Source organism: Thalassophryne amazonica, chromosome 12 (assembly GCF_902500255.1).
Source record: "Thalassophryne amazonica chromosome 12, fThaAma1.1, whole genome shotgun sequence".
NCBI lineage: Eukaryota > Metazoa > Chordata > Actinopteri > Batrachoidiformes > Batrachoididae > Thalassophryne > Thalassophryne amazonica.
Window position 1 is genome coordinate 57,133,936 of NC_047114.1, and position 72,089 is coordinate 57,206,024.

The following is a 72,089-nucleotide window of genomic DNA, read 5'->3' on the forward strand; positions in this document are numbered from 1 at the left end:
CACCACAAAAGAACCCCCCCCCCCCCCCTTCACCTTTTCAGAATACACTTCAACACATCCATGTTCTGTATCATCAATGTAACAAATTCTCAAACCCTGCTGTGTGTAACACTGCAGAGAACAGTTTCAATGTGCAGCTTGAGCCGGTTTGAGCAGAAAAACAGCAGATGCACGGTCTCAGAATAAACACGAGCATGTAAATGTCAGATCTCAATAACCACACAGGAGCAAACACACACTCCACCCTCCTCTGACAGGTGACAGAGCTGATGTCATACTAAAGCTGAGCAGAACTGGTTTCATCATCAAATTCAGCCTCACTCCTCACCGGCTTCTACCACACTCCTGTGCGTGGAAACTTGAAGTTACTTACATAAGTATCAACTCAGTTTACCTGCAATCACACAGAATGAATGAAAAATCGCTACATGTGCACTTGCTGACCACTTATTTGGTAAATTTGGCTTGTATCAAGGTGGATCCTGTTTGCCTTTAGAATTGCTTTAATTCTTCACAGCACAGATTCAGATTTTGTTCCATTTGACATGATGGTATGATGCAAAGTAGGACGGATCCACGCTTTCATTTTGTTCAAGTTCTGTCCTACCATCTGAATATCACAGCAAAAACAGAATAATCAGACCAGGTAGTATTTCTCCAATCTATCTTCTGCCATGTGATTTACTGATTAGATGTTTCCTTTGAAGAGCAGTTGTATGCAGGTGTACCTAATGAACTGGGCAGTGAGTATATATGTCAGTTTTGTTTGAGATGAGTTTGAAAAGAGACCGAGTCTTCCACAGCAGCTCCACACTGACATCTCTACCACATGTATATTAAATACTACATGCAGCATCACATGAAATACTGACATAAGGAAAACATTAATAAAAGCTGTGGTGCTGCTGCATTTTCTTAACGTAATATCACGTAGTACAGTGATTTTCAACCTTTTTTGAGCCGCGGCACCCTTTTTATATTTACAAAATCCTGCGGCACACCACCAACCAAAATAATATAATTCTATTACCTCTGGTTCTGCGCAAAATCCAATTATCGCAATAGAAAATCGATACAGAAAACACCGAATTTCGAAACTCCTCAAGCATTTTGCGCTCTGATCTCAAGTAGGGCTGTCACGATTACGAATTTCTGGAGACGATTAATTGTCAGACAAATAATTGCGATTGACGAATATATTGTCTTTTTTTTTTCTTTTTTCCCCTTCTTTATATTCTACTATTGTAGTATAATTACACAACTCTGGAAGAACGTTTGGCTTCTCTGAGTGGAGAAACTGGGAATGGTGCAACATTTTCATTTTTATCTTCATTTTACATACAGTCCCAACTTTTTCTGAATTGTGGTTGTTTCTGTTGCATTTCTGAAATTGTTTCTCCTCATCAGTCACGTTTTGTGCTTAAACACTGCATTAAGTCCATATCGAACAAATAAATACCTTTGGAAAATAACAGCTGTTAAAGTTCAGAGTTCTCACCTGCTTTTTGTGATCTGTGCATCTGAACATCACCACAGCTTCTCCATGTCAGGGTTTTTTTTTTTTTTTTTGTGGCTCAGTTCATTCATATATTCTCATTTTTTAAATATGTTTTTAAAGATATTTGACCGTTTATTTCATCCCATGATCTCATAAATTCAGCATACGACACGCACATGGTGTGAACAGGACGGTAACGGCAGAATCACACCTTTAGAGAAAGTTCAGAGATAAGTAAAGGCAGCTTCATGTTTTGGTTTTGTTAACATGTTTACTCGGGTTAAAATCCTCTCTCTGCTCCGCGCTCGCTGTGCACTGATGGTTCTCAGACTGTAACGTGTCGCGCCTGCATTCAGGAATCTCCCTCACGCACCCCCTCCCTCGCAGTCTGCAGCCTGTTGACTCCGCGCGCGCGCGCGCGCGCACACACACACACCGACAGCTTCGCATTTTAGACGGCTTTTGAAGAAGACGGCCACTGTTTTAATCGGCCATCTTATCCAAACGGAGGCTGCAGCACAATGACGTCAGATTCTGAGTCGTTTTATGCTTTGTGGATAAAATAAATAATTCACGGTAATCGCGAATATGAAAAATAATAGCGATTGACAAATATTGTAATAATTGTGACAGCCCTAATCTCGTGTTTTTTTTTTTTTTTATACGTGTCGACACTTTTATTCACAATAATCTGCCACTCTAATATTCACGGAGCACAGAGGCTGCCTTCAGCGAACCCAGTTGTGAGCGAGAAGGCCCAAGTCTGACCACGGTGACATCAACGGAGGTCAGGCCCCTTCCCCGCACACCTCCACAGCCAACGCGGTTTCTCCTTCCCCAGAGGAACCATGCTCCGTGAGCAGCTGAGATTCACGCTGTAGTCAGCAACCCGTAACCATGGAGACGCACAACGCTATGTGCGCAAGTATGTCTATTATACTATAGTACAGCGCTTTGCTGCCATCTACTGGAATAAAAGAGCATTACATCATCTGCCACACTATTACAGCACATACATCCGATAATGGTGATATTGATAATTGCACACGGCACCCCAGGGTGCCGCGGCACCCCGGTTGAGAATCACTGACTTAGTATATTTAAATACCTCTGTTAATTTTAATTAGTTTTCACCAAGACTGAGTGACAAATAATTTCTTAATCAGAACTACAATTTTAATAAAGTTGCCATACTTTTGTGATTATGCTCCATAAGTGTCTACTACACAAATATATGCTGTTATTTATTTTAAATTGCACGTTCGATTTTTCGTTAAATCTTTCAGCACTCAGTAGTTCGTATGAGATACCTGTGCTGTCCAGCCATAAAAGCAACATAAATAACTGATCAATCTCAACAGATTTGTGGCCCATTTCTACTGTGTATCAAATGTATGTTAATATGTTGTGACAATGGTAAAGATGGTTCTTTTTTAATTTTCTTTTTTCCTGTCAGACTGCAGCACATTAAACTTTTGACAGCAGATAAGGATATAATTCAGCCAACAACACACAGTAATAAAGAATATTAGTAAACCAATGGAGATGTATGTGGCATCACTTTAATAGGTAAACATTTTGCAATAACTGACATAATGAGACCGCAGAGAAAGATAAAACTAGAGTGCTGACTCATGTCTTGACCATGTGCCACCAAGGAGGCAGCGCCACCATCAGTCAGCACAAGGAACACAATTTTCTGCAGTGTTGAAACCGACTCTGGTTTGTTTACCCATTTACTGTTGTATTACATTACTTGGTGTATGCCAGTCTCACTGCTGCCGTGGACATGCATTATGGCTGTGTGTGGTGCAATTTCCAAGTATGTATAGTAGGTTGAGTCAGGTCAACTGGACATGTTTAGGTCCTTGAAGATGTTCATCCAGAAAAGTTTAATCAGTTCTGCTAGTACTCACTTGTGTAAAGCATCTTTGCACAAGTGAGTACTAGAACGTTTGTGGTTTATTTGAAAATTAAAGGTATTCAGTCACTTTCCACTGTTTTCACCAGCTATCAGTTCATTTTGGGTTTTAAGCTGTAAGTCCTTTCAATTGTCACAGAACAGACAAAATTTAGTTTCTGCCTAAATCAAAGCATTATAATGTCAGTTTATTTTTGAAGCGTGTTGCAAAATTGCAGCTCATTTTAATGATGGGAACATATTTACCTGGGGGCAATTCCATAGCAAATATTTTATTTTCCGTTAAACGCCATCTACAGGAGGAAACGTGTGTGCATGCATGAGGTTTGGAAATGACCAGAAATTACCTTTGAATTAGTGTGATGCGTGTTCTCGGGGCATACACGCTAACATCCGTAAGATGTCTTTTTAATCATTGCACAGGTGTTATCTGGTTTCAAAAACAGCATTTTTATATTTAGAACTAGAAGCGTTTTTCTTGCTAACTTTTACAAAATATATGAGAAACATATTAGATTATTATGTTTGATTCACACATAAATACAGTATTTCAGAGCATTTTCTGCCATCTTGGTTTACTTTGTTCGAGCAACCAGCCAGCTGACGTCATGCTGCTTTTCTCTACTCTGGCTGTCACCACGTGCTTCCCAGCATCCCTTAGGGCCCCTTCACACATAATACAATTGAAGCTGACTAGCCCATGAAGGAGGAATTGCATGCCATTCGTTAAAAATCAGAGCTGCCTCTAACACCTTGCACACCTGTCACTACAACTATTCATGCATACCAGCAGCCGACAGACAGTGCCCTGTAAGAGCCCATTTGATCCCTATCGCGGCAGGTGTTGGCCAAATTCCATGTGACACACACGAACATCTAACACCGCTCGCTGGACACTTACAAAATGTGAGGCCATTCGTGCTGTCAGCACAAAAATGGTGAGCAGATGACCACTATTGTCTAAGTGCCTCCACCACCGTCGCATTGCAAAGCAACACACACGTGCTGTGTGTGTGTATCCCGTGTGTTGCAGATCCCCCCCACTCACAACATGCGTGTGTGTTGTGGACATAAGAGCCCAGTGCTTCATTCATGTCATGTCTGTACGTCTGTGACCATGGGCCATCTACAGAGGAACAGACGGTTCATACTTGTATTGTCCGCTCAATAAGAGGGATTCAATAAAATGTTGTGTTTTTTTATGGTGTGTGGTTTATTTTGTTTTCTCCACAGCAGAAGTGCGATCTGGTGCAAGATGTTCCAGCTGCTTGCACTGTATTTGTGCACGCACACGAGCATGCATGAAACCATCGCCGGTGTGTTATGCACGCCGTGCGATCATGCGTCCCTCATGACAGCAGGTGGAATGTTTTGTGGTTCCCCATTTTGTGTTTGGTTTGTGGATTTTCTTCCGGTTTCTGCGTCTTTCGTGTTATGTGTGAAGGGGCCTTTATAGAAGTCGGGGGAACCCCCCCAAGTGATCTATGATGTCACTATGGTCACTACCAAAAGAAGTTCAAGGCTGTTTGTTTTTTAAAATGTTTCCCTTAAAAGAAAATAATTATTTTTTCCAGACAGCACAAATTTTGTCATATTTGCAATATCATATCATGAATCCCTTATTTAAAAGCTAAAGAATAAAATTTATAGTGGTGCCAAAGAAAATTCTGCTTATGACTCAAATCTTAAAAAGCCCAGTGGCCATATACCTTTAATGTAAAAGTTTCCCATTGAAACCATAATAATTTACAGACTTAGTATCGCTTATTAGCCTGTTTTACATCCTGTTTTAGTTCTATGGGTTCGTAAACACAGTCCATATGATCCTGTGTATGCATGAAAACTTCAAACCAAAAAGGACATTAGTGTTTGAAAAATACCAACATGAAGCTCGATAAGAACATGTTGTAGTCTGAGATCAAGTCTTAAGGAACAAAAGAAGGTATCTGATTCTAAGAGAGATTAAACTAGAGTCACTGTTGTATTGGAACATGAACGTATGGGTGCACTGAAGCATTTAGCTAAACCTTTGGATTCTTCTGCCACGCGTGTGAGTATATGACCAAATCTAAGCATGGATTTGATTTCTTTATTAGTAGTGCTTTTTGTCAGGCTATTGAATAATTATTACACTGTACTGTTATTTATATAATTTTTTACAGGTTTCACTATGTGTGGAAATGATACCTATGAATATGGTAACGAATGAATTTTTTCAAAAATTCTCAATTTTTTTTTTTTAAAGGTATGAGTTTTTTTAATTACTGGTATTGATTGATGATGAATTAATTTAGCCACCCAAACAGTGATGAATAAATTTGTTCTACTCTAATTCTAAACATTCATGCAAGCATAAATATTATAAAACTGCAGACATCCTTCTTTGCAGTTATTTTTTTTCCATCAACATGAACTATGAAGTACGAGGGCTGTCCATAAAGTATAGGTCCTTTTTATTTTTTTCAAAAACTATATGGATTTCATTCATATGTTTTTACGTCAGACATGCATGAACCCTCGTGCGCATGCGTGAGTTTTTCCACGCCTGTCGGTGACGTCATTCGCCTGTGAGCACTCCTTGTGGGAGGAGTCGTCCAGCCCCTCGTCGGAATTCCTTTGTCTGAGAAGTTGCTGAGAGACTGGCGCTTTGTTTGATCAAAATTTTTTCTAAACCTGTGAGACACATCTAAGTGGACATGGTTCGAAAAATTAAGCTGGTTTTCAGTGAAAATTTTAACGGCTGATGAGAGATTTTGAGGTGACACTGTCGCTTTAAGGACTTCCCACGGTGCGAGACGACGCGCTGCGCTCTCAGGCGGCGTCATCAGCCTGTTTCAAGCTGAAAACCTCCACATTTCAGGCTCTATTGATCCAGGACGTCGTGAGAGAACAGAGAAGTTTCAGAAGAAGTCGGTTTCAGCATTTTATCCGGATATTCCACTGTTAAAGGAGATTTTTTTAATGAAAGACGTGCGGACGGGTCCGCGCGTCGGGACGCAGCTGGCGCGGAGCGGCGGCACAGGAAAAACACCTCCGTGTTGATAACCATTTGTAAAATCCAGGCGGCTTTTGATGGCTTTCAGTGGAGTGAGTATATGTCAGATCTGGTACTGCTGGCGAGAACAAAGACAGTCAAGTGTGGGTGTGTGTACACCCAGTAACAACAACGGTGGGAATGCCACCTCCACCTCTCACTCAATATGTGATGAGTACCGCAGTGATTCCTCAGGGGAAAAGAGTGCCGTCCTGCACTCACTCAGCTTCCACAGAAAGAGGAACCGGTACTCCTGCAAACACTCACAATATACACATATATTGTAACACAAAACGGCTGAGGATATTACCTACAATGAAGTACGATATCTCGGCGATGAGGTGGAGATGACGTCTGGGTTTTATGGAGTGAGGTGATGAAGAATGAGTGACAGCTGTCAGGAAGTAATGAGTAACAGCTGTCATTCCGGCTGTGTCCATGGCGGCAGCGCCCTCTCGTGCCTGAAGCCCGCACTTCAGGCAGGGCACCCTCTGGTGGTGGGCCAGCAGTACCTCCTCTTCTGGCGGCCCACACAACAGTGTCTCACAGGTTTAGAAAAAATTTTGATCAAACAAAGCGCCAGTCTCTCAGCAACTTCTCAGACAAAGGAATTCCGACGAGGGGCTGGACGACTCCTCCCACAAGGAGTGCTCACAGGCGAATGACGTCACCGACAGGCGTGGAAAAACTCACGCATGCACACGAGGGTTCAAGCATGTCTGACGTAAAAACATATGAATGAAATCCATATAGTTTTTGAAAAAAAAAAAAGGACCTATACTTTATGGACAGACCTCGTACTATATTCAAGTCAAATTAAATGGCATGAATCACTAATAAATGCTTGTTTCAATAAATAAATAAAATAATTTTCACTACTTGACTCATATATGTATGTGCGCATTCAAAGTTTTTAAGTACTGGGTTGTAGGACTAATGGAACTGTTTCAGGATTAATGTGATATTGTTTGTCCATGAGAAAACACTGCATTTCATGTATAATTAATATTCCTGTATTCAATTTACACATTTAAGTTAAACCGCTGCAATTGCCACACACTAGAGATAGGTTGGAATACTAAGGAAAGAAATGTAGAATAAATATTATTTAATTTTTCTTCCAGTTTATGGATATAAATAAACTGATTTTGAAATTTTTTTTTGTTCCAAATTTGCAAGTTTTATCAAGTTTTGCATGTACAGACAGACTTTTATGCATTACATTGTTATAACCACTGAATGTTGCAAAGTCTATACTGCATATAGCACTGGTTCGTGACTGGTTAGTTCAAGGATATTCTTAGTCTAAATTGTTAAGTCAAAGTAATGTTTTTATCAAATGCCTTTGTTCCCAGTTGAAACCCCACCCTTGCCCATTCTCCAATATGGATTTGCTTCAAGAAGCACATCCAGCATAAAACATCTGCCAAATCAACATGCAGAGTCACTTCAGATCTGGAAAAACAAGGGAGGTGCTGAAGGGACTTAACTTTGTGGTAAACACTATTAATTAACTTTCATGATTTCATTAAGATAAAGTTGAGGCCCACGTCATTGTTGAGTGACTGATTTGTACTGTTCCCATTGTTTGGAAGGACTTTCAGTCCCATGTGGTCATGGTGGATGGCTCCACATGGTGGACCAGCTGTCATACAAAGAGTCAGAACTCTAGTTCTTCTATCTGTCTATATCTGAGACTCATCACACCAGAGCTAATCTCTCATCATTTGACAAGCTGCTTTTAAATTATTCCAGAAAAAAAGAAAAAACTACATATTTTAAGTAAGTTCAGAGAGTCTCAGGTGGTTTTGATGTTAATTTTAAATGGATTAATACAAGCCTTCAATTACTACTTCTGTTACTAGTCCTAAACATTGTGAGTCTAACCCAGTACACACAGTGTGTGTGTGTGTGGTTTATGTTTCCTCTTGTTTTGACAGTGGCCTTGTTCTAAAGCCTCCTGTCATCTAATAAACCCACATGCACCCACCCCCACACACACACACAGCAGAGCAGATCTGCACAATAATATTCAAAAAATATCGAAGGTACAGAGACATAAGATAGGAATGAGAGGGAGAAGATAAGCGGCACAGAAACAACACCACCACACACACAGTGAGTCTGTGAGGTCAGTAATCACAGTCTGTTTTCAATCTGGAGCTGGTCTGAAGCCACATCAGTTTTCTCTCTTTGCAACTGTTTTTCTTTCTTTCTTCACCCCCGTCTGTTCTTCACTCCTGTAAAGAAAGACAAATATTGGTGTGAACTCAAACCTATGAAAATGAGGAACCAGGGGTTGCATTACCAAAGCTTTTTACGATTATGAGGCTTCTTAAATGTTGCTCAGAGTCCCTCAGAGGAGCTTCAAATAGGGATTATGTGTCAAATATGTTATTGACCTTCTATAGTGAAATATAATTCAGTCAGACAACTCCTGTGGAGAAATGTTTATTGTAACATAGTTGGAGTTTGACGTCTAAACTGAACTAATTTTGTGCAGATGATTTATGAGATACTGACAAATGATAAATATCCAACACCCCTATAACCCCAGTCAACACCTGCAGGAGGATGCTGGCGGAGGTGGGGTGGGGGCGGGAGAAGGGGGCTGAGAGAGTAGAAATACTGATGCAGGGCAGCAATGATATGGCAGAGGGAGAGCTGGGAAATTTTGCCATTTAATCAGACGGCCCACACACAGCTGTGTGCCTGCTACGTTATATTGTGGTTTCACATTAAAATTCCCCAAAGTGTCACAATATATTTTTTGACTTTTTGATAAACTTTCCTGCTAAAAGCAATAGTTAGACCTGAACCACATTTTTTTGAGCATGTGACACACCAAGCCGACAGTCTGCCATCTGGCCTCCTTGGAAGTCAATGTCCCACGTTGGCTTCGTGTGTCCATTATACCCCCGTCACACTAGAGCACTAGAGACAGAATGAGGCTGAATACCGCCTTAATGAAAATTTGACCCACATTCTGGCAGTGTCGCGATGCATTTGAGGATGTCGGATCGTAGTCTGAGACCAGTCTAAACAGTCGGGTAAATTCCTGTGGCCACCCTGAATGTTTTGCACATATGCAAAATATTTGAGGTGTAAAAATATCGAATGGCGGTCGGAGTGCAGTCTGACCGCAATCTAAATATTTGTACAGCATGAAAACGGCATTCGAGGTATTCTGATCACATTCGAAGGGCAGTTCAAAATGATCTGCCAAGATTTGAATGTCTCGACTGTGCCTGAATGCACCACGGGTGTACCTTGAGTGCCGCTGGAATATATTTCCCCGACACGTAATCAGCCCTCGCAAGTTATTCTTTTAGAAAAACTAATATATGCAAGTCAAATTTACTTAGGGCCCCTTCACACATTCACACATAACATGATTGAAGCCTACTGGCGCACAAAGGTGGAGTCAAATGCCACTCGTGAAAAATCAGGGCCGCCTAAAATGCTTCGTACAGCTGTCGCTACAACCATTCACGCACACCAGCAGCCGAAAGACTGCGAAGTGCCCTGCGCATGCTCATTCGATCCCCCTCTTGGCAGGTGTTGGCCAAATTCCAGATGTCTCACACGAAGGTCCAACATCTCTCGCTGGACACTTAGAAAAGGCGGGGCTATTCGCGCTGCTGGTATGAGAGGAGAGAGCAGGTGACCACATTTGAGCTGTCTGTGAAATCTGTCTAAGTGCCACATCAGTATGGGGTAACCTAGCAACACGCATTGGCGTGGGTGTGCTGAACAGTGGCGGCTGGTGAAAAACAGTCTTGGTGGGGCTGCTGTGCCAATAGATTCCCTTGTCTTGTTCAGTACAGGCATTCAAGAGAACAGTCGGAAAATTACTACAATTCCACAATAATCATTACAAGTCCTTCTCAAAATCAGCAGTTTTACAGATAAAGTTAACCATTTACAGCTATATCAGGCCCCATTTCTACTTTGGAAAGGAACAGTATCAAATGCAATACAACACTCAAGTTCTTGAGCAAAGAACATTTCAATATTTGACACCAATTACACACATAGTACACCAAACTGTACTGCACTGCCATTATCTTCAGACAAACAGATCCTGGGGTTCACAATGACACCGACCTTAACAAAATGGAAAATATCACAATGTTCACACCACCTTCCAAGAGAGAGAGAGAGAGAGAGAGAGAGAGAGAGAGAGAGAGAGAGAGAGAGAGAGAGAGAGAGAGAAAATGTTTGTGTGTGTGAGAGTGTGTGAGAGAGAGAGAGAAAGAAAGTGCTCATGTGTGTGAGAGAGAGAGTGAGAGTGTGAGAGAGAGAGTGTGTGTGTGAGAGAGAGAGAGAGAGAGTGTGTGTGTTTGTGTGTGTGTGTGAGAGCGAGAGAAAATTAAGGTAATATTTTGCATGAACATTACTGAGTGGAATGGAGGCAAACCAAAGAAGCTTGAAAAACTTAAATAACTTAACTAATAACACCAAAACCTTTAAATTAAATTGGTTAAAATTAATTAACAGTGTAGAGGACAAAGCAAATTAAGTATACAAAACCACTTAATTAAATGCGTTGCTAAACTTGGGTTTGTCTGACTATAAATGCCTTGTGTGTACTCAGTGGCTGAGTTAGAATTTCTTTAAAAAACATGCAAATTGCTTTTTTAGGGTTTTGTTTTGTTTTGTTTTTAAACTGAGCAAATAATTTGTTTTAGACTGTGGAATACTCCAAAGAATATTTCACTTCTGTGAACTGATCCTCATAACGTGTAAAGTGAAATCAAAATACCAGCATGGCTGCAGCTTTGAACACTGTTACAAACAGCCCCGGCCTCCCCTATTACCATTATAACTGGTCTGCTGTCCCAATAAAGATCACAGCTTTGACCCCCTAAAACAAACAAAAAACATCACTCATTCATTTTATCTTAAGTTTTCATCCTCATTTCCACACCAGGAGCAACATTCGGTAATAAATCCGAGCAGCTCGTCAGCTCACCATAGCTGGCAGAGGTGGATGCACTCCTTTCCACCCCCACAGTAAAGAGCGCAGATCAGCAGCCTCCGTGACGTGTGCGCGCTGACAGTGTGAATGAAATGGACTGCATTTATATAGCGCTTTTCCATCTGCATCAGATGCTCAAAGTGCTTTACAATAATGCCTCACATTAACCCCGATGTCAGGGGTGAATGAAGCCTGACACAGTTTATAACGAGTCAGACAAACGTCTCTCCTCCAACCGGGATGTGCAATTGTCATTAAACCACGAGAAAGATCTGATGTGTGCACCTCCATGCGCTTCCAAAAGGATCCCCGCCAAACTTTGGTGTCATTTATTTAATTCGTTTTTGTCCCGTTTTAAACCTCGGAAGACATAATGAGCAGGAGTCCCAGAGTTCTTCAACTTACTCCAGCAAAACACACGGAGACAAAATAAAAATAAATAAATATAACCCAAACGTCATCGTAGCTCTTCCTGACTGACAGCAGCAGCTGCAGCGTCACGTATATCACTGACTGTAACAATCTAACGTTCCCGCATTTTTGTAGCAAGGGCTAAAATTCCGGTGCCCCAAAGCCATTAATTTTGGCAATGTTGATTTGCCAGATATTTATTAATTTTCCCTAGCAACTACATACAATTGGTTATTTCGCTGCACTTCAAGGGCGCTTTGAATGAGCGCCCAAGACGAGGAATGATACGTTCTCTGCTTCTGTCGGTGGAAATGTACTGTTGAATGAGAGTCAGTTGGAGGAAGTGTTGTTTTAATCATTCATATTACATGTAGGCACATACTACTAAGTAAAACTGTCATTGATAATACTTTTTAAATATATATATATATATATTATGACTTTGCCCCTCCACATCTAGGAGGGCAGCGCCCGAGCGCCCCCTATGGGCCAGCCGCCACTGGTGCTGAACACCCCCCCCCCCCGCTGCCCACACACACACACACACACACACACACACACACACACACACACACACACACACACACACACACACACCATGGATCCAACATTGTCAGCAGTGGCTGAGTGTCACAGAGTCCGGTCGCTACTGCAGCTCAGCTGGTGAACACACAATGCCCATGTGTGGGCGGGCGCACATGCCCTCATGACAAGCTGATAATTACATACCTACACGATCACATGAGGACCGGCCAGCGCGGCATGGTGTGGAATTAATGAGCCCGCAGAGCAGGAAGATTTTACTTCCACCACGTAAATAGTAGTTTACATGACAGACAGGGTGGAGATTAAATAACACAAATAAGGGTGAAGGCGTGAACTCATTCATTTATGATCACTTTGCTCAAATGCTTTGCTGTAGAATCTAAAACTGTCCAACATTTACACACTCCCTCTCTGACTCCTTATACCCCTTCTCAGTCTCCTTCCTACATCAACAACCAGTCCCAGATGGGTTTGGACTGGCTGGAATCAGATTAGTGTCCGTTTACATCAAAATAATAGTCCTCTGTTCCTTTCCACATGTTTCCCAGCCTGCTCTCTCCTCCACTTTCATTCCATCACCTGACTAGTCTAAAGCCACCAACCGTAAAAGTGACGATGATGTGTTATATTAGATGGTGTGAATGAGTACTGTTACAGTTGTTTTATATATATTTTAATTCTTTGAAATTAAGTTAATAATTTTGATCAAACTTATTAAATTAATTCATTCAGGTGTTACCAGTTGACACAATTCAGTTAAGTCGGTTCAAGTATTTTTTTTTTTTCAGTGTAAGTACCAGTTAAATGAGGAGATGCTAATCAGTTCTGGATGCTTTGGTGTTAATGAAATTAACAACAGGTGTACTAGAGGAGCAACAATGAGACGACAGATATGGTTTCACTGATGGAGGCCATCGAGATTTTCCCTCCTCATCGTTTCTGACTGTTTTTTTCCCACTAGTTTTGCATTTGGCTAGGGTCAGTGTCACTACTGGTAGCATTGTGGTGTACCTGGACCCTACAGAGGTTGCACAGGTAGTCCAGCTCCTCCAGGATGGCACATCAATATGTGCGATTGCCAGAAGGTTCCAAGAACAGTCTAAAGAACATGAAGGAGATTCCATAAGACAGGAAGTTACTATAGGAAAGCTGGACAGGGCCGTAGAAGGTCCTTAACCCATCAGCAGGAGCGGTACCTGCTCCTTTGTGCAAGAAGGAACAGGATGAGCACTGCCAGAGCCTTACAAAATGACCTCCAGCAGGCCACTGGCATGAATGTCAGAATCAGAAACAGACTTCATGAGGGTGGCCTGAAGGCCCGACGTCCTGTAGTGGGCCCTATGCTCACTGGCCGGCACCATGCAACTCGAAAGGCATTTGCCACAGAACACCACAATTACCAGGTCTGTCACTGGTGTCCTGTGTTTTTCACAGATGAGACCAGGTTCAACCTGAGCACATGTGACCAATGTGAAAGGGGCTGGAGATGCTGTGTAGAACGTTATACTGCCTGCAACATCATACGGAATGACAGATTTGGTGGTGGGTCCATGTTGGTCTGGGGAGGCATATCCTTGGAAGGATGCACAGACCCCTACAGACTAGACCATAGCACCCTGACTTATATTAGGTATCAGGATGAAATCCTTGGACCCATTATCAGACGATATGCTGGTGCAGTGGGTCCTGGGTTCCTCCTGGTGGATGACAATGCCCGGCCTCATGTGGCAAGAGTATGCAGGCAGTTCCTGGAGGATGAAGGAATTGATACTATTGACTGGTCCCCCAGGCTCGCCTGACCTAAATCCAGTAGAACACCTCTGGGACATTATGTTTCAGCCCACCTGATGCCACCAGGTTGCACCTCAGACTCTCCAGGAGCTAAAAGATGCCTTGGTGCATCCTCCAGGACACTATCCATAATTTCTTTAGGAGCATGCCCACACGTTGTCAGGCATGCATTCAAGCATGTGTGGCCATGTAAACTACTGAGTACCACTTTGAGCAGCTGGAAATTTTTTTTTGGCAAAACTGGCAAACCAGCCTCATCATTTTTTTTTAACTTTGATTTTCAGAGTGTCTTTGAATTCAGCCCTCTGTAGGTTGACAGTTTTCATTTCAATCAAACGATGTGGTGTCCTTTCTTTTCCAAAACATTATCCAGTCTGTATCAGGAAAGACATACAACTTGAGATCTGACATTTAAAGAACATGTTTTTATACAAAATAACTTAAATTTTTTTTAGGTCATAAAAAATAGATGCAAACGTGTACACATGTAGAGCTTATTTGTAAGCAGTGTGTATCATCAGATGCAGGAGGAAGTGGTTGAAGGTTGACCTTGAGGATGTTCTTTGACCTTCTACATTTAAAATCCGTAAACGTCTTTCTGATCTCAAACAGATGGCGTATGGAAAGATGAGACCTCCTCCCTGATGAGGGGAGATGATGCTGATATAGCGTGTGATTGTAACTCCTGAAACGCTGTAACTGGGAACATCCACTGACAGCATTTTTGCATGATGGAAAACATGGAATTTTTGCAGTTCCATGTGCAGTTGCAACCTCAAACTAAACATTACAAATCTTTTATTTGTCTTAAAAGTCACATCACACTAAAAATCACATAAAGTGGAAATTAAAATCCTGCTGTACCCACAAAAAAAGTGAACGAGTAGCACTGACCTCATCTTGCACGAGAATGATTTCTGTGTCGTAACGTTGGTGCGGAGCTAAATCTGTGATCCCTCTGTACAGTGCTGATATAAACTCATCCCAGATTAGTCCCTGAACTGGGTTACTTCTTCCAGGGCTTGATCTATTATGCTGTAGTATCAGAGGACTCAAATACTACAGGGACAGGATACCTACTTCCAAAGACTTAGGCCCTGTGAGGAAAAGTGTTGAACGATCTAAAAATACCCCCCCCCCCTTTTTTTTTTGTAATTTAAGTGGAGCAAACATTGTTGAGTTAATTCCCTTGCATGTTGGCATGTGAGCATGGTACTGTAATCGCTCCTGTGTGTGTATGTGGATGTGTGAACGAACTAACAAAATAGATACATTTAGAAAAAAAACAAATAAAAATAAATAAACACCTGAACGGATTTTCGCTATACTTGGTGGGAATATCACTTGAGTTTGTGTCTCAAGATGATTAACGTATGGAACAGATTGGTCAAAGAGCAAAGTCAAAGTTAAATAAAACAGCCCAAAAAATGTGTTTACCATACAATCTGCATTCTAATCCAATTACATTTGTTCCGTAAATCTGATTTGTTAATCCTGTGAAATTTCAGACCATAAAATATCGAGCAGACGGTGGAAAAATATTCGACCGTTTCACATTTGATGTATAACTCTGTGCCCAGGTGTCAATAACGGCGCTATCAGCTGAGAGCGAGAGAAACTAGTGCAGCGACAACGATGCCGAAATGCTTGGATTTAATGGACTGAACTGGATTGATTGATGGATTTACCGTGGATTTAACTCAATGCAGCTGACGAGATGGAGAAATCTGTGGGTCTGCTCTCAGACTTTTCAGTTTGGCATGAAGACGCTGTTGCTACGGTAAGCTTTGACGAGCCGAACACACCCTTTCACAACGATTCACCGACCGAATTACTTACAGAAAAATAAACCGGTCAAACGATGGAATTGGATTAAAATCCAGTATGAACGTCCGCAAATCAGACACAACAGGGTTATTCCCTAACTAGAGATACTGAGAAGTAAAACATTTCTGATCATTTGGTATCAGTGACTTCATAATAATATGAAGTCATATACAACTAAAAAAAAAAACCTTACCTATGATCTCTCGAAGCTCACTACATGTATTGCTGACAATAAGTACTAATAATTCATAATATATAAACAATATAAACACAGCGTGCATCAGCCCTCTGATGGTTTCATCATTTTAATATTTCTAAATGTGTATTCTTGAAATGATCGGTAATCTTTACAGTCCAGTTTCATTCCGGGATGCAGACGTAAAAAAAAATAAAGGCGTTTCAACCACTTTACTTTATGTGGCACCTTGCTTATGATGCTGTTTTGGACATATGAATCTTTGCAGTACTTGGATGATTCATGCTTGTGCTCTGATAACAGTTTGTGTATTTTGGTCTGGTTTTATCTTCTACACTATTTTAGCCTGTTCAAGTTATTTTTGGATTAGATGTTTTTTGGAAAATTAATTTAAATTAACCTGTGTTTTTCCATAGACCTTCCACATGGGCCTCCTTTTTTTGTGTTTAATCTGAAATATCAACAGGAAATGTTATTTGACTGACTGTCGTGATGGGCGGCAACCCGCCCCCAGGAGCGGTAGAACAAACAATGCAAACTCCCAAACTAGGCTTTGGTGTAAGAGAAAACATGGTCTTTAATTCTGGCTCAGGTACAGTACACATGTGGTCAGTCAACACAGCAAAGGTACTACCAGGGTTTGGCTGAGACGCAGTCATGAACGAGCAGGGGTCAGTGGCACGAGCAAACATAGACATCTGGGAGGAGCCAAGAGGCATGGTCGAGGTAACAGAGTAAAACTTCGATACACGGCTTGGTAAAAACAGGACTGAAAAACAGGCGCTGGAAAGTGTACAGAGACAACAATCTGGCAGGGAAGTGAAGGACTGTGAGGTTTAAATGCAGGTGGACTAATCAGGGTGTGAGAGGAGGAACAGGCGGTGTTAAGAGGTGCACGTGAGGAAAGATCAGAAAGGGGCATGGCTAGTGGACAAAGATCATGTACTGTGCAAGATAGTGAAGGAGGGCTGATGAAAGAGACAAGCGTGAGCAGGTGCGAGAGCGTGAGTGAACGAAAACACAAAGCAGAAAGCGTGAGAGAGGGACATGATGGCAGGTGCAGTGGAGTGAGGACAAACACATGGGAATGAGAACAAACGGAGAACAGAGCTAAGACAGAATATAATACAACTATGAACGGGGGAAATAAACAGATGACAGAACAGAAAAGCAAAGACTAAATAATTAACAGAGAGCAAAACCCGACACTTAATCACAACTGATGGCACAAATGTCAACAGCAAAACAAACAAGTGATAACCTAATGAAAACTACATGAGAATATCCATCCATCCATCCATTTTCTTCCGCTTTATCCGGAGTCAGGTCGCGGGGGCAGCAGCTCAAGCAAAGCCACCCAGACCTCCCGATCCACACACACCTCCTCCAGCTCCTCCGGGGGAACCCCAAGGCGTTCCCAAGCCAGCCGAGAGATGTAGTCCCTCCAGCGTGTCCTGGGTCTTCCCCGGGGCCTCCTCCCAGTGGGACGTGCCCGGAACACCTCTCCAGCGAGGCATCCAGGGGGCATCCGGAAAAGATGCCCAAGCCACCTCAACTGACTCCTTTCGACGTGGAGGAGCAGCGGCTCGACTCCGAGCTCCTCACCCTATCTCTAAGAGAGCGCCCAGCCACCCTGTGGAGGAAACTCATCTCGGCCGCTTGTACTCGCGATCTCGTTCTTTCGGTCATGAGCCAAATCTCATGACCACAGGTGAGGATCGGAACGTAGATCGATCGGTAAATCAAGAGCTTTGCCCCCCTACTCAGCTCTCTCTTCACAACGACGGTCCGATACAGCGACCGCATCACTGCAGATGCTGCACCAATCCGTCTATCGATCTCACGCTCCATCCGTCCCTCACTCGTGAACAAGACCCCGAGATACTTAAACTCCTCCACTTGAGGCAAGGACACTCCACCGACCTGAAGAGGGCAAAGCACCTTTTTCCGGTCGAGAACCATGGCCTCAGATTTGGAGGTGCTGATTTTCATCCCGGACGCTTCACACTCGGCTGCAAACCACCCCAGTGCACGCTGAAGGTCCTGATTTGACGAAGCCAACAGAACCACATCATCTGCAAACAGCAGAGACGAGATTCTGTGGTTCCCAAACCAGACCCCCTCTACACCCTGGCTGCGCCTAGAAATTCTGTCCATAAAAATAATGAACAGAACCGGTGACAAAGGGCAGCCCTGGCGGAGGCCAACGTGCACTGGAAACAGGTTTGACTTACTACCGGCAATGCGAACCAAGCTCCTGCTGCGGTCGTACAGGGACCGGATAGCTCTTAGCAAAGGACCCCGGACCCCATACTCCCAGAGCACTCCCCACAGGGTGCCCCGAGGGACACGGTCGAATGCCTTCTCCAGATCCACAAAACACATGTGGACTGGTTGGGCAAACTCCCATGAACCCTCGAGCACCAGATGGAGCGTATAGAGCTGGTCCAGTGTGCCGCGACCAGGACGAAAACCACACTGCTCCTCCTGAATCCGAGGTTCGACCATCGGTCGAATTCTCCTTTCCAGTACTCTGGAATAGACCTTACCGGGGAGGCTGAGGAGTGTGATCCCCCTATAGTTGGAACACACCCTTCGGTCCCCCTTCTTAAACAGAGGGACCACCACCCCGGTCTGCCAATCCAGAGGCACTGTCCCCAATCGCCACGCGATGTTGCAGAGGCGTGTCAGCCAAGACAGCCCCACAACATCCAGAGACTTAAGGTACTCAGGACGGATTTCATCCACCCCTGGAGCCTTGCCACCGAGGAGCTTTCTAACCACCTTGGTGACTTCGGCCTGGGTAATGGATGAGTCCGCCTCCGAGTCCCCAGTCTCTGCTTGCTCTTCGGAAGACATGACGATGGGATTGAGGAGATCCTCGAAGTACTCCTTCCACCGCCCGACAACATCCCCAGTCAGGGTCAACAACTCCCCACCTGCACCGTAAACAGTGCTGGTGGAGAGCTGCTTCCGCCTCCTGAGGCGTCGGACGGTTTGCCAGAATCTCTTCGAGGCCGACCGATAGTCCTCCTCCATAGCCTCCCCGAACTCCTCCCAGACCCGAGTTTTTGCCTCTGCGACCGCACGGGCTGCGGCACGCTTGGCCTGTCGGTACCTGTCAGCTGCCTCTGGGGTCCCACCTACCAACAAAGATAAGTAGGACTCCTTCTTCAGCTTGATGGCATCCCTTACTTCCGGTGTCCACCACCGGGTTCGGGGATTGCCGCCGCGACAGGCACCAGAGACCTTGCGACCACAGCTACGAGCAGCTGCATCGACAATGGAGGTGGAGAACATGGTCCACTCGGACTCCATGTCTCCAACCTCCCCGGGATCTGGGAGAAGCTCTCCCGGAGGTGGGAGTTGAAGACCTCGCTGACAGAGGGTTCTACCAGTCGTTCCCAGCAGACCCTCACGATACGTTTGGGCCTGCCAGGTCTTACCAGCTTCCTACCCTCCCAGCGGATCCAACTCACCACCAGGTGGTGATCAGTCGACAGCTCTGCCCCTCTCTTCACTCGAGTGTCCGAGACACGTGGCCGAAGGTCAGATGATACGACTACAAAGTCGATCATCGACCTCCGGCTCAGGGTGTCCTGGTGCCACGTGCACTTATGGACACCCTTGTGCTCGAACATGGTGTTCATGATGGACAAACTGTGACTAGCACAGAAGTCCAACAACTGAACACCACTCGGGTTCAGATCGGGGAGGCCGTGCTTCCTGATCACCCCCCTCCAGGTCTCACTGTCGCCGCCTACGTGGGCGTTGAAGTCCCCCAGGAGAACAATGGAGTCCCCAGTTGGAGCGCTATCTAGTACCCCTCCCAGGGACTCCAGGAAGGTCGGGTACTCTGCACTGCCGCTCGGCCCGTAGGCCGAGACAATGGTGAGAGAACTGTCCCCGACCCGAAGGCGTAGGGACACGACCCTCTCGTTCACCGGAGTGAACTCCAACACTTGGCGACTGAGCTGGGGAGCAATAAGCAATGCGACCCCAGCTCTCCGCCTCTCCCCGTGGGTGACGCCAGAAAAATGAAGTGTCCAGGCCCTCTCCAGGAGTTGGGTACCAGAGCCCAAGCTGTGCGTGGAGGTGAGCCCGACTATCTCTAGTCGGTATCTCTCAACCTCCCGCACAAGCTCAGGCTCCTTCCCCCCTAGCGAGGTGACATTCCACGTCCCAACAGCCAGGGGCTGTGAGCATGGACCGGGCTGCCGGGCCACCTGCCCTCGACCGCCACCCAATCCTCTCTGCACCCGACCCCCATGGCCCCCTCTGCAGGTGGTGAACCCACAGGAGGGCGGGCCCACGTCACTCTTTCGGGCTGAGCCCGGCCAGGCCCCATGGGCTAACCACCAGGTGCTCATGTGCGAGCCCCAACCCCAGGCCTGGCTCCAGGGTGGGACCCCGGCTCCGCCATACCGGGCGATGTCACGGTCCTTGATCTTTTACTGGTCATGGAGGTTCTGAATTACCCTTAGTCTGACCCGTCACCTAGGACCTGTTTGCCTTGGGAGACCCTACAGGGAGCCCATAGCCCCCGACAACACAGCTCCTAGGATCATCCGGGTACGCAAACTTCCCCACCACGATAAGGTGGCAGCTAGAGGGGGAGTACATGAGAATAAATAGAGATAAATACTACAACTAAACTAAACAGAAACTGACGAAAACAAGGTGGTAAAACAAACCATAAGAAAACAGTGACTAAACAATAACAGAAAACAAAACCTGACATTAAAGCACAACAGATATTACAAATGAGATGAACTAAATAAAGAAGTGATAAATTAATGAACAATAAATGACACCACAACTGACTGAAGAAAACTAGAACAGAACTGAACAAAAGGCCAAAGTAAAAAGTAACAAAGAAAAAGTGACAAAGCAAAATGGAACACAATCATGTAAACTAGCAACTAATAAATCAAAGCGGGAACAGAAGATGAGGCAAAGAAAGGGGCAAAATAGGGATCAAAGCCTAAATCAGGGCTGGGCATGACACTGACAGCACCTTAACACAGAACTAAGTCACCAACAAAAATCAATTGGAATTGATCACTAACTGAAAGCATTTCTATAAAATAAAATAAAAAAAAAAACTGTCAGCATAATGGCATCAAGTATGCCATTGTTTCTTGCAGTAATGATGGAATTAGTGTTGTACAAAATGTACTACTATAATGCAGCAAACCTTTACTCTGACAAGATTTTATTACAGACATGTCCTGTCCAGGGTGAGCCCTTTCTCTTGCCCTATGACCGCTGGGATAGGCTCCAGCCCCCCCGAGACCCTTGACTGGAGTAAGCGGGTATAGAAAATGAATGAATGAATGTCTTTATTGAAACACACCTACGGCAATAATTTAATACATGTCCCTTATTCTAGTCTATTCTATTGACCAGCAGCAATGTTTTTTCTTTGCAATGGACCTCACTGGACAGTATTGTACCTTTTCATTCAAACAAAAACACTGATGTCGAGCTGTCATTATATTCTAACAGCAGAGAGGAGTGACCACTGGATTGCTGTTACCTTTCAAATGTGTCTGAAGGTTCCACACCCTTAGTGGCTTGGTGGGGAAAGTGAAAGTCACTGGAAAGCAGCACGAATAGTCCGGTCACTCAGCGGCTGGGTGGGGCGGAAGTTATCCCCCAGCATCCCGTCATTCCCTTCTGGTAGTTCTGCTCCTTTGAAATGTGTCCGCAGCCGTCGAAATTCTTCAATCTGCAAAGGTCGAAAACTTTTTTTAAAGGCCCAAATGGGTATACACACTTTGGTAAATTGCAAATTTGTTGCTTCAAGACAAATGTGACCGTGAAGGTTAAAGGTCAAATATGTATTTTCATGACAGGACCCTATGCACCCACATGGCTCACATCTGATCACGTATTGAAAAGCTAAGAGAACAGTTCCTGATCAGAGGAATCAACTGTGATTTGACTTTTTTCTCCAGTTTTGGCACTTCAAAGGGGACAGTGGCATGTCCCTGACATTTCCAACTTTGAGTAAAATCAGTGAAGTGACCTCAGCCGGCGTGGACAGTTACACTCTCTCTACGAGCATTTCAAAGGGTCACCAGGTCATAGGAAAAACTACAATAAATATCAGAGGATTAGTGTTACACAAACCTGCTTGAATCAAACAAGATTTGATTGAGAGTTTAAAGCTATTAAAGCCGGGTCAGAGGTGCACCGATTGGCACTGGGTGTGATGGCCTCCTGGTCTGTAGTGGATGCTGTAGAGCCTCAGGTTAGGAACCCACCTTTCAAAGTTACTCAGTAGCCTGATGTATTAATTGTACAGCTGTGTGGGATGCTGAGTTAGACACAAACTGTACAAATACAATAAAGGCTTAGTGATATGAATTGCCTTCTATTTATTTAGATTTTTACACAAGTGCAGTATATAACTTTAAAATAGTGCTTTGGTATTAATACACGGTGCAATGTTGGTTTGAGTATCTGGAGACTCTCAAATGTGACCTGTGTCAGAATAAATGCACCAGATAAAACAATAATAGTCATTTAATTAGAAGTGGCTATTTTTACAACCCGTAGAGAAAGACCTACAGGCTACTTATACATGTTCCAGTCACACATGCGCCTCTCAAGAATTTCCAACTTGGAATGTTTTCCATACAAAACGACTGAGTTGTATGTAACATTTAAAGCAGTATCCTTCTAAGCTAGCAGCTTTATTCGGTGTATGAAGAAAGGCTGCATGGACAAAAATGGAAAAAGTTAACACTTTTCATTCAGAGCTGAGGCAACAATTAACACGCCATATGAAAGCCACACAAATTAAAATGTTTAACATTTAACACTGCCCGTTTGATTACGAATGCTAGTTTGTGAATGTTGGATTTTGCAATAACACTGCTTGGGTGGCACGAGAGGAAAACCTGCAGCTAAGCTGCTAACTAGCAAAAACTGGAAGGGTACTTTAATTAATATTTTAAATGCAATTTACGTTGCAGGAGAGTCACAAATGAGTGACTGGATGCTCAGTCGCCAGCTTTTAGAGACAAGCTATAGTGCTATTTTGTTTTCACAGCATTTGTTTCAGTGTATATATACACAAGAACAGAGATTGGTAGCCTGAAGAAAACACCTTTAGTCAAACCAAAGTCTATATATATTGGGAGCCCAACTCCTGTCCCACAGAGCCACCTGCTCTGTTCACAGGTCACAAAGAGGTGCAGAACAATTACAATCCAATCTGTAGCCCTACTATGGATGATAAACAGACAGGGCCTCGTCCACAGGCACCTCGGTGGTGATAATGAAAGAAGGAAGAGTGATTTACACATGTGTAGTGAGGAAATGGAAGACCACAGGCACAGTACTAGATAAGGCCCGAAGTGGCAGGCCAAGTAAAATCTCAGATAAGCTAAAGCGAAAGATGGTGAGAATAGTCATAGGTAACCCGCAGACCTGCTCCAAAGACCTACAACATGATCTTGCTGCAGATAGTGTCTCTGTGCATAGTTCAACTCTACAACGTACTCTACAACGCACTTTGCACAAGGAGATGCTGTATGATGCTGTAATGCAGAGGAAGCCTTTTCTGCGTACATGCCACAGAGTCACTTGAGGTATGCTAAAGCACATTTGGACAAGCCAGCTTCATTTTGGAATAAGGTGCTGTGGACTGATTAAACTAAAATTGAGTTATTTGGACATAACAAGGGGCAGTATGCATGGCAGAAAAAGAACACAGCATTCCAAGAAAAACACTTGCTACCTACAGTAAAATTTGGAGGTGGTTCCATCATGCTGTGGGGCTGTGAGGCCAGTGCAAGTACTGGGAATCTTGTTAAAGTTGAGGGTTACATGGATTCCAGTCAATATCAGCAGATTCTTGAGAACAATGTTCAAGAATCAGTGACAAAGTTAAAGTTGCGCCGGGGCTGGATCTTTCAACAAGACAACGATCCTAAACACTGCTCAAAATCTACTAAGGCATTCATGCAGAGGAACAAGTACAACGTTCTGGAATGGCCATCTCAATCCCCAAACCTGAATATTATTGAAAATCTGTGGTGTGATTTTAAGTGGGCTGTCCATGCTCAGAAACCAACAAACCTGACTGAACTGGACATGTTTTGTAAAGAAAAATGGTTCAAAAATATCTTCAACCAGCATCCAGACTCTCAATGGAAGCTATAGGAAGCATTTAGAGGCTGTTATTTCTGCAAAAGGAGGATCTACTAAATATTGATGTATTTTTTCTGTTGGGGTGCCCAAATTTATGCACCTGCCTAATTTTGTTTAAAGAATTATTGCACACTTTCTGTAAATCCTATAAACTTCATTTCACGTCTCAAATTATCGCTGTGTTTATCGGCTATATGATATATTTAACGGAAATTGCTGATCCAAACAACCAATGATTTATAAAGGAAAATCATGGAAATCATCAGGGGTGTCCAAACATTTACATACAACTGTATATTATAATAGCTAAGTGGCCTCTGTGTGTGCGTGTGTATGGCTTTGATCACGGCGAATCTAGGGAGAGCTGACATTTGCCATTTGGTATGCTTATGTACAACCCCAATTCCAATGAAGTTGGGACATTGTGTAAAATGTAAATAAAAACAGAATATAATGATTTGGAAATCCTCTTCAACCTATATTCAAATGAACACACCACAAAGACAAGATATTTAATGTTCAAACTGATGAACTTTATTGTTTTTGTGCAAATATTTGCTCATTTTGAAATGGATGCCTGCAACATGTTTCAAAAAAGCTGGAACAGTGATATGTTTACCACTGTGTTACATCACCTTTCCTTCTAACAACACTCAATAAGTGTTTGGGAACTGAGGACACTAATTATGAGTGTCATAATTGGGTATAAAAGGAGCATCCCCAAAAGGCTCAGCCGTTCACAAGCAAAGATGGGGCAAGGATCACCACTTTGTGAACAACTGCATGAAAAAAACAGTCCAACAATTTAAGAACAATGTTTCTCAACATTTAGTTGCAAGGAATTTAGGGATTCCATCATCTACAGTCCATAATCAGAAAATTCAGAGAATCTGGAGAACTTTCTATACGAGGTCTCTTAGATAATAAACCGACCCTTTTATTTTTTTTTTTAACTATATGGATTTGAATGACATGCGATTACACCAATCATGCTTGAACCCTCGTGCGCATGCGTGAGTTTTTTCACGCGTGTCGGTGACATCATTTCCCTTGGGCAGGCCTTGAGTGAGATGTGGTCCCGCCCTCTCGGCTGAATTCCTTTGTTTCACACGCTGCTCGAGATGGCGTGCGTTGCTTTATCAAAATTTTTTCTGGACCTGTGAGGAATATCCGAGTGGACACTATTCGAGAAATTAAGCTGGTTTTCTGTGAAAAGTTTAACGGCTGATGAGAGATTATGGGGTGTTTCTGTCGGTGTAAGGACTTCCCACGGAGCGGGACGTCCTGCAGCGCTTCCAGGCGCTGTCGTCGGCCTGTTTCGACCTTAAAACATCCTAATTTAAGGCTTAATTCACCCAGGACATTGTGAGAGAACGGAGAAGATTCAGAAGAGGCCGGCATGAGGAATTTATGCGGACATTCCACTGTTTAAGGACATTTTTTTAATGAAAGACGTACGCGCAAATTCGCCGAGTCGTTTCCGTGATGACTCGGCAAATCTGTGTGCGCCGCGACAGGAAAAACACCTCCGTGTTGAAAACCATTTGTAGAATTCAGGCGGCTTTTAATGGCTTTCAACAAGTGAGTAACTGAGAAATTGTTCAACAGCTTGGGCATGTTCCAACTTGCCCGTTAAGATTTCCAACGGAGGTGTTTTTCCTGCCGCGACCCCCCGCGGTCGGGTCCAGCCCGACATGCGACTCTGCCCGCACGTTCATTACAAAATGACCGTTAACAATGGAATGTCCGAATAAACTCCTCATGCCGACTTCTTCTGAAAGTTCTCTGTTCTCTGACGACTTACTGCGTCAACAGAGCCTGAAATGTGGAAGTTTTCAACTTGAAACGGCGAGACGCTGCCGCCTTGAAGCGCAGATCGCCGTCAGGCGCCGTGGACCGTCCTTAAAGCGACACTACCAGACCAAAATCTCTCATCAGCCGTTAAAATTTTTACCGAAAACCAGCTGAATTTATTGAATGGTGTCCACTCAGTTGTGCCTTACAGTTTTGAAAAATTTTTTATCAAACAAAGCAACAGTCTCTGAGCCATTCCTAAACAATGAAAAAAATCGACGAGCGGGTGGACGACTCCTCACTCAAAGACTGCCCACAGGCGAATGACGTAACCGACAGGCGTGAAAAAACTCTCGCATGCCCACGAGGGTTCAAGCATGTCTGATGTAATCACACGTGATTCAAATCCATATGGTTTTTGAAAAAATAATAAGGTCGGATACTTTTCTAATAGACCTCGTATGTAAGCGGCAAGACCGAAAACCGACATTGAATGCCCGTGACCTTCGATCCCTCAGGCAGCACTGCATTAAAAACTGACATCATTGTGTAAAGGATCTTACCGTGTGGGCTCAGGAACACTTTAGAAAACCATTGTCAGTTAGCACAGTTCTTCGCTACATCTACAAATGCAAGTTAAAACTCTACCATGCAAAGTGAAAGCCATACATCAACAACATCCAGAAACGCCGCCGCCTTCTCTGGGCCCGAGCTCATTTGAAATGGACAGACGCAAAGTAAAAAAGTGTGCTGTGGTCTGATGAGTCCACATTTCAGATTGTTTTTGGAAATCATGGACATCATGTCCTCTGGACAAAAGAGGAAAAATACCATCCAGATTGTTACCAGCGCAAAGTTCAAAAGCCAGCATCTGTGATGGTATGGGGGTGTGTTAGTGCCCATGGCATGAGCAACTTATACATCTGTGATGGCACCATCAACGCTGAAAGGTACATCCAGGTTTTGGAGGAACACATGCTGCCATCCAAGCAACGTCTTTTTCAGAGATGGCCCTGCTTATTTCAGCAAGACAATACCAAGCCACATTCTGTATGTGTTACAACAGCGTGGCTTCGTAGTAAAAGAGTGCGGGTACTAGACTGGCCTGCCTGCAGTCCAGACCTGTCGCCCATTGAAAATGTGTGGCACATTTTGATGCGCAAAATACAACAATGGAGACCCCGGACTCTTGAACAACTGAAGTCATACATCAAGCAAGAATGAGAAAGAATTCTACCTACAAAGCTTCAACAATTAGTGTCCTTAGTTCCCAAACACTTATTGAGTGTTGTTAGAAGGAAAGGTGATGTAACACTGATAAACATACCACTATCCCAACTTTTTTGAAACGTGTTGCAGGCATCCATTTCAAAATGAGCAAATATTTGCACAAAAACAATAAAGTTTATCAGTTTGAACATTAAATATCTTGTCTTTGTGGTGTATTCAATTGAATATAGGTTGAAGAGGATTGCAAATCATTGTATTCTGTTTTAATTTACATTTTACACAACGTCCCATCTTCATTGGAATTGGGGTTGTATTAAGTGTCCATTTAATTCATCAAATATTTAATATTCAGTTTTCAGTATTCAATATTATAAATAATTTAACACACAGTTCAATATAAAAAATCATGGGGGGGATCCAACTTCATTGACATATTTGAACATTTAAGAAAAGTAAATTGTCCCATGGCAGTATTAAATGCAGATAACCAGTCCACCTCCACCACTTAAATGGACTGCATTCATATAGCGCTTTTCCATCTGAATCAGATACTCAAAACGCTTTACAATGATGCCTCACATTCATCCATTCACACACACCACTGTCAGAATGCTGCCATGCAAGGTGCACACCTGCACACTTGGAGCAATTGTGTGTTGTGGGGGGGGGGGGGGGATTAAGGACCTTGTCCAAGGGCTCTTAGTGATTTTCCAGTCTGGAAGGGGTGTGAACCAAGGGTCCTCTGGTCTCAGCTCTGCTGCTTAACCGCTAGAGCACCACCTCCCCACCTCTTGAAAGTAATCATGTATCTGCCACAGGTGGGTGAAACATGGGTGTCCCCTTGGCTTGCTCTAGCCATTAGGTCCTCAACACCAAAGCACCTGCATGCTGGATCATGCCAAGAGAAACGCACCACAATGCCCGAAATGTTACAGTTAACGTTGCCTCACAGTGCAAGTAATACTTTTCATCTTAGTCTTTCTCTGTAATCATTAATTAAACACAAAGTCACTTAAGCAGGACCCACAGATCCTCTGAAGTGACCAAAGGCATCTATGTCACCTTAAGTCATTGCTTTGTGTCCCGGTCTCACAAGCATTCAAAGGGACGGGCAGCATCAGGACCCTCAACTAAAGACTTGGACCATCATTCTCCTGCAAACATATCGGCATCGTGAAACGCCTCTGTCATGCTACCTCATAACCACCACAGTGGAGGAAGTAATGTTGGCACTCACCCCTGTGATAATTCTGGGTTTAATATTTACAAGTACACTAAGCTTGATCATGATAGGATGTAAGAAGAGGATTGGAACAAACAACCAGTCTCACATTGAGCATGATATCTTCTCATGCTGATGGAGAGAGAGAGATTCAGCTGTGCACAAATCCACTCTGATCTTCCCCTCTAGTGGATATATAGTATATCAGAGATTGTAACACAGCAGAGGTGATATTTGTGGTGTGTTTTGGGGTTAAAAATATTTCATTGTTCATATTTTGAATACAAGTACATATCATGCATGTGTCAGACCCAGGCTTTAAATGAAAATGACTGAAAACCCTTTTTGTTACCTGTAACTGTGAGATGGTGAGAGGGTAGCGGTAGAGGATCCATATTACATTCTCACTGCAGGGTGGTGTAGTCAGAGAGCCTTCATACACCCAGTAGTCTCTCAGCAGTGGATCTGATGGCAAATTAAACAGTTAAAGTGCATAATGAGTGCAAAAAACATTGACAAAATAGCACCACTCACTCACTCACTCACTCATCTTCAACCGCTTACTTCAATTAAGGGTCACAGGGGCTGGAGCCTATCCCAGCAGTCATAGGGCATGAGGCAGCGTACACCCCGGACAGGACGCCAGTCTGTCACAGGGCCACATATAGACAAACATACACACCTGCACACACACCTACAGACAATTTAAAGTTTCCAATCCACCTAAACTCCATGTGTCTGGATGTGGGAGAAAGCTGGAGCACCCAGAGGGAACCCACACAAACATGGGGAGAACATGGGATCTCCACACACCAAGGCCACAGGTGGGAATCGATCCCATGACCTTCTTGCTGTGAGGCAACAGTGCTAACCACTAAGCCACCGTGCTGCCCAAAATAGCACCAAGAAATCTATATTTAAAACCCTTTGACAGTGTTATAATCACAGATAAGAATAAGAACTTAATCCCAAAGGACATTGTTTTGTCGGAGTGCAGATGTTAAATCACTAATGATGTCTTCGGCCTTTTGCACTGATTCACTCATTTGTTGCTGTTATACAGTTTAGTTAAAGGTACAGTGAAGTTCTAAGTTTCAAATCAGCAACATGCATCTAAAATCTTGAATCCAGATATCGTTGCTATGTTCACTTTCCAGGACGTTCTCATCCCACGTCTGTGTGCAGCATGCAGGGAATGTAACTGTCCAATTTGTTGTTGTACATTTGAGAATGTCACTAAAACTTGCATTTACTGCATTGCAGAAATGCAGTGAGATTAAACATGCATTCTATTCATAGCCTCAACCATCATGGAAGTACAACAAGTATAGCAGGATTATCTCAGATTTTTACAGAAATACTTCTTCCATGCATGGCAATTATTTCTTTTGGCAGCTCCTAGCAGTTCAGGTATGGATAAGCATGATAATTTGGCACAAAGTTTACATCGGATGTCCTTCCTCATGCCAGTCAATATGTATATGAAGAAGGAACCCAGTGTTTGGGAGGGAGGCATGATCTGCATATTGATTTAGCACAAATTTTATTCTAGATTCCCTTCTGTATGCAACACCAGATGAACATGGAGAACAGGCAACAGGTGGCCCCATGCCAGAGACATTCTAAAGGTCTCTGGCACCTTCCTTCATGTATACCCTACACACACACATATCAAAAATTGTTTTGGGGACTGTCGTGATATCATCAGGATGATCTTATAATGAAAACCGATCAGCTGATTGATACACACTTTAGATCACCTCTCTGGAGCTATTGGTTGCAGCGATATTTTGGAAAAAGTGTTTTTCATACAATTATGACAATATTTCATGGCATTTTTATGTAACTCAACATTTCATTAGAAATGGCTTACTGACTGATCTAAGCTTGACATCCTCTCTTTTCCCTATTGATTGCTGAGACATCTCGGTATCTGTGTTTTTCGGACAATATTTATTACTTTCACCTTGACCATATTTTTGATTACTTTTGCCTTGACGTTTGACCAATCTGCTCCAAAAAAATTTCCATCTTGAGACACCAACTCAAGGAATATTCCTACCAATTCTGGCTAAAAGCTACTCATCCTTTTCCAAATTCTTTTGTACAAAGACATTGCTACCCTGTGCTATCACTACCATGCAGGGCAACTAAAAGAAATGAGACACCCAGAAATTAAGTCAAGTCAAGTTGTAGGTCCTGGATGCCAACCACACAGGCAGATAACCAGTCCATCCCCACCTCTCTAAAATAACCACCTATCTGCTGCAGCTAGATGAAGAGTGGGCATCCCCTTGGCCTTCTCCAACCACTGGGGTTCTCAGCACTCAGGCCTATGTGCTAGCTCATGCACTCAGAAGCGAGCCACATGGCAAAAAATAAAGAGGCTGGTTTATTTTCAAAATGAATGTTGTGGGGTTAGGGTTTCCCCTTTCCATAAATGTGTATTTTAGCCTCAAAATATCAGAGCATGCCATCACAGCTTTGACTGAATTAAATATGAGCTAACACTTAACTCAGATTTAGTTTGTCTTAAGACTGAATGAATGACATATAGTGCAGGCTGCCGTCTTAATCCAACACCATGGCACGATTTAAAAACAAACTATTTTAATTTGCTACAAGGCTTCACATATTGATGATGAAATCCAAGTTGTCTGGTACTCACCGGGTAACAGGGTGTTGGGGTTGAAACACGGGATGACTTTGCGCTTGCCCTGAAAAAAACAAAACACAATTACACAGTTCCTGGTTCTACATAAAATTCCCCATAATGACAATGTGAGAAAAGTTTTTTTGGGGGGATTTTTGCAAATTTCTTAAAAATAAAAAAACTAAGAAACTACATGCACATAAGTATTCACATTCTTTGCCATGAAGCTCAAAATTGAGCTCAGGTGCATCCTGTTTCTGCTGATCATCCTTGAGATGTTTCTACAACTTAAATGGAGTCCACCTGGGGTAAATTCAGTTGATTGGACATGATCTGGAAAGGCACACACCTGTCTACATATAATGTCTCATAGTTGACAGTGCATGTCAGAGCACAAACCAAATATGAAGTCAAAGGAATTGTCTGTAGACCAGATATATATATATATATATATATATATATATATATATATATATTTGCAAAAATTTCAAAAAATGTTTTTCATGTTGTCATTATGGGGTGTTGTGAGCAAAATCTTGAGGGAAAAATTAATGTACTCCATTTTGGAATAAGGTATAACATAAGAAAATGTGGAAAAAGTGAAGCGCTGTGAATACTTTCCGGATGCACTGTAACAGAATGTTGTCTGATCTTCTGGTACTGATCTCACCTTGTATTGTAGGTCCTGTAAAACTTCAGTGACGGCCTTCAAACCCAGATGCTCTTTACCAATCTAACACAGCACAGTCTGTGAATCAGTATCTGGTCAGATGGTGGTGGTCGGTGACAACAGTAACTGGGTCAAAAATATCACTAGATCTGAGTGTCATTATAAGAGCTGTCAAAAGAGGACATGTGAGGTTAATTCCAATCAGAGTGAGGCCTCAGGTGGTCACAATTGTCTGGAATGAAATGACAACCAGATGACTAGCCAGTGCTTTCTCTGATAAGATGTGATGAAGTAAGGTCACATCTCAGAGTTTGACTGACTGGATTAAGCAGATATAAACACAAGAGTCACACAATTTCAGCAGGTGTGTTTCAGATGAATGTTTGTTGAGGAGCCATGAGTGAAGATGTACTAAACTGCCCTCCAATTAAGTCTTCAAAGGAGTCACAATTTGCAGAATTTTCCTTTGTTTCCCTGTGAAGACCTCACGACCAGCTCTACAGTGAAGGCCAAAATCTCCAGTTTCCTGAAAACCTTCTCAAAGATCTGCTATTTTGTCTTGTTGACAAAATTTTGTTGCTCACCTGCACAAAAAGAGCAATAATGAGGACTCCATTCTTCTTCCCCAGAGCATCCTCGAAGTTGTTAAACAGAGTGCTGTTCCAGTGGATCAGATGAAGCTGCAGACAAACAAAAGAACACAAGCTGTGTTTGAGAAGGGAACAGGTGTAATGAACAGTAAAAGAGCGAGGAGTCACCAGCTGGCGGTGACTGGAAGCTTTCATTTCAGGATCTGATGTCATGGTTAAATTTAGTGAAGATAAGATGTTAAAATGTCGATACACAATATGATATCAGATCATATTCAAAGCAGGATTAGTCACTGGGCAACTGTCAATTCACTCACAATGTCAAATTTTCACTGTCATCAAAGGCTCAAGATTAGCTGTATTACATTTGGCTAACTGCAATTTTTGTGAGAAATATTCAATATAAAATGAACTTTTGCTTTAGTGGAACAATGATACATTCATAGAACGTAAGCTCACAGCTGTTGGTACTCTCGGAGTGGTGCATGGTTCAAATTATGGGGTGTACTGAGGGGTGTGACCGCTCTGAGCATTCTTTTTCAGGAAGCTGTCCTTGGTGGAACTGAATTACAGTGATGGTAACTGGGAGCTCCTTGCCATCAAATTGGCATTGAAGGAGTGAAGACACTGGCTTGACGGCGCCATTCAACGTTTTGCTGTTTGGATCGACTGCTAAAACCTTCAGTGTCACAAATCTGCCTGCAGGTTGTATTTTTTGCAGGCCAAGTGGCCGCGATTATTTACAAGATTCATTTTCATACTGTCTTATTGACTTTGCTCTCCTAATTGTAAGCCCGATGCCTTTTCACATTGGTACTCTTACAGAAATTCACCCAATGACATTTGTACCATTTTAACCCCACCAGTGTCTTGGAGGTGGTGTCTTGTGAGGTTGAACAGCTGTGAAACATGCACAGATTCCAGAGGATTTCCCACCTCGCCACGTTTGTGCATGACATACTTCACTCCCAAGTCCTTCAGTGGGGGGCACATTTCAAATCTGGTTTGTCATCCTGAAGTTGCTGGGACAAATAGCTTTATCTAGCAATTCTTTTGGTGGCCCACCTTGGCCAAATATGCTTGAATTCATAGCAGCATGTTGCACAAAGCAAGACTTCTAACCCTCCTCCCCCCGGCCACTCTCCTTCAACCACTCTGAGTTCTTCATTATCCCTGGTTTTACATCTCAGTTGAGTTTGTTATTGGGCTGCTTCCTTCTTACTGTTGTTGACTGGTTCTTGAAGATGGTAAATTTTGTTCTCATGCCCAAATTGCCTTTGTCACAAGAAACTACAGAAGCTGCACTTCAGCACATTTTCCATCTGATTGGATTCCACACTGACATTGTTTCTGACTGGGGCGGAGTTTTGCTTCTGTCAGCTTGTCTTCTGGGTACCTCCCACCAACACGATCAGGTTTTGGAAAAGGTGTCGAGATGCCTAATTGCTAAGCAGCCATTGTTGTGTGCAGACAGTTTGGTTTGCATTAAGGATGCCCATAACTCCCTCTTGGTCTCCTGCACCAGGTTGCCACCTTTCTGCTGCAGATTTGGCAACAACCTCTTTGTTTTAATCATTGGAAGAGAATGTGGCGATCCCCTCCACTCATGCTTAGGTTTGTCATTGCCACCTCACATGGCATAGAGCAGAGGTCTCAAACTGAGTCCAGAAAGGGCCAAGAAGGTGCAGATTTTCTTTGCAACCACCCACTCCACCAGGTGATTTAACTGATTAACTGATTCCATCTGCTCAAAGTGATGTTAATCAGTGAAATCACTTGGTGGAGTGGTTGGTTGCAAAGAAAACCTGCACCTTCTTGGCCCTTTCTGGAATCAGTTTAAGAGCTCTGGCATAGAGCAATGCTGCTTCTGTCATCGCTGGAGTACTAAGCTTCAGCCAGCAAATGTTGGTCAGTTGCTCCTCATTACAAGGTTGGGCAACATGTATAACTTTCGACAGAGTACCTGCCCCTTTGGGTACTGTGCCTGAAGCTTGACCTTCATTTTATTGGTCCTCTCCCCCTTTTCCAAGGTCTTGACTTCTACTACAGTACATTAGGCGCTGCCCAAATTTGGGGACTTGCCCTGTTTTGGAACATCTGAACACTCATAACTAACCAATGCTGACACCAACATACACTTATTATACATCAAAATGTCAAGAGACGTCTCCTCTACAAAAGTATCCACTTCAAACACATATCAACTAACCACAGCTGAAACGCCAAGCAAATAAAGACATAAATCAGAATTCATTTTTTGGGGGGAAAAAAAACAAACTCATTTACTCCTACCAAGTATTATTTACTTTCAATTTTTTTGCATCCAAAACATCCCCTAGAACTTGTCTTTTAGCTGATCCAAACTTTTGCGTTTTTGACCTTGTACAAGCTGAGAGATAAATCATAATGTATGGGTATGTGATTTTGGTGAAATAGGCTCTAGGGCTTAAGGGGTTAAGCCTCTCCTGGCTGGGCACCATTGGGGTAAGGAACATCAGTGCTTGGTTGACTGTGACAGTTATGACAACTTTGGGTGCCAGCCACTAATACTGTATTTCTTTGTTTTTTTTTTAAATATTTTATTGAATTTTGCATTAACAGAATAATCAAACAAAGCACAGATCTTACCAAATAAAGTGCATGGTTACATCAATACACATTGGATCACATTGTCATTTGTATTACGATCCTGTCAAAGGAAGACATTTAACACCCTATGACTTGGATGCAAAGACAAAGTGTGGGCGTCATTTCTGCAATAGATCAACAAGGTCGCTGGGAAGATGATCAAGAAGGGGCTACCATATTTTATAAAAGAGGCTGCTGTTAAGTTTTAAAATTGCACTGCAGCGTTCCTAGGAAGCACCTTAAGTGCTTCTCTGTACCATTGAGTAACAGAGAAGTCTCCCCTGAATCGTAATGGAACAGAACACATTATCTTGCTCGAAGCAAAAGTTTACACATTAAAGTCTGCTGTCCAGTTCACAGAGACACAGACGCCCTGTAGGTTCCCCATCGAAGAACCAACCAATGAGCCTATACAGCAGATTTGACAGCAAGTTATTATTTCCTCCACCTGAAGATGTTTCCTACAAATAACTTTTGGACTGTGAAAAAACGTATCACAGAATATAAAATAAGTGTAATGTGAGGTGGCTACAGTATCTTTGATCTTATCTTATCTTTGATCTTCTGATGTAATGCAGAAGGGAATCAACAATATTCAGTCAGTTCAAATGTCCACCTGATGCGGAAGTCAGCTTATGATGTAATGATGGTGAGATTATGCTCTGCGTGCATTTTACTTATTGTAGTCTGTAGTCTGTATTGTAGTTTTTCCTGTGTTGCTGCAACCATGTAAAGGTCACTCAGGTCCTGTCTTCTACCTGATACAAAGCAGCATGTGTCGTTGCCAGTTTCCATAATATTCCATCATTTTATCCATTACTGACATCTTCTTGCTCAGCACACATGTTCTTTAAATGACTAGTGCACTTAGGCTCATTTTTGTACCCATGGGTGTGGTTGTTAAAATGTGCTGTTGTGGTTGTATAAAATGTGTGTTCAAACTCCGTACTGGTGGATTGCTACTGCAAGAAAGCAGAAAGTGTTTGTCCCATCGACCAATAAAATGTTAACCTAAAGTCAGACACAGTTTTCCTGCTGATTATATGGAGCAATATTCAGATGTGGTTTACATATGTGGGTTCATAATGCATGTACACTCTCCTTGTATTCACAGTGAAACTCAACTAAAAACAATCATTCAACAAAAAAGTAAACACTAATATTAAAGTACAAGACATCACCTTACTGCTTCACTGCTTCACCTCAGGGAGCTTTGGTGGCTGCTATCCACTCGTGCTTTGACACATTGGTACAAATCCATTAACTTGACAGAAAACCTCTCACTTGCATCCACCTGTTGCATAGCAGTTTGCCAGTTGCTGGCTGTTAAAGGGAATAGTATGACAATCTGATTGATATACTTCACGTTTTGCTCCAAAACACACCCATGATTAATTAAGTAAACAAATGCAAACCATGTTGCATCTTTCATTCATTCATTCGTCTTCTACCGCTTACTCCAATTAAGGGTCGCGGGGGGCTGGAGCCTATCCCAGCAGTCATAGAGCGTGAGGCGGGGTATCTTTCAATGAAGTAAATTATTGTCCATCTTTTGTACTTTGTGCTCTGCGACTTACTTTCACTCCAGTTACCCACCATCTAAATAGCAAGGTGTAGTCGGATACGGCCCCTCATACACTTGCACTATGCTATTTACACTGTGCCATACAGATCTTCGGGCTTAGAATCAGCGTTCCTCACCTTCTTTGTAAATCTTTGTAACACAACTACACGTGCCACAATTTTTAATTCTTTTTATTTTTTGAGTGTCTTGGTGTGGTGTCTCCAGGCTCCAGCACTCACAGTCCCCACTCGTAGCTTCACATATGTATGTGAATGCTCTGCATACCTCCATAGGAAAAGCCTTGAAGTTGACGGTGTGCTCTGAACCTCTCTGGTTTTCTTTGCCCCAGTGGAATCGAACTTCATGAAGCTCATATTCATTATCACTAGGCAACGGTCCCCCTGTAACCACTGACAACAACACAGGAAACCCAAAGCAATCAGTTAATAAGAACAGAGTGAAAGTGAGACAGATGGGTCATTTACTGTACTTGTGCTTCATTTTCACTGCAAATTTGTTGTTGTACTTCCTCCAAAAACACATCTGCCAAGCATTACTAAACATGCAGTCAGTATTTTCTGACATCCACACACAGAGTGGTGTGTGTTGATGTGACGTCTGAGTCACCTGATTTGGACTTGAGAACGATGCGGACAGTGTGTCCATCATTGATGACCTCACAGTCTCGACACACCACGTAGTTTGGAGATAAGCTGGTGTCCAGGAGGGACGGCTCATACTGAGCCTCCCTGGAGTTCAAATTAATGGGAGACTGGTATTCCCCATTGGCTGCTGGGAAATGGAGTCCCCATTCTACACCTGGGAGACAAAAATGTATGATAACATCTTCAGAAATGTCTGTGTCCACTTCAATTAAAAAAAGATGCCTTCATGGCTCAAATTTGGAGGCTCACTGGTCCTCAGCTGTATCTACCAGCACCCACAATTCCAGAGCTGAATATGCTTTAGTTTATATGTTTTTACCTTACATACAGAATTTTTTTCATACTCACTGTCTCGATTACTGCCTGTCTCCATTAATCCCATTTGTTAACTCCAGGAAAAATCATATACTACAAGTATATTCTAAATCATGATGAATACTCCAGTGATAACAGGTTAACTTTGTGTTTAATTCTGTATAAATCTTGTATTAGATGTGTGGTTTGTTTGTTGATTGTTTTGAGTTCACTGTATTTGCTGTGGTAACAGTTTCAATTTCCTGCCTTCACCTTCTTAGCTGCTACTGAGTCTTTACCATTTAAAGAAAGTGTTTTGTGACTGTCAATCATTATTTTAATCCAGTTACATTTTTTCCACAAATCTGATTGGTTAATCGTGTGAGATTTCAGACTGTATAATATTGGGGCAACGGTGGCAAAATATTCGACCGTTTCACATTTGGATGTATTACTCCCCACCCTGAATGGTGTTCTGATGAGATTGCGCACTCATGCGTAATATTGTCGTGATGTAGAACTGTCAATTTCTGCAACGAGATGCACAATTCAACAGAACACCGGCTGTGCGCGCTGCTAGCTGTTAGCACTGTTAACTGAGAGCGAGAGAAAATCACATATCGACGTCAACACCGAAATGGATGAATTAAGCTACCATACAAAAGTATTGATGTGAATTCTGATACAGAATTACCATTTCACATTTGATGGATTTTCACATTTGATGGATTACTCTGCGCCCTGACCGCTGTTGGAGCGACGCTGCCTCACAGTAAACCTCGCCGACCAAATTACCTACAGAAAAATAAACCGTGCAAAGATGGAATTGGATTAGAAAGGAAATAACCCCCTTGTGTCTGATGATTTGTGGATGTTCATGCTGTTACACGGTCGCAAATATCAGTTTTATCCTTTAGCCAGTAAAACGCGTTGCGGGTAAAGCTCAATTCGCGACCGTATAACCAGCATGAATGTCCACAAATCATCAGACACAACAGGGTTATTCCCTAATTATAATATCATCTTTCACATGGATCCAACATTGCATGTAGGGATATTTTTACATTTACATACTTTCATACATACAGTGGCTTGCAAAAGTATTTGGCCCCTTGGTATTTCACACATTTTAATTTGTTTATGGCGTTTCAAATACAAAAAGCAAATCAGGCTTCTTAATATAAAATTTTCTAAAATTATCTTCCTTAGACTCAAACTGAAAACAAATCTCTACAACTTGATATAAATTAATTCATCTGAACCTCAAAGTACCCTGCAATGACACCTCACATTCATCCATTCACACACACACTGATGTGAAGGTGCTGTTATGCAAGGCACTCAACTACACACAGGGAGCAACTTGGGGATTATAGACCTAACCCGAGATTATCCTGTCCATCCATCCATCCATTTTCTTCTGTTTCATCCGAGATTGGGCCTCCTCCCGATGGGACGTGCCCGGAACACCTCTCCAGTGAGGCGTCCAGGGGGCATCCGAAAAAGATGCCCGAGCCACCTCAGCTGGCTCTTTTCGACGTGGAGGAGCAGCGGCTCGACTCCGAGCTCCTCGTGAGTGACCGAGCTCCTCACCCTATCTCTAAGGGAGCGCCCAGCCACCCTGCGGAGGAAACTCATCTTAGCCGCTTGTACTCGCGATCTTGTTCTTTCGGTCATGAGTCAAATCTCATGACCATAGGTGAGGGTCGGAACGTAGATCGATCGGTAAATCGAGAGCTTTGCCCCCCTGCTCAGAGCGGCAAAGAGCAGGGGGGATTATCCTGTATGAAAGGGATTTCTCTGTCTGAGGTACAGATGACATCACACAAGGCTGACAGCTGGGCACCACAGGGTGCTGGATTGACCATGAGATGCCGTGCAGAAACACTGCAGGTTTCTTTTGGAATGTACTCCTACATGATGATGTGATGGATGGGTGTTGGACCTGCATCCCAGGGTGCTGGATGACCCCCTGCCAGTGACTGTGTGCTCATCTCAATAATGCACTTTGTTTTGATGCTAATCTGTGTTTTTTCTGTTTCCTGTTTCTTCAGCTTGGTAAAAACTTTGTAAAAACCTTATAACTTTTAGAATGGCCTAAGCAGTGGGTCACCCCTCTGAATCTGGTCTACTTGAGGTTTCTTCCTCAACATCATATGAGGGAGTTTTTCCTTACCACTGTTGCCTGTGGGCTTGCTCTGGGGGTTGGTAAGGTTAGACTTTACTCGTATGAAGCGCAGCGTTGTTGTGATTTGGCGCAATATAAATGAAATTAATTGACATTGAATTTGAACTGAGGATCTTCTGGTCTCAAGCCTACCTCGAGGCCATCACCTCTTTTGCATCTCATTACTTTGCATTATTTCCAATACAATGCATGTTGACTCAAAAGGCCACTGATTTTTTTTATTTGCCACTTAAATTCCCCTCAAATTCTGTTGCTGTTTTGGTAAATTGTCTGCAGGAAGTAAAAACTTGGTTGGCCCAAAACTTTTTAATTCTCAATGAGAAAAAACTGAAATTGTTGCTTTTGGTCTATATTGTCTGCTGGCTCAACTGATGTGCTTGGTCCTTTGTCTCCCTATGTACATGACTCTGCTAGAAACTTGGGGGTAATTTTTGACAGCTCCTTTAAAATGGACAAGCAAATTAATTCTGTGGTTAAGGCCAGTTTTTACCAACTCAGAATCTTAAGTAAGGACCTACCTTCCAGCTTGTGTTTTTGAGCGAGTTATTCATTTGTTCAGAACATCCTCTTTAGATTATTGTAACTCGCTCTACTGTGGGCTGGACCAGTCCTCTCAAAAGCATCTGCAGCAAGTCCAGAATGCTGTTGCACGACTGCTCACAGGGACGAGGAAGCGGGAGCATATTACTTGCCTCACTCCATTGGCTCCCGATCGCATTTAGGATTGATTTCAAGATTGTGTTGTTTGTGTTTAAGTGTTTAAATGGGTCGGCTCCTGAATATATTTCCGAGCTTTTGATTCTGTATGTACCAGTCACATCAGTGAGGTCTGAAAACCAGCGTTTATTAAATGTGCCCAGATCTCGATTAAACACTCGATGTGATCGGGCCTTTTCGGTGGCTGCGTCCAAACATTTACAAATCAGAGCTGCTCCAACTGTAGAGTCTTTTAAATCTGCTCTTAAGACCTATCTTTTTGCTTTGGCAATTTAAGATGGATGTGTCTGTTTTTTTCTTTTTTTTTTTTACTTGTCTTTTGTTTATTTGGATTTTAATTGCCCTGTTTTTTGCAATGTTTTTGATATTGTTTTTTTTTTTTTTTTTTTTTTTTTACATGTGAAGCACTTTGGGCAGCTGGTGTTGTTGAAAATGTGCTATATAAATAAAACTGACAATGACATTAAAATCTTGTGAACACTGATGCACCAGATCAATTTAATAAAAAAGAAAAATCAACTTTTAGCCATATATTCTATAGATGTATCTGCTTTTCACAGCGCAAACCCTGCGTGACCTCACAATTTAAGATAGTAATCACAGGAAGATTAATGATGTTCACTACAATACGAAATATAGGCTGAAATGTACAACAGAATGGGAACATAAAACCACAATGGCTAGAAAATTGTGTTGCAAATTATGGCAAAATTCTGACTTACGTGGTCTCAAGCCCCAGGGTATGTGGACAATGCAAGATTAAGAAGTAAAAGTCTTTTTTGTACACAATATTGCTGGTAAAACAACAAACAAATAAATAAAAAAACATACATTACTTCATATAATATTCAACCATGAAGGGGATACAATAAAATAAATTTAACATGATACTGTTTTTATTACATTTCCTACCCCAAACCAATACATTTTACTTTATATTAACTTGAAAGTCTTGCTTCATTTTTTAAAAAATCATCCTTGAGATGATTCATTTTTAAAACAAGGTGTCATCTCTTTATAAGGAACGCAGATGTGGCTTGACTCAAACTTTAGAACTGAGTTAATAGATTTGACATAACAGGACAAACAGGGAATTTATTACTTGGCTGTTGGTGTGCAAATACAGCTATTATTGTTGCTAAGTAGCAAGTGCTTTTCTTGCTAAATGTCAAAATGTTTGCTGTGAAAATTACCTCCTGTGTGATTGAATAGAATAATAGTGTGACCCAGTGGTGTAGTCTACGTGGAACGCAGGTATACGCCGTCTACTCACCTAAAACGACCGGGAATTTCCGTCTACCCACTTCAAATTGCCCCGGGGAACGTGACGGTGTAAATAAAATAAGCGCTTATTGACTGTAATTTTATTTTCTCCCTTTAAAAGACAGCCATCAGGCGTCCATCACTGCAGAGTGCACAAAATGTCCCACCCCCGCTCGCTCTGCTAGATAAGAGTTTTAATTGGCTCATAGAGAGATGGGGCGGGGCTACCAGCTAATCAGCGCGAAAGCCGCACACAAACAAGAAGAATGCTGAAGTATCGATGGTGATTATTACCCGAAAAAATGAAAAGAAAACAGGCCCCGGTTTTAGATTTTTTTTTCCCCCCAAAACGTCCACCTGCTGCTTCAGGGCCGATTGATGAAGTTTGCACCCTGAGTGGAGGAGATAAACCTGGCGCTGTCTGCATTTCTGGTAAGTGGGCTAGCCTACGACAGCTAGTTTTTTTGTTCACTAAGCTAATGGGCCTTTCGCAGGGAATACGTCAGGCGCGTCAAAAACGGTCTAAAAGCATTATTTTCAATGAGACGCGTTGGCTTTTAGATGCTGACGGGAGCGCACATTGCCGCTTGTCGGCAGGCTGACGTAGACAAAGTTCAAGCCAATCCAACTTTCTGAGCCGTGACGTACCTTTGCGTTGTCCAATAGGAACGACGCGTCGGGCCAAAACACGGAAGACTAGTGGCAGAAACAGAAACCACTGATCTGTACAAAATGGGTCGGTGTAGAAATAAACCACTGATCTGTACAAAACAAACGTGTCACAGGACTGCTCATTTATGGAGCAGTTTTATGAAGAAAAATCCTTGGAAATGTTTTTTGTTGTTGTTTGTTACCTCAGAATTTCTGATTACTGTTAAAAAAGTTTAAAATACTTGTAATTAAAATAGCTAAATAAATCAATAAATGGTTCTTTAGAAATCTTTCATCTGTAAATTAAAACCACCTGTTATTTCAGATTAGATAATTTCTTGTTTAACATAAGGAACCTCTGACATTTATTTTTATACAAAATAACATGGAAATTTGTACATTTTTTTAAGTTTGGTACATTATTTATATCTCATTTCAACCAGAAAAACACACCGTAAATAAATACAAATGTTTATTATAAATGCAACAGGAAATAATTTAACAATGACTGCAGTGATTGTAAAGTAGGATTTCTGTGACATTAACCTCTTGATGAATTTTTTTAATGCTCATTTCAACTTGTAATTTTTACAAAATATGTGATTGCCTTTAATGTTGTTATCAGCACAGAGTCATTTCTAAAATATGAATTTGAGCACAATAAGTGGAGAGCTTCTACTTGTGCAAATGTCTTTTGACTTTGATTCGTGGACATTTTTAATGATCCGTTCATTTATTGTTAAAATATAAAATGAAACAGCTTTTAAAAAATAATAGAGTTTTGCCGGTAATCTACAGATGTCTCTTGAGCTTGAGTCCCGTTGGCTGTTGGATAGTGTAGTTTTAAAATGACTGGAATTGGTAAGTGGCATACTCCCAGTAGTTGCATGGTTGTCTTAGTTAGTTAGTTGGTTGTCTTCATACTATACTTTTGTGCCACTGATTTGGCCTACAATGTTTTTGTCATGGGTTGAAAAGGTTTCTGCAAAGTAAAGCATCTACCATATTTTCATTGTATGTGAATTTTCTGGGAGCTAGCTTCTGTCCTTCAGCCTAGCTGCTGTTTTAATGGAACTTAAGGTATACTAATACTAGCTTGTTTATACTGGGTAGGTTTCCTTATGGACCACAAAGCCTACAGGTTCCAGTCCCCCGTCTGGACCTGTTGATGGACTGTCAATTTCAACAGAGATTGTGGTAGGAGGCGTGAGGCTCTGCAGCCAGTGCATGCTGATGTAGACAGGTGTGTTCTGTTTTGTTTTTGTTTATGCGTCTAAACTGTCCACAAACAACGTGGGGCCATGCAGATTATATGAAGGGTGAATCTTGCAGCTGCTGAATTTGACAGTACAGGCTCATATCCGATACTAAATAGAGGGAGGAAAAGTGAACTCTTGCAATATACTTAGTTGGGAGGAAATAATCTGCTCCTTATTATTGTTAAGAGAACTTTTCTTTCTTAATAACAAGGAGTCACAGTCACTTTTTTTTTTGAGTGACTGTGACTTAAAGTTGTCTTATTTACTGTTAATGCACAGTAGCTTGCATATGATACTTTTGGCTGGATTTAAACATTGTTTATTCGTGGTTTATGACCTAATTAAATTTCTTTGTTAAATTAGGTTTTCAGATGCCAAAAAATAAATGTATTTGATCTTTGTATTTTTTAATCACTCTTTTAGATTTACTGTTGTATACTGTATTTTGCAATTGGTGCAAATTACTTACTTACATTCTGACACATTTCTCACATTTATAGTGGCAAATATAGAATATAAATGATCAGATGGAAAGTTGGTGGTGGTGTTAAAAATGTTAATAACCGGGGCGCAATGCATGGGTTTGATGACGGGCAAAAACACAGTCTACCCACTTCAAAAATGTAGACTACACCACTGGTGTGACCTTCTTGGTGTGGCACTGAATAAACACACTGTATCTTTATATTACATCATATTAAAATCACACCATCTGTTCAAATGCAAGCTAGCAGCTGGTCTGTACTGGTTAGCATTAGCTTCTTTTAATTAGTCTTGCTACTGAGGGTGGAAAACAAATGTGTAAAATGTGTGTCACGGCCCTTTAGGAATTGAAGATACAATTACGTATTTTCACATGCAAAGTCAGAACTTCACAGAGGCATGTTCTATCTATGTGGTCGCTAGCATTTGTTTGTAGAAGCAGATTTCACCACAGATCTTGTCTTTATTTCCTCTCAACATTGTTTCTGGAAGATAACTAGTCTGTTTGCTGCACAACTTAGCAAACAGTGATGTCATGACAAAAATAACAAAGCCATTAGCACGCTATTAGCATGCTTTAAGTTGATAAACTGAGCAACTACACTGAAGATCACTAAAGGTTCCAATAAGTTCAACCTTTATTTAACATAGTGTATGACAACAGACAAAAACCAGACAAAGAAATTATCCAAGCCATGTTCAACAAACAGACACTCCTAATTGAAAACAAAAGTAAAAGTAAACAAAAGATATTAGTGTGCCTCACCTTTAAACAGGTTTTACTTTTAAGTAAATGTTTCAATAACATGTCAGGGGTGCACTTTGTTCCAGTGCGGAAGGTTCCCGGTTCAAGACCACCCCTGCCCATTCTCCAAGTAATGCAACGTTGCCTCAGAAAGGGCATCCGGCATATTGGACCTCTTGGTATTTCACATTTTTCAATTTGTTTATGTCATTTTATATACAAAAACTAATTTGGGCTTCTCAATATAAACACATCTAAAATGATCTTCCTTAAACTTAAACTCAAAACAAATCTCTACAACTTGATATAAATTAAATAAAAATATAAAAGTCAAGATGATAGGTTGCATTAGTTATGGTCCCCTTTGGTATAATGCATGTAAATCATCAATTTTATTGCCAGTTTTCTTCAGACAGCTTTTTTAGGCCTAATCTACATGCATCATCTTCTCCAGCCACAAGGCTGTATGGAGGGCAGTTCCTGTGTGTGTGTGTGTTTCACAAATGCTGATGTTTTCTCCTTGGCCTTGTATTTTTATTTTTTAAATTCTGGCCATTACACAAGTAATACTTAAAAACCAAATAAATCAAATTCGAATCAGGTTGTCATTCTCAGAAAAGACAAAAATGTGAGTAAACACAAATTTGATACATTGTAATTTTTTGGTTTTTGATTGAATGATGGAAGAAGAAAATACATTTGTAACTAACTTGTTTTTGTGCTTTAGCCAAAGAAACACTGTAGAAAATAGTGCTGATATAGACTCACACGCTCAGTGAGACTCATTTCACAAGTATCGTCTTCAGACTCGTCCAATAAAACAAACTCAGCCATTTAGCAGACAGAACACACAGATCTCACTGCCACATTCCCTCTTTCCACGGCAACCAGAACCCTGACAACAAACTCCTGAAGTGTCTCTGGGCAGCTACAAAGCAAGAGAGAGTGAGTGTGTGTGTGTGTGTGTGTGTGTGTGTGTGTGTGTGTGTGTGTGTGTGTGTGTGTGAGAGAGAGAGAGAGCGAGGCTGTGGAAAGTTCTGGAAGTGAGACACCAGAGGTACAAACAAACTAGAGGGGGCACTAATGGAGTGCATAGCTGTGTGACAGAGCAAACAAGCCTCAAAATAGACAAGACAGACAGACAGACCAGGGTCATATAGTGGTTCAAAAGAATATCAAACTTGAAGTGTCCAAATATTTCCATTTGATTTAACATCTAATGGGAGATCCCACCCGTATTTCATTCAAGTAACGACATTATAAACACTTCATCAACATCAACACTTATTCATGTTGGTCTTAGGACGGTCTTGTTGGATATTATGTTTCATGGCTAATTTGTTTGTGATATGAATCATAATATGATTTGCTAATAACTTGCTAATACCCTCAAATCTTATAATGATAATAATACTAATAATATTGACGATGATAATAATAATAGTATCCTCATATTTCCTCTGGAGCGCCATGGGACATACTGTTCATCTGCTTATGAATTTCTCCACTGTGAGATCAATAAAGTCTTATCACGCTACACTGACAAACACAGTTTTACTTTTACACATAATGTTTATATAACAACGCAAGAAGCACACCGCACATACATTTCAGATATTAAATGTAACATGTTTCATGCAAACACATATAACTTTACTGATTCATGCTGAGGGTAGTGACCCACCCATCTAGGGGTGTGGCTGGAGTGCAGGGGGATAAAAGGCAGGAAGGGGGGCAGAGTTGTGCAGCCTGCAGGCCGAATCGGCACCTTCCTGTCCAGGAAAGATTTCTATCAATACAACATTTAAAACTGAAGTCCGTTATCTGTGGTTTCTGTGTGTTTTTAATTTGCCACCCACGACACCCGGAAAATTTACAATTCACAATCTAACAGTCTACCACTGCTGATTTTTGGCCCCAGTTTCAAAATAGCTGTAATCACATATAATTATTTTTAAGCTGTAGCCAAAATTTGCATGTAATCACAGTTACCTACTGCTGTATATCCGATTACATATGATTGTAACCAATTATTGACGAGTCCACACATTCCAATCCCAGTATGCATCAGTGTGTGCGTGCGCAAAAGTGCCACTACTTTCGCGTTTTGCACACACTTTTCCCAAAAGCTAAAAGTTCTTTGTTAACATCTAAACAATGTGTTTTGTTTGTTGGTTTCATGTTCTGGAGGAAGATCAGAAGGAGGCTTCTGCTCAGAGAACGGGAGGTCACGATTACTACATATTGTATCTCATTGTCCACCTACAGTACTTTCACACAAAATTTCCTCCAAACTTCACCAATTAAATCGAATTATTCACTTTTTTTGGATAATGACATTTTTTAAACATGTTTCAAACTTGGCAGCATGGTGACTTAGTGGTTAGCACTGTTGCCTGACAGCAAGAAGGTCATGGGTTCGATTCCCACCTGTGGCCTTTCTGTGTGGAGTTTGCATGTTCTCTGTGTTTACGTGGGTTCTCTCTGGGTGTTCCGCCTTCTTCCCACATTTAAAGACATGTAGGTTAGGTGAAGTGGAAACATTATAATTGCCCAGGTCTCCCTTGCAAAAGAGGTCTCAATTAATCTCAGTGTTCTACAATGCGACCTTTACCACCTACTATACCCGATATCTCTTCTCTCCCAACCCCCCCAAAATGGTTGACAATCGATTATCAAATATTGGCACTGGGAGACTACCGTTAGATCTTTAACAGCCTGGCTAACAATGAATGTAGGAAATAGTTAGCTAGCAATTGTTAGTCTAAACAATGTACCCAGTATAGCCTAGCTTGTTTACTGCGGCATTAGCAATTATCAGGTTCTACTGGCAAAGCAGGCAGGACACAATTGCAGGACGTGGACAAACAGCTCTGTATAATTGAGGCGTTTACTTGATTCGTAAGGAAAGGGGTCGGTACACAAAAAGGCAGTCCAAAAAGAGCAACAGTAACACAATCATCAGGCAAGGCCGAGGTCCGGATACACAGAAACACGATGAGGCAGTCAAGGCAAGAAACACGAGAATCAGAGCTAGAAAGAGGCACAAGGCACATCGATCAGGCGAGGAATACAGGCACACAGTGCGGTATATAAAGCCTCAGGTAATGAGCAGCAAATCAGGGACAGGTGTGAGGAAACTTCCAGAGACAGGGCGTGTCCAGCACAGAGGGAAACGCCCCGCATGCCGAACCAAGAGAAGAAGGGGAGCAAGACAGGGAAAACACAAGCAGAAAAGCAGTGCCAGAGACAGACAGATACAAAAGCAACAAACCAACCCACACACAAAGTCCAAATCCTGACAGTACCCACACCTCAAGGGCCGGCCCCCGACGGCCCAGGAGCAGCAGGATGAGCAGCATGAAAGGCACAAATGAGACCGGGGTCCAGGACAAAATGGGAGGGAACCCAGGACCGCTCCTCTGGGCCATAGCCCTCCCAAGCCACCAAATACTGAACCCCGCGACCCCGGCGACAGGAAGCGAGAAGGTGCCGCACCGTAAAGACAGGCCCCCCGCCCACGAATCGGGCGATGGCGGGGGACCGGCAGGCGGACACAACGGGCTGGAGAGAACGGGCTTCAATTGGTTGACATGAAACGTAGGATGAATTTTCATGGACCTTGGGAGATGGAGACGGACAGAATGTTGTGTGGGTCGCCAGAAGAGGAGGTACTGCTGGCCCACCACCAGAGGGCGCCCTGCCTGAAGTGCGGGCTTCAGGCACGAGAGGGCGCTGCCGCCACGGACACAGCCGGGAGTGACAGCTGTCTCTCGTTATTTCCTGACAGCTGTCACTCATTCTTCATCATCTCACTCCATAAAACCCAGACGTCATCTCCATCTCATCGCCGAGATATCGTACTTCTATGGAGGTAACTCTCTCTGCCTGTATTAATTGATTCCAAGAGCTATTGTGTTGCAGCTGTCAACCAGAAGACCGGCGTGGGTCGCAACTGTTTTGTCCTACGTCCCGTCAGATAAGTGTTTGAGACAGGAGCTGCACGAGTGTGTTAGAGGTGGAGGTGGCATTCCCACCGTTGTTGTTACGGGGTGTACACACACCCACACTTGACTGTCTTTGCTCTTTACCAGCAGTACCAGATCCGACAGTCGGGGACGGTGATCACCTGGGAATTCGGGACTTGGCGGCTCCAGTATTCACCAGGTTCGGTGGCGGCGGAAATCGTGCGGTTCCGGCTCTTCTCAGGACAGACGTCTTCTATCCTTGAGCCTGCCCACACGTCACCTTTGTGGATTGACTGTTATCAGATTCTGAGATTGTCTGTGTATTCGTTGTGCACCTTCACAACATTAAATTGTTACTTTTTTGGCTCATCTATTGACCGTTCATTTGCGCCCCCTGTTGTGGGTCCGTGTCACTACACTTTCACAACACAGAAATGGGGTTAATGATTTTGGTAATGGGGAATGGGCCCACGAACCTGGGACCCATTTTCCGGGGCATACCACGTAGTGACAGGTGTCGAGTGGACAGCCAAACCCGCTGACCCGGGGCGTAGGAAGGTGCCGCTGACCGTCTACGGTCTGCAACGGTCTTGTAGGCCCGTGAGGACCACAGCAGAGCTTTCCGGGCCTGCTCCCAGGTCCGTCGGCACCACAAAATGAGTCCCAAAGCAGAAGGAACGGGGGAACGTAGACCTGTGGAGGGAAAAAGAGATGACTGATGACCAAATACTACATGGAATGGGGAGAAACCAGAGGCAGAAGTAGGCAAACTGTTGTGAGCTAGTTCTATCCATGGAAGCTGAGTAGACCATGAGGCGGGATACTGGGAAGCCAGGATCCACAACCCCTTTTCTAACTCCTGGTTTAGGTGCTCGGCTTGACCGTTCGCTTGCGGGTGATAACCGGATGTGAGGCTGGACGAGACCCCGAGAAGACGGCAGTATTCCCTCCAGAACTGTGAGATAAATTGAGGTCCCCGGTCCGAAACAATGTCTTGAGGGAATCCATGCAATTTAAAAACATGAGTCAAAAGGGTTTCAGCAGTCTTCCGGGCCGAAGGAAGGCGAGGCAGCGGCACAAAATGGACCATTTTAGATAAACGGTCTACAACAGTCATAATCACAGAATTGCCCCTAGAGGGCGGCAGACCCTTCACAAAATCAACAGAGATGTGAGTCCATGGCTGAACCGGAACAGGCAGAGGCAGAAGTGCGCCCGCAGGTGGGCGTGTAGATGTTTTATGCATGGCACAAACAGTACAAGCATTAACATATTCCTTGACATCCGATAACATGTTAGGCCACCAAAATGTCTGCATTAACACAAACATAGTCCGTTGTATGCCCGGATGACAAGAAAATGGCTATCATGCCCCCAGCGGATAACCTCCCCCCTCAGAGAGACCGGCACGAACAAAATGTCTACGGGGCATTCAGGCGGAACCGGAGTGTTCCCCTGCATTGACTGAATTTTGGCCTCAATATCCCATGTGAGAGCCGAGATGAAGCACGACTCAGGAAGTATGGTTTCAGGAATTGAGGTGGAAACTGAGGTGTCCCCAAGATGGGACAGCGCCTCAGGTTTCCCGTTTTTGGTTCCTGGGTGGTATGACAGCACAAAATTAAACCTACTAAAGAATATGGCCCATCTGGCCTGACGGGCATTGAGCTGTTTTGCCGTACGAAGGTATGCTAAGTTCTTGTGGTCTGTCCAGACTAAAAAAGGCAACTGTGCCCCCTCCAGCCAGTGGCGCCACTCCTCCAAGGCCACTTTCACTGTCAGCAGTTCACGGTCTCCGATGCTGTAATTTCGCTCAGCTGCCGTGAATTTTTTGGACAGGAAAGCACAGGGATGAAGTTTATTGTCACCGGGTTTAGTTTGAGAGAGGATTACCCCGGTACCTGTGTGTGATGCATCAACTTCAACCACGAACTGCCGGGCAGGGTCTGGAAGGAGCAACACGGGAGCCATTGTAAAGCGATGTTTTAGGTTCCAAAATGCCTCCTCACACTCCGGGGTCCAAATAAAAGACCGAAGGGAGGAGGTAATTTCATGCAGAGGAGCCGTGATGGTACTGAAGTTACGGATAAATTTACAATAAAAATTAGCAAAACCAAGGAACCTCTAGACATCTTTGCGGCAGGTAGGGACCTTCCAGTCTCGCACCGCTGTAACCTTAGTTGGGTCCATCTGTATCTTCCCCTCCGAAATCATAAACCCCAAGAAAGATACAGTGGAACTCGCATTTTTCTGCTTTAACAAATAAATGGTTCTGTAACAGGGTCTGTAGAACCACCCGGATTTGTTGCACGTGAGTCTCCTAGATCAGGTGAGTATATGAGGATGTCATCTAAGTACACAAAGACACACTTATTAAGGTACGCACGGAGTACATCATTAACTAGGTTTTGAAATACTGCCGGTGCGTTAGTCAGCCCGAACGGCATTACTAAATATTCGTAGTGGCCAGATGGTGTATTGAAGGTCATTTTCCATTCATCTCCTGCACGAATACGAACCAGGTGGTACGCGTTCCTTAAATCCAATTTGGTAAACACCTTAGCTCCTTCTAACAACTCGAAGGTGGAGGAGATAAGCAGCAATGGATATCTGTTCTTTACCGTGATATCATTGAGACCCCTATAATCAATACAGGGATGAAGGGTCTTGTCTTACTTCTCCACAAAGAAAAATCCTGCCCCGGCGGGTGAGGAAGAGGGATGGATTAGACCAGCCGCAAGAGACTCCTGAATATATGTGTTCATGGCTAAACGCTCCGCTGCCGAGAGCGAAAATAATTTTCCTCGGGGGGTGTTGCCCCCGGGAGGGGTTCTATGGTGCAGTCGTATTCATGATGGGGTGGAAGAGATGTAGCTTTGGCTTTGTTGAACACCTCTGCAAGATCATGATAACAGGAAGGGACCCCCTCTAGATCTGACTTATTTACACCAGAACTGGCAACAGGCTTAATCAGGCAAGTATTGTTACAAGCAGGTCCCCAGGACTCTATTTTACCCAGGGACCAATCAAGACTGGGTTTATGGCGTTGTAGCCAGAATTACAGAGTGAGTCATCTTATCGAAAATATGGAAACTGATTAGTTCTGAATGATTCTCTGAAATATTCATGCGAACTGACTGGGTGCGAAATGTGATTTGTCCCAAATCTCTGCCATCCACAGCGTGGACCACCAGTGGCCGTGAGAGCCGATATAATTTAAGGTGGAGGGACCTGGCAAGAGAGGACAACATGAAGTTAGAATGGGCTCCAGAATCAATGAACACAGGGCTGGTTAATGTGGTAAACTCAGATGTGAATGTAGCTGATAAAATGTTCCTGGAGACAGGATTGACTGAACTCTGACTCACCCGTAATACCGCTTTCGGCCGCACTGGTGGACCCCTCACAGGACAGACAGTAATAACATGACCCAGTTGTCCACAGTAATAACACAGTCCTTCCACTCGGCGTCGCTCGCGTTCCTCGGTAGAGAGGCGAGCCCTCCCCACCTGTATGGGCTCTTCGGCCACACCAGCCGTGGCGGGGCTTCCCAAGTGACTGAAAGAGGCGCGGTCAGATGGAAAGACGTGCCGGGGAGGTGGATGATGGGTGTCCCGATGCGGACGGTCGGACAGACGGCAATCGGTCCGGATAGCCAGTGCAATTAGCTCGTCGAGAATTTCAGGCAGATCCACAGCCACCAACTGATCTTGTATGACGTCACTCAGGCCCCAGAAGAAGACATCTTGGAGCGCCGCAGGATTCCACTCACTCTTTGCGGCCAGAATTCGAAAGTCAATGGTGTAGTCGGCCACTCGACGATTTCCTTACCTTAACCTCATCAAAGCATGAGCTGCTTCGCGGCCAGGAGAGGCGTGCTGGAAAACCTGCTGCAGGGAGTTGGTGAATGCCGAAAGGGAGGAGCAAGATGGTGCATCGCGGCTCCACTCGGCTGTTGCCCATGTAGCTGCCCGACCGGAAAGGTAAGAAATCATGAATGCAGTCTTCGCCCGATCGGACGGAAACATTGATGCCATCAGTTCAAAGTGCAGCTCGCACTGAGTGATGAATGGTCGAGCATCCCCAGACTCTCCGGACAAACGCTCGGGTCGAGAGAGTTGGTTACATACTGCAGGGGCGGGGATGGAAGCCGGTGGCAGTCAATGGTCCCGGAAGCGCCATGGTAGCGGGAACCGTACTGGTCGAGGCCTGATGTTTTAAAGTGTTCAGGAGTTGCTCCATCTGCGAGCTCACAGAGGCCATGAAAGCATCTGTCGCTTGACTAACTCACTGACTCCAGAGCTCAGGGCAGCTAGCTGGTCCTCTTGCTGAGCAAGCCGCTGGCTGTGATGGCATACCGCCCGCTGAACAGCTTCAGGGTCCACGTCTGCTACGTCCATCGTTGGCCTGATCCATCTATCAGGTTCTACTGGCAAACCAGGCAGGACACAATTGCAGGATGTGGACAAACAGCTCTGTGTAATTGAGGCGTTTACTTGATTCGTAGGCAGGGGTTGGTACACAACAAGGCAATCCAAAAAGAGTAACAGTAACACAATCATCAGGCAAGGGCGAGGTCCGGATACACAGGCAAGTAGTCAAAAACACGATGAGGCAGTCAAGGCAAGAAACACGAGAAGCAGAGCTAGAAAGAGGCACAAGGCACATCGATCAGGCGAGGAATACAGGCACACAGTGCGGTATATAAAGCCTCAGGTAATGAGCAGCAAATCAGGGACAGGTGTGAGGAAACTTCCGGAGACAGGGCGTGTCCAGCACAGAGGGAAACGCCCCCCATGCCGAACCAAGAGAAGAAGGGGAGCAAGAGAAAGCAGGACAGGGAAAACACAAGCAGAAAAGCAGTGCCAGAGACAGACAGATACAAAAGCAACAAACCAACCCACACACAAAGTCCAAATCCTGACAGCGATAGACTCAAACATAACAATATTCATTGATATTATAATAGCCAAGTGGTGTGTGTGTGTGTGTGGCTTAGCTCATGGAGAAACTGGGGAGAGCTGACATTTGCCATTTTGCATGCTTATGTATTTTGGGTCAAGGATGAATGCTGCGAAAATGGAAAGTTGATAGGACTAATATTTTTTTGAGAAATTAGCGATATTAGCTAACAACTGTGAACAATGGATGTTGTGCTGCAATGCACTGTGGGAGTTCAGGGTTTTGGGTTCATGTTTGTTTAACAGTGTTGTTAGTGTTATTGATTTATTGTGTTTATGTAGTTCAAGTGTCATGTTGCCATTACCATGAGTGAGAAGTGTAATGTGATTGATGTCTTCCTCCATGTCTCTGTGGGTGTGTAAAAATAAACTAATAAAAAAATACATGCAATACCCCATAATGACAATGTGAAAAAAGATTTTTGCAAATGTATTAAAAATACAGAAAAAACTATAAAACCATATGTAGGTAAGTATTCACAGCCTTTGCCATGAAGTTCATAACTGAGCTCAGGTGGATCCTGTTTGCACTGATCATCCTTGAGATGTTTCTACAGCTTAATTGGAGTCCACCTGGGGTAAATTCAGTTGATTGGACATGATTTTGAAAGACACACATCTGTCTCCATATAAGGTCCCACAGTTGACAGTGCATGTCAGAGCACAAACCATCCATGAAGTCAAAGGAATTGTCTGTAGACCTCCAAGACAGGATTGTGTTGAGGCACAAATCTGGGGAAGGTACAGAATAATTTCTACTGCTTTGAAGGTCCCAATGAGCACAGTGGCCTCCATCATCCATAAATGGAAGCAGTTTGGATCCACCTGGAGTTCGGATCTCTTCCTAGAGCTGGCCTCCCGTCTAAACTGAGCAATTGGGGGAAAAGAGCCTGAGTCATGGAGGTGACCAAAAACTGGTGGTCATTATGGGGTGTTGTGAGTAGAATTTTGAGGGGAAAAAATGATTTTACTCCATTTTGGAATAAGGCTCTAACATAGCAAAATGTGGAAAAAGTGAAGTGCTGCAAATACTTTCTGGATGCACTGTATTTTGGGTCAAGCCACCAAAACGGAACATGGATAGGACTAAGATTTTCTGAGAAACTACACAATGAACAATGGATGTTGATAATTATATTCTGGACTCACATGCCACAGCCAGTGTCAGGAAGGAAGAAAAGCAAATGTAAAATAAAATATATAGAAACAAGAGTTTGTGAAGGTTTGTATTTTTTCATTTATTTTTATTTTATTTGTTTTCACTTTAGCTTCATGGTGTATTAGTCAGGTCTATATGATCTTTCTTTTTCTATTGTGTGTGATCATATGCAGCGTTACTCTGCTTCTGTAAAGCACATCTTAATGTTGCACTTATTAAATACCATAAATACACTGCCCTCCACTTTTGATCAGGTTTTTACTGGTCCATGGTGAACTCACTTTCTGCTGCCAGATACAATACGCAGCAGCACTGCACCTGACCACAACACTACACCAGTGGGTGCACAGACGCATGACTTTCGTCATGTGGGCGCTGGGCATGAAAACCACAACTGTGTCAGGTGGAAACTACCCGTACAAAGGACACTGCATTGTGCTGTTCGCTCTTTTGCATTGGATGGAATATAAAATCCTTTCTCTTCTGAGTCCATTATTTCCAATTATTTTCAAGCATAGTGTTTTTTATTACCTGTGATGAGGGGCACCAAAATTATGTTTTTAGATTACATATAAACCTGTATCGTATTTTAAATAAAGTAATAATGTTGCATATGATAACTCAGTGACAGTTTGCATGTGTAGTCAAACCAAACATACTGTATGCAGCAGCTTGACAGACTTAATATGTAAAATAAAAAAATATTGTTAGACGGTATTTTTATTTTGGCCACCTATTGACTGTCTTCTCAAATACACCTTAATGTGTGTTTAATAGAATATTGTTTAATAATATTACTTTTCTGGAAGGCAGTCATGTGATAAAGCTCTGCAGTAATGTGATTAAGCATAGCAACAATGTGACTGATCATAACAACAGTGTGACTGACCATAGTAACAATGCGAACGAGTATAGCTACAATGTGAACGAGTATAGCAACAGAGTGACTTAGCATATCGACAGTGTGACTGAGCATAGCAACAGAGTGACTTAGCATATCGACAGTGTGACTGAGCATAGCAACAGAGTGACTTAGCATATCGACAGTGTGACTGAGCATAGCAACAGAGTGACTTAGCATATCGACAGTGTGACTGAGCATAGCAACAGAGTGACTTAGCATATCGACAGTGTGACTGAGCGTAGCAACAGAGTGACTTAGCATATCGACAGTGTGACTGAGCGTAGCAACAGAGTGACTTAGCATATCGACAGTGTGACTGAGCGTGGCAACAATGTGACTGAGCATAGCAAATATGTTATTGAACACATTAATAATGTGGCTGGGCATAAAAGTGTAGATTGATTTAATTGTGACAGCAACTGGAAAATTGTTGCAACCATTTTCCTGAGCATATCAACAATATGTGGCAGTGCATAGCAACAGTTCCTGGGCTGAAAGATTCTGCCTTCAACATGACGATTTCAATAACAAGCAAGATATCAAAGTGAAAGTGGTACAAGAATCGTTCTTTACTTATTGTTATTGCTACACTAACTGCTTTTTGCCTGCTATTTCAGGCATGTGCAGAATTGCCTTTGATGTAGCACATGTGCACAGTAGCCAGTAAAAAATGGCAAAATACATGGATGTGCATTTGAAATTATGTGCTGTTATTGAATGCCTCAGAGCAGAAGATTGTGCACCTGTGGACATTCCTCAGTGAATGAGTGTTGAGTTTCAAAGGTGATAATCCAGCCATGTCAAGTCTACATGAAAAGGCCTGCAGCGGACGCCCCATAAGAGCCACGAATGTACAGCATCAAGTGTCGGTGCGATGTTGTAGTCCTCACAGAATTTTTGGAACATGGCAACATGCCAACTGCACAAACACACTTGAAATGGGTTCATCCTGGAAAAGACAGAATTCTTCAGTATGACAATGTTTGTTCACACACGAGTCGGATGCATTGCGGTGGCTCAAATCTTGCCACACCCGAAGTACAGTCCGGATCTATTGCCTGTCAATTTCTTCTTTTTTCCGAGGTGAAAGAACACCTGAAGGGACACCGTTACACAAACGATGCAGGGTGTAAGCAGCTGTTTTTCACTAGTGCCAAGAGAAGATGCCCAGTTTCTTCACCGGCAGGACGCAAAAACTTGTCCGGTGTTGACACTGCCTGATGGAGAACCTTCCAAGCTTTAAGCAGATTTACGATTTATGCGAGTATGGAATGAAATAATCAAGTAGGAAGCAGAACTTTTCAGCCAACCCCCTATAAACCACGAACACCCACATGTGACCTGCAGAAGGAAGTATCTGTCTCAAAGTGACATTACAGCACATTTATTTGTAGGATTCAAACTTTATAAAAGACACCTTTGAGATCTGTAAGCAGCACATTAGTGTGTTATACTGTAATTATAATGTTAAGGATACTTACAGAGATCATTTTACACTTCAGTGTCCTCGATGCTCAAGGAAGCAATAAGAGGTAGACAAAGTGAGGAAACATGAACCATAAATACTCAACAATTACACAGTTCCTTGTATATTTTACTGCAGAATTTCATATTTGAGAAAGTCTTGAATATTATACTGCATAAACAGAAAGGTGAAGCAGTGGAAGAAACAAATGACACAGTTCTAAATGTGCTGAGAAAACTGGAACAGAGCACTGATCCTGAATTACACTGGTTTATATATAGAAATGTTTTAAATGTGTAAAGGCATGACACTGTACAATATTCTACTTACAAACAGCATCTTGTGACTAGTTAAACCAATAATACATGTGGAAAAGTTACAAACTGCAACTGAGAGTGCAGAGAACAACCACCTGGATGGCCAACTTTTTTTCTGAGCTCACGTCACATTTCCCCCTGAAGCTGTGCACATGCTGAATAGTGATGAGGACCAACCTACCTTCCTCATAGCCCCACTCCAGCTCATCTTCCCCTGGTTTATAGTCAGAGTCCTCATTCACATTGTCAGCCATGGTGCTCACTGCAAGGAGATACCAGTTCGCTGTCCCAGCACAAACTGTACTCTTTGCTGGACGTGCTCCCAAACAAATTCTCTTACCCTTTCACTCACTCTTTTCTTTCTTTCTCCTTTGTGTTCTTACTTTTTTGGCTTCCTTATTCACTGTTTTCCGTCTTTGTCCTGTCCGCTGCGGGTTCAAATCAGCTGAGTGATGAATGTGAGATTCTCTCTCTACTCTTCAGTCTCTCCATGTATCTTGACTTTCTTTTGCTCCTCCTCTTTCTCTCTTTTAACTGGTCTGTTCTCTCTCTCTCTCTCTCTCTCTCTCTCTCTCTGCACACTGCAGGTGTGCTCGCTCACTCTGGCTTTCATCCAAATCATGACAATTTATTTCTTTTTGTGTGTACTATTCTTGATCAGAACTAAACTTTCATAAGGTGTTTCTGAGTTATGTTTTGACCTGTTTCTAGTGTGTGTGTGTGTGTGTGTGTGTGTGTGTGTGTGTGTGTGTGTGTGTGTGTGTGTGTATTGGAATGTCGGCAGGAAGGTCGTGTTGGTGTTCCTGTTGGAGGCCACAGACCCTCCCTTGGGTAAAGGAAACAGCAGAACATTGCAGGAGAGTGAGAAGTTACAAAACCCAACTTTTGCACTAAAGGTGAAACATTTTCTCGCAGAGTTTGTGAGAGGAAAAAAAGCATCAGTTCAGTCTGTTGCTTTGATGTAAAACTTTAACAGCTACGGTGCACTTGGAGAGAGATGTATTGAATATATCCATCATACATGGCTGGATATATTTCACAGAGGCAGGTTTTTAATTTTTACCTCTGGCCACAGTGTTTTGGTTTTTTTTTTGGTTTTTTTTTTTTCATTTGACATAAACAAAAAACAAACAAACAAAAACCAACCAGATGTAATTACACACCATGTTTTTGTTGTTTGTTTTTTTGGCTATGTATACTTGATTTTTACCATCTGGTACACTTTCAAGTTTTTAAGTGACTTTTATCTGATCTGATCTGATCAGAAGGAATAGCAGTTCGTGAATTCCGAAAACAAACTTTGTGGCTTCCCTGAGGATTCATTTGAAGTCTCACAGACTCAGTGCCCAAGATTTTAATTGTGTCATATTTCAAGACCTCACTATTTCTCAGGAACGTGCATGCAATCTGGCTGGAGGACTTGCAGACATAGCAATTCAAATGGTAACCACACTTTTAAAGTTGTTGAGGATTGTATTAGAGTGACCAGTGTCCATAGGAGGAGGTGATTCATACAGTAGTGTTCAGAATAATAGTAGTGCTATGTGACTAAAAAGATTAATCCAGGTTTTGAGTATATTCCTTATTGTTACATGGGAAACAAGGTACCAGTAGATTCAGTAGATTCTCACAAATCCAACAAGACCAAGCATTCATGATATGCACACTCTTAAGGCTATGAAATTGGGCTATTAGTAAAAAAAAAAATAGAAAAGGGGGTGTTCACAATAATAGTAGCATCTGCTGTTGATGCTACTAACTCAAAACTATTATGTTCAAACTGCTTTTTTAGCAATCCTGTGAGTCACTAAACTAGTATTTAGGTGTATAACCACAGTTTTTTATGATTTCTTCACATCTGCGAGGCATTAATTTTGATGGTTTGGAACCAAGATTTTGCTGGTTTACTAGTGTGCTTGGGGTCATTGTCTTGTTGAAACACCCATTTCAAGGGCATGTCCTCTTCAGCATAAGGCAACATGACCTCTTCAAGTATTTTGACATATCCAAACTGATCCATGATACCTGGTATGCGATATATAGGCCCAACACCATAGTAGGAGAAACATGCCCATATCATGATGCTTGCACCACCATGCTTCACTGTCTTCACTGTGAACTGTGGCTTGAATTCAGAGTTTGGGGGTCATCTCACAAACTGTCTGCGGCCCTTGGACCCAAAAAGAACAATTTTACTCTCATCAGTCCACAAAATATTCCTCCATTTCTCTTTAGGCCAGTAGATGTGTTCTTTGGCAAATTGTAACCTCTTCTGCACATGCCTTTTATTTAACAGAGGGACTTTGCGGGAATTCTTGCAAATAAATTAGCTTCACACAGGCATCTTCTAACTGTCACAGCACTTACAGGTAACTCCAGACTGTCTTTGATCATCCTGGAGCTGATCAATGGGTGAGCCTTTGCCATTCTGGTTATTCTTCTATCCATTTTGATGTTTTTTTTTTTCCATTTTCTTCCACGCGTCTCTGGTTTTTTGTCCATTTTAAAGCATTGGAGATCATTGTAGATGAACAGCCTATAATTTTTTGCACCTGCGTATAAGTTTTCCCCTCTCCAATCAACTTTTTAATCAAACTACGCTGTTCTTCTGAACAATGTCTTGAACGTCCCATTTTCTTCAGGCTTTCAAAGAGAAAAGCATGTTCAACAGGTGCTGGCTTCATCCTTACATAGGAGACACCTGATTCACACCTGTTTGTTCCACAAAATTGACAAACTCACTGACTGAATGCCACACTACTATTATTGTGAACACCCCCTTTTCTACTTTTATTTTACTAATAGCCCAATTTCATAGCCTTAAGAGTGTGCATATCATAAATGTTTGGTCTTGTTGGATTTGTGAGAATCTACGGGTACCTTGTTTCCCATGTAACAATAAGAAATATACTCAAAACCTGGATTAATCTTTTTAGTCACATAGCACTACTATTATTCTGAACACTACTGTAAGTAAGGGCGCTTTAAATATCATCCAGAGGTGCGCGGTTTGATGGAAATTCTAGGCCATGCAGGGAGCTTAGAAAACAGCTATGATGGCTCCGAGAGTGGATAAGAAGGCATTTATTAGCAGAATCTGTGATCAGGTGACACACCATCTGTGATCTAGTGACCCTTGACCTGCTTACATAGGAATCGAAGCACTTTGTTCCTCCAAACCTAGAGCACATTCCACTGCAGTTATGGTGGAAGATGAGTCACAGCTGACAGATACCTCTGCTGTACTGTCACACTGGACTGGTTACTTTGGGCAGTTGTAAAAGGCTGATCCTCCTGCTGGGATGATGGACATCTCCACTGCCAGGCTTCTTGTGTCTGACTCTCTAATCAGATGTGAAACGCCAAATGTTGGAGTGATCACAAAGGCCATGAAACAGCTGAGGGCTGGGAAAGCTCCAGCGATCTGCTGCATTGAACCTGAGCTCCTCCAGATGCATGGAGATGCTGTTCCTCTGGAATTGCAAACAATCTTTGTTTCAGTCTCAGAGACGGGTATCATCCCTAAAGACGGGAAGAAAGGACTTCTTGTTCTAATCTGGAAAGGAAACTGTGAGCCCCTGGATTGCAGCAACTATAGGGGTATCACACTGCTCTTTGTACCGGGGAAAGTGCTTGCAAGGATGATTCTTATTAGGATTCCAGCCACTTCCTGTTCAGCACCTGGAACAGTCTGGTTCACACCCAAGAAGTCAACCATCAACTGCATTCCAGCTCTGCAAGTACTCACAGAATGCAAGTGTGAATATTTGCAATACTTCTTTGTAGCTTATGGTAATTTTAGCAAAGATTTTGATTCAGTTGATCAGAATCTGTGGCATCCCCAAGAAGTTACTGGACATCATAGCCAGAATACACAGATACTATGTGTTGTATGGAGTGGAGACAGAGACTCTGAAGTTTTCCCAGTGACAACTGGTTTTCCTCAGGGATATGTTTTGGGCCCTACACTGCATGGACTGGGTGTTTGGTAGGGTTGTGGAAACCAGCGAGTTAGGTGCTTTTGTTGGCAAGGAAACATTTACTGACCTTGGCTTTGTGGGCAATGCTGTGGGCGATCCTGGGATCTCTGCGGAATCAATGGATACTCTGTTTGCAGTATTTGAAAAGCTGAGTGAGGAGTAGGGTGACAGATGAACCTTGGCAAATGGTACAAAGAAAGATAAGAGCCAGATCCATTTAGAAAGTGTAACATCCGAGAACAGTGGCACAGAGAACAAAACTGGTGAGTGATGAATTAATCACATGTATGGAAGCAGACTTTGACAGACGCAACCTGGAGAGTTTCATGAAATGGCTTCATGAGAAACTTGTACAAAACAGTTTTCTGTTGGTCATTTGCAAAGATGAGTATCAATAAGACAGGGCCTTCTCTATTCCACCATTTGATAAGGAAGTCCCGTGGATTATACGTATATATTGCGTTTCCATCTAAATCCAGAGGTTCACAGTGCGTTAAAACTGCTTCAAATTCACCCATTCACACACTGAGGTCAGACTGCTGCCACGCAAGGCAATCAACTGTGCAACTTGGACATTACTCAAGAGAAAAACTTGTGCTACGATGTGTGACATGTAATGCACGAACATTTGTACAAATCCCACACATTCATCAGCTGACATCTGGCGATGACATCACCGAAAACAAAACTGTGGATTTTCGATCCAGAAAAAATTGTGGAAGTTCGTGTTATACTTTTTTGTCAAAGATGTCATGTTTTCACTGACATTTGTCTATTTTTTTTGTTTAACTTTTAGCAAGATAACTCAAAAAGTAATTGACACATTTCAATTAAATTTAGCGATCAGATAGATAATATTCTTGGAAATAAATGACTCAGTTATGGAGGTGATCCAGAATATATTCTGGAAGTGAGATCCAGAACAACATTTGGCACATAGCAACATTGAATTCAAAAAGTTGTGAGAGCATGTTGATTAAATCTGATGAACAGATGGATGATGTCCTAGAAATTTTGGGATTTTGTTTAGAATTTGATACGGAACACATTTTGGATCCAGGATGCAAAAGACGTTTTAAGCATTATGTAGCCATGGCATGCTCTGCTTGTGTGCCTTCAAGTTATTATTGTTATTCTAACCCTAACTTGCATTTCTGAACCTTAAATGCAAAACGTTTATTGCACATGCATGTGGAAACATGTATGACATGCCATGTTTAACTTTTCAAAGGATATGATACTAAATGTGTTGTGAGAATACGTTGCCATATGTTACCTTCAATGCACCGTGACACTGTTTGTCTGTTTGTGAACAGTCTGGAGCCCACAATTTTTCATATATCATTATAAAATTTTTGCTGAAGATTCATATCCTGATAGGCAAGAACAAATTCAATTTTCAAGGTCATAGGTCAAAGGTTAAAGCCAGGAAAATCTTGAAAAATTGCAAAAATCGCTATCTTTTGTTGTAGCCAGCCTTTTGGCTGCCTCTCTCCCCTCCCCTTTCTCTCCTCTTGTGTGTTGATCATCTGTTTTCCCTCCAGGTGGCGTACTGTAGAGCTGAGGAACACCTGCTGCTCATCTGCGGGTCATCAGGAATGAGTTGCTTTGAGCTCAGTCACTGCCGGATTCTTCCTTTCCATGACGCCAGAATCTACCGCTGATTGCATAACCTTGTCTACACTGTCGTTTCCATGCGCTCTGATGTCTTAGCTTCCGCTCATCTCAAGGTAACTTGGCCTCCTCTAATTTCCATATTAGAGCTCGTTGATCTTTTGGTGTTTTCAGATGCCTTCCTGCGCGGCTTCCACGCTGCATGCTCCTGGCTCCCACGTCACCTTCTGCACAACATCACTTTGGAATTCATCTCCTCTTTGCCTGCGTGTCTGTGAGATCCTGTTCTCATGCTGCTTCTGATTGTGACTGTGCATGACCAAGAACTTTCCAAGAACTGTATGAACTCTGATAATGAGCCACTAAGAACTTTCCAAGTCGTTTCTAAAGTCAAGCCCTCCTTGATTGAAACTGTGTCACAAGACGCGCAGCACCTGACCTCTGAAGATATTCATGAACTGTGAACAATTTCTGAACAGTGAACCTCATTTCCTAGACTGTGAACCTTATTTCCAGAACTGTGAACATTCCTGTTTTAAGCCTTCAGTGAACTGCTTGTTGTTAAAGGCTTCAGTGTTACGAGTGTAATCACTCACGCCTGTTCTCCTCCGTTCTCCAAGTTCCTCATCCTCAGCTCTGTGCGTCCCACCTGGCCCCGGCTCCAGTCCCATATACTCCGGGATTTCAGTTCTCTTATACGAGTAAGACTGGCTCGGGAACCTGCAGCTCCCTAATTTCCACCGCTACAAGCGGGCTGACTCTCCACTCTGCAGGCACCCCAGCACAGCAATATTATTTATTTATTGTAAATAAATCTCTTTTCATTCACAACCAGTTCTGTTCCTTGCTCCCAGCATTTGAGTTCATTGCCTGTAACGGTTTGGTCCGGACCTCTAACCATAACAATCTTTAACATTGAACGAATTTTCAAAAATTCACAACTGTCAAAAAAGATCAAATTTCTTTCATATTTGACAGCATTATGTAGGATGGTATCCTTTATTGATGGACAAAGTTTGATCCAGATCTGATCCACGTTACACATTTTGTGGCCATTTAAATTGAACATTAAAAACCCCCAGTAACTCTCATATTTGAAAGTGAGGTGCAGACTGGCACTCACTATCACCTGACAAAGTTTGATCCGGATTGTGGATTTTGTGGTCATTTGAATTTAATATTGAAAAGCCCATTTGATGTACATTTTGCATTATATCTCAATCAGAACTGCCTCAATCATTCATTTGTTCTGTTATGGATTTACCTAGACCACCACCCAAGAAAACGGAGAAACTTGAGGAAAATATAGAGGAGATAAAGACCTCAATAAACCAGATATTAAAAGACATGTCTAATTTATACAAGCTGATGGTGGAGATTAAAGAACTCCAAAAACTGGTTAAAGAGAAGGACAAGATCATTAAGAAACTTGAACAACGTGTAGATGAACTTGAACAATTCATATCTGGACTAGAAACAAGGCATCGGACATATGCAAGGGTGGTGGATTCTGGTGGAACCAGTGGGGAGAATGCACCACCTGAAGAATGACAATCATTGGAACAGCAAGTTACAAACTTTTTATATCAAAAAGGTGTTGACATCCATCAAGACACGATATCAGACTGCTATACTGTTCCAACTAAAGATAGAAAAAATAAACTGTCTAACATTGTTATACGATTTACAAGCAGAAAATATAAAAATGAATTATTAAGACAGGCAAAGAATTTGAAAGGAACAAGTGTCTACATAAATGAGCATCTAACAACTAAAACAATGCAGATATTGCTAGGGAAGCAAGGCTATTAAAAAAACAGAAACGCATTGTTGCTACATGGGTCTGGAATTGCAGGGTGTGGATTAGAGTAAAAGAAGGAACAAACAGTATACTAATCAAAAACATGGAGGACCTTACAAAATACAGACCTGAATAGACCATCAAATATGACATCTGTTGGTAATTGGACTAACAAAAAAAATCAGATCAAACATGGAAACAGATGATAAAATATATGACATAGACACTAATATCGATGAAAGTATATTTGACTTAAAAATGATTGGTTGTGAGTATTATATGGTAGAACAGCTAAATAGTGAAAAAATTGCAGAAGATACCCTGTCACTCATACATACAACCCCTGGCAAAAATTATGGAATCACCGGCCTCGGAGGATGTTCATTCAGTTGTTTAATTTTGTAGAAAAAAAGCAGATCACAGACATGACACAAAACTAAAGTCATTTCAAATGGCAACTTTCTGGCTTTAAGAAACACTATAAGAAATCAAGAAAAAAAGATTGTGGCAGTCAGTAACGGTTACTTTTTTAGACCAAGCAGAGGAAAAAAATATGGAATCACTCAATTCTGAGGAAAAAAATATGGAATCAACCTGTAAATTTTCATCCCCAAAACTAACACCTGCATCATATCAGATCTGCTCGTTAGTCTGCATCTAAAAAGGAGTGAACACACCTTGGAGAGCTGTTGCACCAAGTGGACTTACATGAATCATGGCTCCAATACGAGAGATGTCAATTGAAACAAAGGAGAGGATTATCAAACTCTTAAAAGAGAGTAAATCATCACGCAATGTTGCAAAAGATGTTTGTTGTTCACAGTTAGCTGTGTCTAAACTCTGGACCAAATACAAACAACATGGGAAGGTTGTTAAAGGCAAACATACTGGTAGACCAAGGAAGACATCAAAGCGTCAAGACAGAAAACTTAAAGCAATATGTCTCAAAAATCGAAAAATGTACAACAAAACAAATGAGGAACGAATGGGAGGAAACTGGAGTCAACGTCTGTGACCGAACTGTAAGAAACCGCCTAAAGGAAATGGGATTTACATACAGAAAAGCTAAACGAAAGGCATCATTAACACCTAAACAGAAAAAAACAAGGTTACAATGGGCTAAGGAAAACCAATCCTGGACTGTGGATGACTGGATGAAAGTCATATTCAGTGATGAATCTCGAATCTGCATTGGGCAAGGTGATGATGCTGGAACTTTTGTTTGGTGCCTTTCCAATGAGATTTATAAAGATGACTGCCTGAAGAGAACATGTAAATTTCCACAGTCATTGGTGATATGGGGCTGCATGTCAGGTAAAGGCACTGGGGAGATGGCTGTCATTACATCATCAATAAATGCACAAGTTTATGTTGATATTTTGGACAATTGAAAGGATGTTTGGGGATGATGAAAATTTTTCAAGATGATAATGCATCTTGCCATAGAGCGAAAACTGCAAAAACATTCCTTGCAAAAAGACACATAGGGTCAATGTCAATGAGCAGATCTGATTTGATGCAGGTGTTAATTTGGGGGATGAAAATTTACAGGGTGATTCCATAATTTTTTCCTCAGAATTGAGTGATTCCATATTTTTTTCCTCTGCTTGGTCTAAAAAAGTAACCGTTACTGACTGCCACAATCTTTTTTTCTTGATTTCTTATAGTATTTCTTAAAGCCAGAAAGTTGCCATTTGAAATGACTTTAGTTTTGTGTCATGTCTGTGATCTGCTTTTTTTCTACAAAATTAAACAACTGAATGAACATCCTCTGAGGCCGGTGATTCCATAATTTTTGCCAGGGGTTGTATAAACAGTCGAAGCTTGTATTGTAAAATGTCACAAATAAAAGATTATTTAAATCAGTTTAAAAATAATTTAGTATTGTTGCAATCACTGAATCTTGGCTTAATGATGATCTCATGGCTGATGTTCAAATGGAGGGATATGAGCTGTACAGAAGAGATAAAAGGGGCGGTGGTGTTGCTCTGTACATAAAGGCAGATCTGATATGTACAATTGTAGAAGAAATGACAACGGTGGATGACGTCATAGAAATTGTAACAGTGGAACTTGTACATGAAACATCTAAGAATATTCTAATCAGTTGTGTATACAGAGCACCAGACACTTGTGTTGTGAAATTTACAGATAGAATAATAGTTATTCCATCAAATTAAAAACAAAACGCTTTTTATATGTGGAGACTTTAACATTAACATAGAAAGCTCCAGTTGCCAAAGAATAAGTGAGTTTGTGAATTCAATGTATAGTTTGGGGTTATTCCACTTGATAACAAAACCAACCAGAATTACATCGCAAAGTGCAACGGTAATCAACAATATATTTACAAATAGAACAGATGAAATTATCAGGAATGGGATCTTGATGACAGATGTTAGTGATCATTTACCAGTTTTTTTCAATATTTAAATATAAAAATAGGTACAAGAAAAAACTTATAAACTTTAAAAGAGATAAGTCAGTAAAAGCCTTAGAGGCATTAAAATATGATCTTAAAAATCAAAACTGGGAAGAAGTTTGTCAGTGATGTTAATGTAGCATATAACTCATTTATGAAAATACTGATGAAATCATATAATAAAAACTGTAAATTAATAGAAATTAGTAAGACAAGAGTAAATAAACCATGGCTGACAAAGGGAATAAAAAATGCTTGTGCAAAGAAAAACTATTTATACAGGTGCTTTTTAAAAATGCAAACAAAGGAAACAGAACACAGATACAAAAAATATAAAAATAAACTATTGACAATAATTAGGAAACAAACAAAAAAAGATTATTATAGTGAACAATTAAATAAGAGTAAAGATAATATGAGGGCAACATGGGGAATTCTAAAAAGTGTGATTGAAAGTGATGGAGCGAAAGCAACTTTTCCAAATTACTTTGTCAAAGAAAATAAAGAGATATATGACATAAAAGAAGTGGCAAATGGGTTTAATTATTTTTCAAATGTAGGATCAAGTCTGGTGGGAAATAAGCCAATAGTAGAAGATGCATTACATACACTTGTAAATACGGTCAATAGTATTTTCCTGGACAATGTGGAAAAAGATGAAATAAGAAATATTGAAAAAAACTGTGTAAGCAAAAGATCAACTGACCATGAAGATCTAGACATGATGACTGTAAAAAGTATAATAGAAACTGTTATTGAACCATTCACTTATATTTGCAATCTGTCTCTGTCAACAGGGATTTCTCCAGATGAAATGAAAATTGCCACGGTAGTCCCATTATATAAAAATGGAGACAAACATAATTTCTCTAATTACAGGCCTGTATCATTGCTTCCACAGTTTTCTAAAATTATGGAAAAAGTTTTTGTGACAAGGTTGGATAAAGTCATTGAGAAACATCATATTTTAAATAATGCTCAGTATGGATTCAGAACAAAACATTCGACAGCTATGGCAATTATGGAATTAATAGAGAAAATATCAACAACAATAGAAAATAAGGATTATTTTGTAAGTATTTTTATTGACTTGAAAAAGGCTTTTGATGTTATTGACCACTCAAGATTGCTTCACAAGTTACAACAATATGGAATAAGAGGTATTGCACATCAGTGGGTAAAAAGCTACTTAGAAAACAGAAAACAGTTTGTTCAGATAAATAACACCAAATCAGAATTGTGTAATATTACTTATGGAGTACCACAAGGATCGGTACTTGGACCCAAACTGTTTATTTTGTATAACAATGATTTTGTGAATGTATCTAATGTGCTTGGTAGCATTTTATTTGCTGATGATACAACGCTGTTTTACTTTGGATCAGATATACAGGAAGTAGCACAAGTGATAAATACAGAATTGGAAAAGGTTAAACATTGGTTTGATATAAACAGACTGTTACTAAATATTAATAAGACAAATTTCATATTGTTTAATGACAGAGCAAAAAAAAAAAGTGTCATTACAAATAGATGGAATGGATATACAAAGGGTAAAAGAAACGAAAATTTTAGGAGTCATGATTGATGAAGATCTTACATGGAAGTCGCACATAAATTACATAAAAGGAAAAATAGCGAAAGCCATTGCTGTTTTGCATAAAGTAAAATGTTCATTAAATAGTTATGGATTATTAACATTGTACAACTCATTGATTGTCCCATATTTAACTTATTGTGTAGAAATCTGGGGATCAACATATACAACCTTTGTTTATTCTGCAGAAAAGGGCTTTAAGGGTGATTAGCAACAGGGGTTTTAGAGATCCATCTAATCCATTGTTCATTAAGTATAGGGTACTTAAATTTCGTGATTTGATCGATTTGAAAATATTACAAACAATGTACCAAGCTAATAAAAATGCTTTACCAACAAACATTCAAAATATGTTTGAGAAAAGAGTAACTAGTTATAAATTGAAAGGAATAGAAGTCTTTAGAAAACCAAGATTTAGAACCAAAGTAAAGGAACGGAGTATTGCAGTAAATGGTGTAAAATTATGGAACAATCTCAACAAAGAAATTAAAGAATTAAGGTTGCTTAAATTATTTAAAAAACGTATTAAACTAGATGTATTAAGTAAGTATGAAACTATGAAATAAGTCAGTGGGCTGTAAGGAAGTCAAAAAGGTAATTTGTTAATAATGTTTAAAATGTTTTAAGTTTAAAAATGTAACCTGTCAGAGATGTAATCTATTAAATAATGGTCATAATTATGAAATAAGTCAGTGGTATGTGACAAGTTAAAGAAATACAATCTGTTAAATAATGTCGAATATTGATGCTGGATATTGAAAGATGCTTTTGAGATGCTTTATTTCTGCTTTTCTGTTTTTTTTTGTTGTTTTTTTCTTTTAAATTAATGAAATAAATATTGATTAAAAAAAATTGGATGGAGGTTCCAATTTCATGGCTGTTTGTCTACTTTTGAGTTATCAGTTGGAAACAAGTGCCAAAAAGCAATGACAAATTGTGCATATCAGAGATAACCAATGTTCTGTGAAAATTATGTGGGGAAAAAAAAAATCAGAAACAGAAAAAGCTGAGGAAAAAACTGACACCAGTGCTTCAATTCAAGTGAATGAACTAAATATATACTGCTGACATTTGATCATCTAATTTAGCTTATGAAAAGGCACTTCTAACAGGAAATTGACCTTGAAAATTTTTCCAAGGTAAAATTTTGTGGAATTGGAAACTAGTGTTGGTGGATATTGTCGGTGCTCTAGTTCTACAGTTTTGTCGTATTGTACTGTAGGGTTGTAATTGCACACAGCTCCTGGTCTTCCTGAGCAGTCTGCTTCACTTCTGAGATCTGACTGGGTCAGGTGTACACAGAGCAGATCAGTTTGGGTTCAGCTACATGATAGTAAGGAGGAAAATGTGACAAATAGTCTTTATAGGCCCTGTTGTTCTTTCTTTCTTAGGTCACACCCTTGAGGCTTTTCATGCTAATTGCCCTATATTCTTTATTAGGAAACTGCCCTCATAGTAGTCTGAATGAGGGCTCCCTGATTTCTGAGCAGTACATCTGAACATACGGAAAATATACAATCTCACACTCTTGAATGCAGCCGTTTTGTTGTTTGAGATGCCACATGTGACAAAAGAATGAACTGAAACTGAATTTGTTGGTCACAGTTGCTGTGGGCTGTTTATACACTGTTAACTGTATGCAAGTGCTCCATGTTTACTATTTTAGTTTGTTTTCACAAATTTTTCAGATCAAGTCCAGTCTGGGACCATGCACTGGTACTGTATGTCGTACGCAGAATCCGTAGGGCATCAAATAGTCAATATGCATTTAGCTGTTGGCAAATGATACCCAGATAATCTACTACCACCACTGTGTGCAAACCGACCACACTACGCTGTCCCATGATGTAAATGGAGCCTCGTAACAAGTAGGAAAGTTCAAAGCAGATATTGGACATGGTGTGAAAATGGTAGTGGCCTCCAAGGGGCTGCGGCATTACACAAATATACACCAGGAACCATTTAAAAATGTCTACCATTGCAAAATAGAACTTTTTGTGACACACTTTGTATGCACATCTGGGTCAAAGGACAGGTACAGTACATCTGAATTGTGTGCCAACTACTAGCTCACTTGCTTCTAATATGTACTACAGTAAGTAAGTCCCTTCAGCTGATCCCTTGGTTTCACTCTGGGTCCCCACAGCAAATCCAAAGTGGATCTGTATGTTGATTTTGCACAAGTTTTATGCCTAATGCCCTTCCTGACGAAACTCCACATTATATGGAGAAATGTGGCAGGGAACCTTCCACACTGACACTAACTAGCGCACAACCCACTTGGCCACCTCCCCTGCTCTAGTTTGTTGAGAAATATGCAATCATCGGCATTCAGCATGTTCTAAGTATTGAGATGCCGGGACTGTCTCTCCATGCTAGCTGGCCTAATCAGCATGTAGCTGACTCAGAAACTACCTACTTCACTCAGTTCATGTGTGAGGAACTCATATATTCTCCTGATGTGTTCATCAGGTAACATCAGGCTGCTATCAAATTAGGGTTTGTTACAGTAACTAGTTGAAGCTTGGAGTTGTATTACTTTGTTTGCGACTTATCTCCACATTACAAACCATTGCAATTCTCGTGTCGGGTTCAAATTAAGTATGCAACATTTTAGTCTTATCAGATGATCACTGTCTTTTTGTGATCAGCGCATGTTAAATACCAGGTATGACCTTAGAGAGAGAGAGAGAGAGACTTGTCAAAGAACACGTTGTAGCTATGCAAATCACATTTTTTTTATACTCTTTTACAACCAGCAAGACAAAAGGAACATGAGACAAATGTTTAGGGATTTAAAACAGATCAGAAACAATCAATTCTGACATTTTCTGAGACATAGATTGCTATTTTCCACCCACTGTAAAGCAGTGCATTGCATAATTCTAGGGTTGTATGCAACCGATGCAGTTGACAT

The 72,089-nt window shown here is 41.8% G+C and overlaps 1 protein-coding gene and 1 long non-coding RNA gene across 3 annotated transcripts; one reads left to right on the forward strand and one right to left on the reverse strand.

Moving 5' to 3' along the window:
* Positions 1 to 2,608: 2,608 nt before the first annotated feature.
* Positions 2,609 to 8,219, forward strand: LOC117521787. The gene is made up of 2 exons (XR_004564060.1): positions 2,609 to 5,839; positions 7,246 to 8,219. It is a non-coding gene; the product is annotated as an uncharacterized LOC117521787 (long non-coding RNA).
* On the reverse strand, positions 7,781 to 58,274 carry ca8 (carbonic anhydrase VIII). 2 transcript variants are annotated; one of them, XR_004564059.1, is made up of 9 exons: positions 57,940 to 58,274; positions 37,347 to 37,538; positions 37,005 to 37,129; positions 32,522 to 32,617; positions 31,938 to 32,000; positions 31,283 to 31,331; positions 28,967 to 29,079; positions 21,745 to 21,936; positions 7,781 to 8,693 (listed from the first exon to the last, which is right to left on the reverse strand). XR_004564059.1 is itself a non-coding variant. In XM_034183128.1 (8 exons), exons 1-8 carry the CDS (start codon positions 58,010 to 58,012, stop codon positions 21,802 to 21,804), a joined length of 846 nt encoding a protein of 281 aa, XP_034039019.1. In that variant the 5' UTR covers positions 58,013 to 58,274; the 3' UTR covers positions 21,742 to 21,801. The 2 variants fall into 2 exon arrangements, 1 of the variants encoding a protein (XP_034039019.1); XM_034183128.1 differs by lacking the exon at positions 7,781 to 8,693 and having other exon boundaries at positions 21,742 to 21,936.
* Positions 58,275 to 72,089: the final 13,815 nt, after the last annotated feature.

What these genes read in the sequence shown, in the direction of transcription:
- ca8 (XM_034183128.1), bottom strand. Translation starts at nt 58,012, where the DNA reads ATGGCTGACAATGTGAATGAGGACTCTGACTATAAACCAGGGGAAGAT. An exon ending in GGAGTGGGGCTATGAGGAAG is followed by an intron (nt 37,539 to 57,939) that starts GTAGGTTGGTCC and finishes TTTGTCTCCCAG; the next exon opens with GTGTAGAATGGGGACTCCAT. An exon ending in TTATTGCTCTTTTTGTGCAG is followed by an intron (nt 32,001 to 32,521) that starts GTGAGCAACAAA and finishes GTGCTGTGTTAG; the next exon opens with ATTGGTAAAGAGCATCTGGG.